At 40.3% G+C, this 72,089-nt stretch overlaps 1 protein-coding gene and 1 pseudogene across 1 annotated transcript; one reads left to right on the top strand and one right to left on the bottom strand.

The window, feature by feature from the left end:
• Nucleotides 1-13,028: 13,028 nt before the first annotated feature.
• LOC138382507 (induced myeloid leukemia cell differentiation protein Mcl-1) lies at nt 13,029-14,188 on the bottom strand. The gene has a single exon (XM_069466979.1). It carries the CDS (start codon nt 14,186-14,188, stop codon nt 13,493-13,495), a length of 696 nt encoding a protein of 231 aa, XP_069323080.1. The 3' UTR covers nt 13,029-13,492.
• A 27,363-nt stretch (nt 14,189-41,551) lies between these two features.
• On the top strand, nt 41,552-66,778 carry LOC138382891 (zinc finger protein 737-like; annotated as a pseudogene).
• Nucleotides 66,779-72,089: the final 5,311 nt, after the last annotated feature.

The following is a 72,089-nucleotide window of genomic DNA, read 5'->3' as shown; positions in this document are numbered from 1 at the left end:
CAGCCTAAAGACTACATTTTACTCAAGGATTTCCCAGGACAAATTGGGCCTCCTGCAACTTTTAAATAATTCTCTCACTGCTTCCACCACTATAGCTAAGCTTCTGGAAATCCTGTCTGAGAATCATCTCTCAGGACTCAAACGAACAGGCCCTCCAGAACCTGCTTCCACCCAGGGTGTGCTCCCCAAAAGTCCAGCCCATCGTGGATACCAGGCTCTGATAACATGCTGTGGTATACATAACTCCTTACCATGCTTTGCCTCCTCTTTACACCTCTCATGTCACTCTGTGAATGCCGCCACAGGCCAACTTTCATACCAGGCCGGTCAGTCCTTTGCCTACACTGGAAACCCTAAAAATACCCATACTTTCCATCCCCCACTGTGGGGCTCTATGACATCTCTATCTGCCTACAGTGCAAAAAACCTCTCTACCTTCTCAAAACTATCAGCTCTTCTCACCATGCGTGATCTTACACTCTTAACGAAGGCCCCTAGTGGCTCTACTTTCAACTCTCATTTTCAAATCATACATTCTCCACTATCTAGGAACATTCAAGCCCTAGCCTTTTCTCTCCAGTAAAACCCCATCCTGCCTCCATTCTAACTTCAAGACCATCCATTTGAAATGCCCTCCCTTTTAATAAATGAATTCCATAAAAAGATCTCTATGTCCCTCCTCAGCTCGAAAAAGCTACAGAAGATCTCCACCCATTTTCCCAACTTCAGAGTTCATTTTACATAAAAATTTAATCTTAACAACAAAAAGGGAAAAGGTTAGGATGGCCTTGAATCTCCCAATTTTCTAATGACAGCTAAAAATCAATTCTGAGCTCTCTCTAATCTTTGCTATCTCTCTCCCAAACTAGCAGGCAACCTGCTCGGACTCTGTTTTCACAAACAACTAAAAGAGCCCAGAAAAGAAATCTAACTCTTTCTCTTTAGATTTCCCCAGCTCACAGCTTTTACAATTTGTTTTACAGCCTCAAGGTGTTCCTGAGAAATGCTCTGGGACAGACTGCAGGGGGGTCAACTCCAGGCCTTTGTTTCCTGCCCAAAACCAAATCTCAGGGGCAAAGATGACATCCCCTGCAAGGGGCCTGACTGCATTTCAAAGATGACCAAATCTCCAGGGACACAAAAAACAAAAAGTTAGAAAGAAAGCAAGGCCCACTTTCCAATCTCTCTAATTTTTAGTTTTTCTCCTTTTCCCATACCTTACTCTTCCTTTTCTTATATTTATGTAACAAAAAGTGTGGAATATTGGGTTTGTTCCAGGTGGGAACCCCCGAACTACATATAGGACAGAATGTGGTTAATGTAAAACTTAGGCTAGTAAAACAATAGCCTCAGGAATCTGGAGACTTCTGGGTTTTTTTTTTTTTTTTTTTTTGACAGAGTCTCACTCTGTTGCCCAGGCTAGAGTGAGTGCCGTGGCGTCAGCTTAGCTCACAGCAACCTCAGACTCCTCGGCTTAAGCGATCCTACTGCCTCAGCCTCCCGAGTAGCTGGGACTACAGGCATGCGCCACTATGCCCGGCTAATTTTTTCTATATAGATTTTTAGTTGTCCATATAATGTCTTTCTATTTTTAGTAGAGACGGGGTCTCGCTCAGGCTGGTCTCGAACTCCTGACCTTGAGCAATCCACCCGCCTCGGCCTCCCAGAGTGCTAGGATTACAGGCGTGAGCCACCGCGCCCGGCCTGGGTTTTTCTAAATATAACAGACAGTTGAAGCCAGCATTCCTTCCCCTACCCTCCCTGATAAGAGAGGAAGTTCATCCCTCCCTAGCTCTCCTGATAGGAGGGATGCCAGAGCACAAGGATGGATATGCCTGGGGCAGGGGTCCCCGAAACTGATTGTTAAAAAAAAAAAAAAAAAATTAATGCAGCAGCTGTTCTGGCACAAGTACTCACTATCCCCTGACAAAACCTCTATAAAACCCAAGGCTTTCCTCTCCCTCAGTGTGGACGCTTTTTTTTGCCTCCACACATCTGCACCCAGATGCTCCAAATAAACAGCGTTTTGCTACACATGAGGCTTCATGTGCTCTCTGTCTCTCCCGCCACCCACCCCCCGCAACCCCCGGACCTAACAGAAACAGAATTTAGTCTTAACCAACAACAAACTGCCAATTATCCTCTGAATACAAAACCACGTGATTTTTGCCTGGATACTCCAAATAAGTTAGGCACATGAATGTAATCCGTTATTGAACTTGGTGTGCTTCCTCACCACACCAGACAAAAGGCTTTCCTTCAAGCCCCACCCCCGTGGGCCCCCAAACCACAACCCATCCCTGGAGGCCTCATGATTCCTGAACTGCTCTTAGTTCCAATGAAATAAACTCTTTACCATTTTCTTGCTGCCTCCGTTTACTTTTAACAAGAGTTAGAAGGGGCTGGGAACCGCGCATACGCCAGCTTCTCCCACGCACGACCCCGCACACCAAGGCAGCGGGACCCTCCCCTGATGATTCTCCCGTGGTCACCACACAGTCTAGGGGAGAGGAGCAGGTGCAATAGAAGAGCTGCCCAGACAGGGTTCAGGGCCAGTGTGAAGTCACCAAACAGGATGGGACAAGACACTCTGGGCCCTGGCTGCCAGCCCAGCAACACCCTGAACAGGAGGGAAACGGGGGTTGAACTGCGTCAGGGCGCCTAGACCGGCTGACTCCGGAACTGCGGCGGGGAGGCCCGGGTCCCACCACAACCGCTGTCACCCCGCCGGGACACGCAGACCTGCGTACTCACCACTTCCCAGCCTCCGGGGTGTCCCCACATCCTCTCTATGGATCTTCAGGTACCTGGAGGTCCCAGGGCAACACAGGCTGCAGCAGAGTCACCTTGGCCTCCGGAAGCCGAGAACAAGGAGCCCCAGAGTCCAGGACTGGGAAGCGCTCGCAAAAGCCCCGTAGTAAAGGGCCCCTCACCAGGGCACTGAGACCGTGCAGGCCGCCCCCTTCACGATCCTGCACACTCGACTGGACAGTTGTCACTCACTTCAGAGCCCTGATTGGATAGACCTCCAGGCCCTGCCTCCCCCGGTTGAGTGACAGGAGATGCAGTTACTGGTGGGACTAAAGAAAGTCACAAGTATTGCTTTTTTGAGACCTAGCCTTACTCTGTAACCCGGGCTAGAGTGCCACAGCGTCAGCCTAGCTCACAGCAACCTCAAACTCCTGGGCTCAAGCAATCATTCTGCCTCAGCCTCCTGGGTAGCTGGGACTGCAGGCATGTGCCACCATGCCTGGCTAATTTTTCTATATATTTTCAGTTTTCCTGCTAATTTCTTTCTCTTCTTAGTACAGAAGGGTCTCCCTCTTGCTTGTGCTGGTCTCAAAATCCTGAGCTCAAAAGACCCACCCGCCTCAGCCTCCCAGAGTGCTAGGATTATAGGTGTGAGCCGCCCCTCCCGACCCCACAATTACCGGTTCTTCATGGCGGCCATTTTCATGCAGGTATTTCTTCCAGAACTGGGACTTGACCTCGCCCAGGAGTCATTTGCATTTAATCTTATACATAAGATTATGCTCATTTATTTCAAATATATGTGATTCAAAAACGGAAAAAATATAATAAAAATTATTTTTAAATTTCACATTTCCTAACCTTCCTGGCCTCTGGGTTTTTTGAGGAGGCAGTCTGAGCTTTGAAAGAGTGACAATCCTCTATAGCAGCAAATCGATAGAAATAAAACATGAGCCACACGTGTACTTTTAGAGTTTCCATTAGATGCATAAAATAAAAGGAAAAAAAGGTGACATTGATTGTAACAATTTATTTAACTCATATCTAAATATTGCCATTTTAGTATGTGATCAATATAAAATTATTAAATAAGTATTTTTAGAGTAAGCCTTCAAAGATTGTATTGTAAGCTTCCAGCACATCTCAGTTCAGACCAGACTATTTTAGGTTCTCAGCAACCCCACATCGCCAATGTTGGCCACACTAAAGTGCAGCTCTGACTTCTATGACCTCGGGGAGGTGAAGGGCCTGAAGCTCCTTTCTGTCAGAGGTGAGGAAATAGTCCCTTTCTAGCAACATCTCTCCTTAGGCTCAAGAGTCGGAGAGAAGGTAACCCTAGATAGAGCATGGGGCAGCAGGCAGGAAATGTCCACAGCTAGACCACTGCTGACCACTGCTTGCTGGGGACCCATTCCCCATCCAGAGATCAAACAGAGATGATAGGACCCCAGAAGGAAGGAACCCCAGGTGTTCAGATACATCTACAATCTTGACCTCCACAGTTAAATCTGGAGGAAATAGATTAAAAGCAAACCTGTTATTTTGCAATTTGGTCTTGACCCTAATAGTCAGGCTGTGTGTGTCTATTTCTTCCTGTTGTGTGGGGAACTGTGTCAGTTTAAGCACCAATTGCATGCACACATGTCCACATGCATTTCTATTAACATATAACTCAATACTATCTATTAATAACAAGAAATCCAACTTTAAATAAGAGTAAAAGAAAATCTACTGTTTTTCAGGTAACTTGTAATCAACCTGTCATGGAATTCTGGCATCCTGTCTGCACCAGGTGTATATATTAGTTAGGGATTGCTGCATAAAAAGTCACCTTAAAACTCCTTAGCTCTTGGTTGAGCTGGTCAGCAATTTAGCCTGGGCTCAGCTGGGTCATTCTTCTGGGCTTAGCTGGGCTCCTTTAAGCACCTGTGGTCAGCTACTGGTTGACTCATTGGCTCCTGAGGGTAAGCTGGCTGTCACAGTATCTCAGCGCTCAGCAGGCTTCCATAAGCTTGTTGTCATGCCGAGGGTAGGGTTCTAAAAGAAAATCTCAACCATTCAAGACCTTTTGAACCTAGACCCAAAGCTGCCATGCTGTCATATTGACAGCTTTCAATTGGCCAGAGCTAATGAAGTCAGCCCAGATCCAAAGTTTGAGAAACAGATTCCATCTTTCAATGGGGGAAGCTGTCAAAGCTCATTGCAAACGGCATGGATTCAGGGATTGCTGCCATTTCTGCAGTATCATTATGCATTTTCTTGCCAACAAGATTTATATAGCTCTTAAAATTCAAGGAACTACTAAGCAGCTGGGCTGGGACTCAGGATCAACTCTGCCTGACTGCAAAGGTCATGTACATCTACATATATAGGCCACATTATTCATGCAGATCCCTAGGCCTTTGAGGTTCTGGAGAGTGACTCTTCTGCAAGAGAAGCAGGATTCCTTTCAGAATGTTGTCCTTCTAGTAGTCTTCACCACTGGGAATAATCCCCTTCATAGAATGCTACTGAAGTGTGCTGGAAGGACCTGGAATAATTTGGGGAAATGGCTGAGCAATGAGTTTAGAAAATGAAGGTCCAACAACATAGTACTCATTTCTCATCTTAGGAGAAATGTGAAAACACATATAATTCACTTGATATGTGTGCAAATTTTTTCATCTGTTTCTGGTATTTGTAGGCTATTCATGGTTTTCATCAAAGACTAGACCAAACTGCTGTGCCTGAAATAACCTGTTGCTCTGAAATCAAATGCTATAAAGATAGATCTGCTGAGAAGTTATTTCCTCCTGCTGTAATAGAGCCAAACAGCTGAGCACATTTTGAAGTTGTCCTTTGATTTTTAAGAGGGCAAATCTGTCAGGACCCAAAACTCAGGACTGGCCGTGGGGAAAATCCACACAGTCCACAAGGCAATCAAGCACAGCTAATGCATCCTTTGCTCTAAACCAGCACTTGTCACTCCTGGCTGCACGTTAGAATCACCTGGGTGGGGAGACCTTTTAACCTCTCTCAAATGCAGTTGAAACAGACCAAATGAATCAGAATTCCTTGAGTGGGACCCAGGCAGTGGTGTCCTTTCAACCTCTCCAGGTGATCACTGTGTGTGGTCAAGCCAAAACATATACTGATTTCAACCAACATCTTTCGATGAGCAAATTGCAAATGTTTTCTCAAATGAATGTAAAAATGGTTGCAGATGAGTTGTGGCCTTCCATGCTTACCTGCATTACCTATTTACTACATTTTGCAGAACAGACCTCTGCTCCTGCTTTTATCTCTCACTCAACTTAATTCCATGTGTACTGACTGCACACCAGGTTCAGGGCACTGTGCTATGTGCCTCCGCTTCAGTGAGCATCATTGTGGGGGGAGGGCTGTGCTGAAACTATATGGCCAAAACATTAATACTATGCTACTTGCCAAATTGAGGCCGAAATGGAAAGACCTAGAGAGTCATCAAGCATTAGGGCATTAATAGATACTTTGGAATAATAAAAACTATCTGATGATGCCCTGAGTGAACATATTCCACTTTAAAACATAGACCAAAATGCTGGTGGTATTCTGAGATACGAGTTAGGATTTTGGTACAAATATATAATATTTACATCTTTTATTTATGCAAAACAGAAATAAATACACAAAGCATCCATTTAAGGCTTGATAAATTAATACAAAACAAACAGACTCCTGTAACCAAGAAATAGAACCAGTCTCATTCAAGTACCCTAAAAATCACTTTCTCCCTCCCACCTACCAAAGGTAACCAAGATCTTAATAGCTAATATTTCAAGTCAATTTTGTGTTTTCAAAGAAGTGTTTTATTACAGAACATTTACACATATACAGAATAAACAAAACTGAATAATTGACCAGTCACCCAGCTTCAATAACTACTAATCCTGTGCCATTTGTTCTTTCTTCTATACTTCCATGCTTTTTCCACCCCCTTCAATTTTTTTTTCTTACTTGTGAGGTAAGACATACATACATTCAAAGGCACAAATATTAAGTATATGTTTTTGGCAAACACAGCCATATAATCTTTCACCCATTTTAAGAATATAATATTTTTATCATCCTAGAAAAATCCCTTGTGTTCCTTCCTAGGAAATATTCTCTTATCCCAGAGGCTGATTCTGTGCTGAGTTTTTCACTTTAGGTTCATTTTAACTGAAGTCATACTATCTGTTTCTTATGTCCAGTTCATCTCATATGGCAGGTTTATGAGATTCCTCTGGGTCTGTGCTACCATAGTTTATTCCTTCCTATTGCTGAGTACTACTCTGTTGTATGAATGCTCTACAATTTGTTCCTCCGTTTTCCTATTGACGGGCATTTCGATTGTTTCCTGATTTGTGCTATTATTACTAAAATGTCCATATTCTTTTACAAATACTTTTTTTATGTTAAATGTGATTTCTTTATTAGCATGTAAGCGATGCCTCTGAATTTTTTTAGTGATTGATGTAGGGATTAAAATATTCATCTTTAACATATCACAATATACTTAGATTTAATACTATAAAACTTTAGTAAATAAAATACACAAAATTCTTGCTACAGTACAATTTCTTTTACCTCCTGTGACAGGTCTGTGACTTTTATCTTTTTAAGCATCTTTTGGCTTTCTGGCTTTACAAACTACTCTAGGTTGAAGTTATATGTTTCATCTCCAGCTCTAGAATTATCTATTTTTATAAGAAGCCCTGGTTCATTTTATTGAAGAATCATATTATTTTACTTATTTATTAATTATTCAGATACAGTCTCATGTTGTTACCCAGGCTCTAGTGCAGTGGCATCATTACAGCTCACTGCAACCTCAGACACCTGGGCTCAAGAAATCTTGCCTCAGTCTCCCAAGTAGTTGGCATTATAGGCATATTTCATCACACATGTCTAATTTGTTTTTTCTTTATTCATGTAGAGATAGGGTCTTCCTAGTTGCTAAGCCTGGTCTCAAACTCCTGGCCTCAGGTGATCCTCCCACCTTGGCCTACAAAATTGCTGGGATTACATATGTGAGCCACTGTGTCAGACCTGAAAAATGGTATTTCAAAACCAAGACCTGAGAATGAGATGTTTTCATTGGTTCTGGGGTGTCAAAACTTCTGAGCCTTCTCAGCAGAGTTTGAAAATATACGTATAAATATAAACTGATGTATGCCTACATTCTACCTATCTCTCTATCTACCTATCCATGTACCTATCATCTATTTACCTACCTACCTCTCTCTCCCTGTCTCTCTCTCTCTCTCTCTCTCACTGTAACCATCTATCTCAATGAATATATTACAATAGATACAGGTTCATTCTGATATTCCTTACTCCAGTCTAGTACCACAGAATTTATTCTAGCATTACTCCTTCATTGATTTATAACTTTTTCCCACTAGACTGAGAAATGAGAAGTAATTATCTGCAGTATATATGCTAACATGTAAAGTAGTTATAGAACTACTAATACATAGACTTGTAGAAACAAATTTACCAAGTGAAAAAAAGTGTTATCTGGGTATAGAGGTTCATGCCTTTAATTCCAGAAAAATAGGATGCTGCAGAAGGATACCTTGAGGCCAGGAGGTCAAGACCAGCCTAGACAAAATAGTGATAACCTGTCTCTAAAAACAATTTTAAAAATAGCTGGGTATGGCTACACACACCTGTAGTCCAAGGCACTTGGGAGGCTGAGACAGGAAGATTGCTTGAGTCCAGGAGTTTAGGGCTGCAGTGAGGTACGATCACACCACTGCATTCTAGCCTGGGCAATAAAGTGAGACCCTCTCTCTAATAAATAAATAAATGCATACATACATACATAAACAGTGTTCATGTGTAGTTCTTGAATCTTAAATTATTCAATCAAAACACTGTTTTCCAAAGTTACTTGTGTCAGGACCTTTCATTCCCACCCTTTTCAATGGGGTTAGGTCATACATTTGTAGAACAGTAAGACTCATTTCTCTTATGGTTTGCATCAGAATTCCCCAATATTCTGGGTTTTTTAAATTTACAAAGATATGATGTACTCTTAGTAGTGTACAGTTTAATGGGATTTGAAAACTGTATAGACTCACATATTCTTCTCCGCAGTACCATAAAGAACTGTTGCCTCACCCCAAAAATTCTTTTTTGCTGTTCTTTGTAAAAAGCTGCTTCTCTCGGCCCATTATTTGGCAACTCTGATTATTTTTCATCCTTGTATTTTTGCTGGTTTTATTTATTTATTTATTTATTTTACAATGCCATATCAATAGAATTAGATAGTATTTGGCCTTTTGGATCTGACTTCCTTCACTTAGACAGATGCACTTAAGATTCATTCATGTTGTGGTGTGGACTGGTAGTTTGTTCATTTTTGTTGGCAACTAGGACTCTATTGTATGGATGCACCACAGTTTCTTCATTTATTTCCCTGTTGAAAAGCATCTGGTTTAATGCCAGTTTTTTTTGTAATTATAAATAAAGTGAATAGAAACATCCACAAAAAAGGTTTTTGTATAAACTTTAGTTTTCAGTTTGCTTCAGTCAATACTTAGGACTCAGATATTTTGGTCAGCTGGTAAGTTTAACTTTATAAGATACTGCAAAACTGTTTTCTTAAGTTACTATATCATTTTGTAGTAGTAGTTCTAGGTATTTGCATTCTCCTACTCCTTCTCCTTCTGCTTCTTCTTTCTTCTTCTTTTTTTCATTTCTGCTGGGAGGCCAAAATCATATAATCAATGTAGAGAAAATGTATAAAATGCCTGGGCATTAACCTGGGATTCTGGACTCCCACTTCTAGGAATCTACTATGAAATTAGAGCATGACAAATATAAAACAACTATTTTCAAGTTTATCCCAAGTGGATTTGTTATGGCAAAATATGAAAAGTTGTGCTGATGTCCATTAATAGGACAGAGGTTTAATAATCCTAAGGCACACTTTAATTAGAACACTGAGGTAGCTGTGAAAATGAAGAAGAGAGATCTCTGAGTGCCTGTGGGATGGTGATGGCACATGGTGTAGTACAACAAATGTGGAGAAAAATGAATATTGATAATGCTTTATGTGGAAGATATAAACATTTGAATGTTGTGCATCTTAAAAATGTAAACTAAAAGGCAAACCCTAAAATTGAAAACAAATTAAAATGAGTGCAAATAACTATATATCATTGGTAATATGATCACACAGAGGAAAGTTTTGTTTTCCTGACTTTAAAGTGTGGCATACTAATGGGATGTCCTTAGTGGAGTGTATTCTATTTCCCCTTACATTTAAAATGAAATCATTTATAGGTTTTAGAAGCTGATGCAAAAGACAAAAATATAGAAAGCTTCAAATGTGCTTTTGTCATGTATTGTTACCTAAAATAGAAACTGGTCAAAGTCAACAAAAGACAACTTGAAGTTAAATAGATACACAATTTCTAACCAAATAATATTAAATTAAATCCATAATTTTATGTGTATATGTATTACACTGTTGAAATAATGCAAATATAATTAAGATGTAAAATTTGTTTTTATAATAAATTACTTTAAGAGATAAAAAAGTGATTATTTATTATTGGGAAAACAGCATTGTCTAAACAGGTATCTATTTATTTAAATAGATACCTTTATGTTTTATATAATATCTCTATGTATTTCTTATCTATACATCCACAGGATGTGTGAGAAAGGATGCATTTGAAATAAATAGAAGTGCCTGAAAAAAGATGCCTTTGAAATGTTTAATTAAAGGTGGGGTATTACATAAATAATGTCCAGAGACTAGGGTATCCATTCAGAAAATATCCAATAGGATTAATATTATTGACTCAAATATTTCAGATGATCAAAAAGAATATGTAAAAAAAAAAAAACTCTACTTAGGATTACTAGCCGACAATAAGAGAGTACATTCATTTGCATGGAGAATGAAAGCTCTTTTTAGAATGCACACAAAAATTTAACAATATCATTGAAAAAGACTGATAAAGCAGACTATCTCAAAACTAAACATCTCTGTGCTAAAAAAGTTATGAAACAAGACAGTGAAATTGGAAACTTTTGAATAAAGCATTATTGTAACCCAGGTAGCTGAGGGTGGTGGTGGACCCCCCTGTAATTGACATTTCTGTGCATAACAACTTTGTTTTTCCTAAGTTGCCCACCGTCATTCCAAACAGGCACTTCTAACTATTGCACTAAAACACAAATCTTAATCTAGTTAGGACTATTCTTCAAGAAATAATGTAAATATATATTTAGAAGGGAATAATTTTTATTTTGATAGAATTTACAACTACTAGTTGTATGCTATTCAATTTCTCAATGGAGAATTCATGCTGATCAATATTAGTACAAGTTATGAAATATAAGTTCAAGTAACTGCTGGGTTTAAGGAGAACCTTACTCTATGGTTATCAAGAAATTATTACTTTTTAACAAATGGAAATGACTTCAGACAGTTTTTACTGCCTACAAAATAAACCGAAATGTAGGTATATACTGTCTTTAAAAAAATGTTTAGAAGAAAAAAAATCACTGGTATACAAATGAGATGAAATTGTGCAAACTGTAACTTAATATGCTTCACAAAATTTCTATATATATTAGGACAAACTTGAGCAGTGGTGTCAAAAATTTTGATAACCTATAAAAGTTCGGTTCTGAGTTCCCATGCACTGTGACTCAGTTAAAATGCAGCCTAGAATTCCTAATTGAGAATATTAATGCAAGTTATATACTATATACATCTATATTCTTCCACAAATATTTTAATGCCTAAGACTACGTAATTTAGCATTTTTTCAAAACTTCAACAAAGATTTTTATCTTTAAGGCCATAAGAATTAGATAACATTTGTTATTTCTAGCATTCTCTCCCCATTTAAAATCTCTACAAAAACAAACCTTTTGTTAAACTATTCAAATTCACATAATAAAAGGGAATTAGATCTATATTTTAAAAATGCCCAGTTACTCCAGAAATTCAAAAGTCCTAATTATCCTGTTAGTCATTTTCAACAGTGTGTGAAGTATGGCCATTTCTTTCTCTGTGTAGTAACAAGAGGAGGTATTGTGTAAGTCTTAACACTCTACCTAGACAATGTTCCATAAATCTGTAGTGTATCATAGCATTTCAGAAATCTTATTTTTACAGAGTTTTTTTCTGTGAATTACTTCAAGCATCTGTTTATTCGTATTCCGATAAAAAACTATTTTAGAAGTCAATATTTTATTTGTAAAAGTATATTTTATTTTTTTTTTTAGAAATGAAACAATAAGTATTTGTTTTATTGACATATTAGGCTTAGACCTGTGTTTAACAAGCAAGCCTAATAATAGCACCATGGTTAGACTCTAACCTGCTTTTCCAAGTCATTATTTTACAGTTTATTAAGCAAACAAGGAATCAAATCTCTCATCCATCCACCTGATGTGATCTTTTTATACACACACTAATAAGTCCCATTTGAAACAGCTGAAAATCTTTTAGTAAAAGCTTTAAAGATGAACTCATGAACTCAGTTTAAGTTTCACCAGTTAAATTAGGTCAAATGAAAGGAATTCAAATAAGTAGTTGCCCAATCAGAGCCCATTATTTGTAAGTCACCAGTCCCCCCAACCTTAAAACTCCTCTTTGACCCAATTATTGAAAACCTACATATAACAAAGTGAAAAGATTAATTTCCATTCTCCAACCTCTCAATCCCAGGTTTTCAAAGAAAAACCTATCTATGGAATACTTACCAAAATGAGATGGGAAAATTAAAGCCTGCATAGTTATGAATCAGATTTGTTCCACGACAGCCAGGTTGTACACAATTACATGAATCAGTTCTGTATACACTCTAGAATTGACCAGGACAACGTTTAGCATAGAAAAGCTGTAAGAAATAGGTTCCTAACTACAGAAGTTGCAAAGTTCAAAAGGGTATGAAAAAAACTAATTTAAATTCGATATTCCCCCCTTTATTTTTCCAAGAAATAGATTTTCTGTAAAAATATATACAATTTTTACAGACAAATACATTTACAAGTTGTTTTTGTCTTAAAAATTGAGGATATTCCATATTTGTAACTAATTATTCAGGCTTAAGTCAAGTATTCTTGGCCATTACTAGGCTAATAAACTAAAAATCATTCAAACAGAGCCAAGTAGAACAGGTATAAAAGTCCTGAATACTTAGACTTTCCATTCTTCAAGAATTACACCTGGGAAAGTTAATAGAGAGGAAAAGCTTCCCTTCACACTCTGCTGTACAGTACTAAGGCTTGTAGTCTGAGTTCTATTGTAGCTTAAATCCATTTCATACAGGCCACTGGCATTGTTAGTGCTCCTCTTTTCAACACTACAGGAAATTCGTGGGCATATTTAATAAATTCTATGACTAGCCTGGCTACTGGCCACTCTCCTGTTCTCAACAAGGAAATAAGTCTTTCCACCCTACTATCTTCACTAAATCTAAAAGTCCTCCTCCATAGGCTCCCAAAGTTTGTTTGTTGCTGAAACTGAACTTTGCTTCTTTCAGACAGTGACTCTTCAATCATGGGGGATTACTTTTCCCATGTATTTATTCTTGTTAGCTATGATCCTCTTGCCACTTGCTTTTCTGGCTAGGTTGCTAGAGTGGAACTCTTGGAGGTTACAGCCTGGGCAGCTTTAAGTCCAAGTTCATAAATACATTTGATTTCACAGATGTATGTGGTTCTGGTGGCTGTTGTTGGTTAAAAGTCCATTATTGCACTTACAAGGCTATCTTATTAGATATGCCAAACCAGCTCCTACTCCAGCAACACCTGCAAAAGCCAGCAGCACATTTCTGATGCCTCCTTCTAGGTCCTCTACATGGAAGAACTCCACAAACCCATCCCAGCCTCTTTGTTTGACTAGCCAGTCTCGTTTTGTCCTTACAAGAACGTCTGTGATACTTTCTGCTAATGGTTCGATGCAGCTTTCTTGGTTTATGCTCTTCAAGTGTTTGGCCACAAAGGCACCAAAAGAAATTAGAGTCACAATCCTGCCCCAGTTTGTTACGCCGTCACTGAAAACATGGACCATCACTCGAGACAAAGATTTGACATCGTCTTCGTTTTTGATGTCCAGTTTCCGAAGCATGCCTTGGAAGGCCGTCTCGTGGTTGCGCTGCACACCGTCCCCGACACGTCGTAAGGTCTCTAGCGCCTTCCTGCTGGCGGCCCCAGGCCTGCCCACTGGCTTTGCGTCCTTGGCGCCGGTTGCCTGCTCCCGAAGGTACCGAGAGATAATCTCCAGCGACTGCCGGTACAACTCGTCCTCCTCCTCCTCTGCTGGGGGCGGCGTCGAGGGTAGTGACCCGTCCGTGCTGGAGCCGTTACTGGCCTCCCCGACCAACTCCAGCAAAGGCAGGACAGCCGGTCGCTTCCCGAGAGGCTCCGGCTCGTACCCGTCCAGCTCATCTTCGGGCGACATGATCTGTAAAAGTATATTTTAAAAGAGAAAACTGAAATATCATATCTTTGGGAATTTTAATATTAGTATCTGACACACAACTTATATACTGTAATTATCTCAATAGAATTATGGTCATCCCAAATTTTTAAAAAAGCAATATAATACATTTTATTCCTTTGAAACAATGATGTGAAGTGATTTATATAAAAAGCTTGATGAAATAATTACATTGGAATCATAGAAAAACAATTATTTTACAATTGGAAGAAACCTTAGAGTCCAGACCCCTTCTTTGCAAAGCTAAAATATGCACTGTGTTATTTCTGGGTCATAAACTAAGGGCCTTACTGAGATATTACAGACTACTCTAGCAGTACCTAAGAACAGGGAATATTTCTTTTTTTGGAACACCATATCCTCAGTGCCTTGTGCAGTGGTTGGTATCTGGTAGGCACTAAAAAAATATTTGTTGAATAAATAAATTCTGGAAAAAAGTAAGTTTTATGAATTAAATGTTTAAGTATTTTGCATTGTAAGAAGATTTTTAGTCATTAAAATGATGGAATGTTTCACTATTACCACGCCAGTTCTCGTTGTAGGTTGCTTAAGAAATTCTTTCAGCGCTACCTTTATTGAATTCTTCTGCTGCATAGGGTTCTGTCTATTCACACCAGGTTTGAAATTTCCTACTTAGTCATGAATGAACCAGACAATAAAGAGATGATGTTCAAAGGATCAAGATCAAATTGCTACAGCCATCACCTGAAAATTAGCTATGAGGTCAAATCCCATTATGATATACGTCAGATTATTTTGAGTCCTGAGGAAATAAGATGTAGGGCATTTTGATGTGACTTAATGGGAAAACTTTATGAAGCTATCCTACAGCAATAAATCCTCAGGTTAGGGGAATTAGAAGTATTAAAAGAAAATTGCACGAAGTCATGGGGCACGTGGAAGGGCAGCCAGACTAGATGACACTAATATGGTAGAGGAGTCCTAAAACTGGAGGATGGATATTCAAATATAAACTTCACCTCTTGCACAACTTTGCCCAAGTTGTATAAAAGATGGTAACCCAGGTAAAAAGTTATCATATAATGTACTCTTTTCACTTTTAAAAAGCCAAGATGGCCCCTCTTTCCTTCCTGGAAGTGGGCGATACGGCTGAAAATTCCAAACCTCTAATCACAGGGTTAGTTTCCCAGGAAGCCAAGATTGACAAACAGATGTGTCCTTCTCTAAACTGAAAATAAATCAAATCACATAGTTATAAAGTTAGATGAAGCCTTTGACATGACTTCTTTATTTTATTTATTTATTTATCTTTTTTGAGACAGAGTCTCACTCTGTTGCCCAGACTAGAGTGCCAGGGTGTCAGCCTCACTCACAGCAACTTCAAATTCCCTGGGCTCAAGTGATCCTCCTGCCTCAGGCTCCCGAGTAGCTGGGACTACAGGCACCCCACACTACGCCTGGCTAATTTTGTATTTTTAGTAGAGACGGAGTCTTGCTGTTGCTCAGGCTGGTCTCAAATTCCTGACCTCAAGGGATCCTCCCACTGCCTTGGCCTCCCAGAGTACTAGGATTATAGGCTTGAGCAACCATGCCCAGCCTGAGATGACTTCTTTTAACATGAAGAAAGGGATAGTAAGTGATTTGACCAAAATCAGAGTTCTAAGACACATATCTAGAATCTAACTCATCTTTCTTCTAGTCCAGTGATATTTTCACCTTACCACACCATCTCCTCTCACTTCAAATATTTCAAATTAAGTAACATCTTATATGCATTGAAATGACTTTCTATTAATGTTAATTTTTTAAGCATTAAATATTCTTAAATATGGATCATTTTTGTACATGGTGCCCTTTTTTGGGACATATGCAGTGTGATACATTTGTTTCCCAGCATTTGGTTGTGCTGACCTAGGAATGTTCATCACATCCCACATTAAAAATGATGACTTTTTAAATTAAAATTAACTTTGAAATATTTATAGGAGCATGTGCTGTGATGTAATCTAAAACTTGTAATATTTTTGTCATCAACTGTATTGGTCTTACTTATTGTAATATAATAAAAATAGTTACGGTGACTATGAAGAAAAATCATGAAACATAGAAACACTATGTAAATATCAGGTATTATGATTTTAACTAATTTAAGTACAAAATATTAAACATAATTCAAAAATATGTTTTGTTTATATGCAATGAGATGAAAGAAGTTTCAAGATCCAATGTTCGGTGAAAAAAGTTCCCACATCAGTGAAATGATATTGTTAACAGCTCACGTGTATGGAGCACTTTCACTGTGCCAGACAGTGTTTCAAGGCAAACGTGTCAGGTAGGTATAGGTATTTCTCATGTCACAGACAAGGTGACTGAAAGGAAAAAAAATTAGTGACTTGCCTAAGGTCACCCAGAGAGTGCATGGCTGAGCTAAACTTTGCTATGACTTATTCTTCCCTGCTTCCCTTTGCCAGTGTCATTATTCATTTATTAAACAATTACTAAGAATCTTCCATGGGCCAGGCATGTGCCCGGCATTGGGCTATAGTGAACTAGACACGGTTCATATGAGCAAATACACAAAGAAGTAAACCATAAACACCAAGACCGCTTGAGAGAATGCTAAGTACCAGGACAGGCTGCTGCTGTGCTGGATGTGTGCACGGAGTCAGGAGCGCTCTGCTGGGTGAGGGGCTGGTTCTAATGGGAAGGTGGAGGGTGGAGCGAAGCTCCCCAGGGAGAGCCACAGCTGAGCCAGGCCTGGAGACTTGTATCAGTGTGAGAATGTGATTATGGTAAGACAAGTATATCGGTATCTGTCCCAGTTTCCTGGCATGCAGCCCCTAATGCCCTTGGAATGTCTGAAGTGATAAATATCCTTTGTATGCTAATCAGATGACTGAGGCTGGGGGCTCCTGGACAGCCTCAGATGGAGGGTGGTTGCCAGGGAAACTAACCCTGTGATTAGAAGTTTGGAACTTTCAGCCCTCTCCCCCACTTGCAGGGAGGAAAGAGGGGCCATCTTGGCTTTTTAAAAGTGAAAAGAGTACATTATATGATAAAAAGAAATCAATAGGAAAAAGGGGCATAGAAATGAATATTTTTCCCACTTCAGCCTCATTACCCCAAGTCACCACTAGGGGCAAAGGCTTGTCTCCTCCTTCCAAAAGTGCTCTCTGACTTTCCATGCGTACCATTGTTGAGGAAGGGCACATTCAAACCAATCTGCAATCTCAGTTCCTGAGGTTCTTAGCAAACGCATTTCCCTCTCCGGTTGAAGACAACCCTGAAGATGAATTTTCCTCCCAGAGCATGGACCACCCAGAGGCCAAGGCAAGCTTGGGAACGCTGGTGGGCAGGGAACACTGCACGTGCATGTAGGGCACCCGAGTGACTGCACTTGGGAGCAGGAGCCAGCCCCAGGAGAGCTACCCCATGTGCGTGTGTCCAACCTGTGCTGGGCCCTCCTGTCCATGTCCCTCCTTCACACAGTAGCACTGAACAAACTGCACAAAGTCAACAAAGGCTATGATTTGCAAGTGTCTCCTAGATAGGAACTTTCTAGTCTAGAGCCCTCCTCCTTCTTACCTCTGTAAGCCCAGTGGACGTGTGAGCATCTGGAACACTGAGAGAGAATTTTAACAATTTTATTTCCATAAGTAAGTTTCAGAACAGTCTTTTCTATGAATTTTAACAAATGTGTACACAATATATTAGTTTGCTAACTCTAATTTTATCCTACACTCACAACCTCTTGAACCTCTAGAAAGACTAGATGTACACTAGGAGTTATTTGTTCATCCTGTGCACTGTACACATAGCAGAGTAAAACAAATGCACAGACACAAAAGACAATGGTTAATCTGGCCTCACTATAAACACACTGGCATAAAGCCCTTTACACTTTCTTCTCCTCATTCTTCCTCAAACTGGCCCAACTACAACAATGTGTACAGCTCAGAGTAATGGTGTAGATGCTGTGAATTGTAATGTTAAGGTTCCCCCACACTGGCTGACTAAATGGATCCCTCCTGGCCAAAGGGATACCCTAAAACTAAGTTGCCATGCAAGAGAGGGAGGTCAGACATGGCTCATCAGGCCTGCTCCCCCTTCTTGGGGACATCCTTTGTAATCCATTAACAGGTCTAAGGGTATGTAAGACAAACCTACAGGTCCTCAATTTACACAACAAATCTATGTCTGGGGCTCATCTCTGATGAACAGCTCCTTATTTAAAATCTTCCAAGTCTTTAGACAAAGCTTCATAGCTTTAACCAATTACAAGTCAAAGAATCTTTAAACTCACCTATAACCCATAAGACCCTGCCAATGGACAGGGTCTGTGACACAAATCTTTGGCAAAGCTGCTGAAGGACATGCTGGCCTTTTAAACTCATATTGTTTCATGACTTTTTGCCTAGATGTTAGAATCAATACAGAATATTGTCCCTGTTATACTAATTAATTTCACAGTTTTAAAATTAATAATGGCCATGATATGCAGAGAAGATACATCCACATAGAGTTTTCCTTTCTTTTTATTCTGGTATAATTGATTTAAAATCAACTGTACACATATAAAAATGTACAAGTTGAGAAGTTTGACACAATTTGATGTCTAGACACTTGTGAATCCAACCGTCACTATGATCAAGATAGTGAAATATGCATCACCTCCCAGAGTTTTCTAATGTCCCTCATGATGCCCACCTCCCAGCCCTCCTCTTGCTGCCCTGCCCAGGCAGTCACTGCCCTGCTTTCTGTCATTATGGGTTACTCTGCTTTTTAGCAGAATTTTATAAGAGGGAAGTAGTATATAGTATGTACTCTTTTGGGTCTCATTTCTTTTACTCATCAATTGTATTTTGAGACTAATCTGTGTTTTTCCATGCATTAATAGTTGATTTCTTTTTATTGCTGAGTTGTATTACATTGTACCAAAATAATACATTTTATCCATTTATGTGTTAATGGACTTTTGAGTTGTGTCTAGTTTGAGATTATTAAAAATAATTACCTTCTACATGTTTTATATTTTTAAGTACCACATTTATATCTGATTAATTTCGAGTTGATTTCTCTGTGTGGTGTGAGGTATGGATCCAAGTTCATTTCTTTTGGACATGGTCGTCCAGTTGTTCCAGTACCATATGTTGAAAAGCCTATCCTTCCTCAATTTATTTGCCTTTGCACCTTTGTCAAAAATCAGGTGCCCATATACTTGAGAGTTTATTTCTGGGTTTTCTATTAGCTTCTATTGGCAAATCTGCTTACTTTAATGCCAATATCACACTGTCTTGCTTACTTTAGTTTCATATTAAGTGTTGAACACATGTAGGCTTAGCTTTTTGTAGTAGTCTTCAAAGGCTTTCATTAAAAAATACCTCCTTTTGAACCACAGTTCTATCAAAAAAAAAAAAAATAGGCTGGGTGGCATAAACAACAGAAATTTATTTTCTCAAGGTTCTGGAAGCTGAAAGTTCACCATGAAGTGTCTGCAGTTTTGGTGTCTCCTCAGGCCTTGGCTGCAGATGGCCCCTTTGCTGCCTCTTCACATGACCTTTATCTGTGCACACACATGTCTGTGTCTCTTCCCCTACTTATAAGGACTGGCCCTATTGGATTAGGGCCCCATCATTATGACCCCATTTAACTTTAATTACATCTTGAAAATATTGAAACTTCCAACTCAACATTTCTTTCTTATACAACCTGACAATCAGAGCTTTTTCATATGAGTGATGTCTAAATGTTTACCTAGCCCAGACCCAGTTCACACTTTTACTGGCACAGACCAAATGACTTTATTAATCCTAAGCTATTATCTTTATCGCACATTCTACAACCAACCTGACAGCAAGTGCTTCAGAATATACACAACATGTGATAACTTCTGACTACTTCCAGTGGGTCCACCCTGGTCTGGCCACCATATCTCCCACAGCGATGCCTGCATCAGCCTCCTGATGGGGCTCCTGCTGGTTTCTCTTCTCTAAATTTACTTCACTTCCCACTTACTAATGCCATTACTCCAGTTTGCAGAATGTATTCATCATTGTAACTGAATAAAAACAGTATCCCAACAGTATGAGACAGGAAGAGATCACAACTCTGCATGCCATGAGAGGGTGAAACATAGTTACATACTCTTGCGTAGGCCAGCCTGTCCAAAGTGACCACTGTGTGCAGTTTCAGTCCCACAGTTCCAGGAATTTGGTGTGACATGATTGGCTACCTCCAGTTGAAGGCTTAACCCCATGACAAGATCTAGCTATTAAATATTATTTGCACATTCTGTTATGAGATTTGATTCAAATGAAAAGTCACCTTTTTTCTAACAGTTTGTATTCTTCATTCTCTCCATTAGGTAATGTCTTGTCTTTCTCACCAACCTAAGTGTTCTTTGTTACGTGGTAAGAGGACATTGGCCATCAATTCCTAGAATACCATGTTCTGCTGCTTCTAACATTTTAAAATTTGAGGCTGTTCTCTCTGAAGGGATCTCACTGTACAAGGGGCTTTCTCTCTCTCTCTCTCACTGAAATATCATGTCCAATGGAGCCAAAGTTTTGGTTAAACATTACATTTTCTTTCTCTTCCTCCGACAAATGAGCAAAATTTTGATCCTCCCTTTATATGCATTATTTTCAAGAGTCTATATATCTTTTTACCTATCTTGTGGCTGTTTTCAGAATAAAGTACTTTGGACTATCTATCCATTTCTTTGACATTTTTATCAGTAATCATGGTCCATGGCCTTTTGTCTCCAATAAATATATTCAGAATTTGTCATTTTTGAGTCTCTAGGTTAAATAGTTTGTATGTAAAGCATTAAGGTGGATCATGAAAAAGTCTATGGTAATTGTAGGTCCCTAGAATTTCAATCACAAAATTTACTGAACTGAGTTTTTATTTGATATTAATTAACTAAATTGTAGTAGGTATGAAAGCAGTATTTGCATTAGATTTTTGATTCATTAGATATAGTTACTGAGCCACCTACGAACTAAATAATATCGTATGTTATATTTACTTTAAAATGCCATTAAGAAGACTTTATCCTTGAAAATGATGGCAAAATAAAAACTTTGGAAGCTTTTTTATCGGCAGTACTTGTGATAGATTTTAGTATATAACCATCTCTACTATTGTGCAAGATGTTTGCATTTCTATTATAATACTTAAATAAAGTACATAGAAATTTTAATAAAATATCTAACACACTGCTCATCAGCCCCATTCCACAAGGAGAAAAGGCAAACATCTTCTCGCACATTGTAGTGATGAATTTTGAGGTTGATAATCAGATCTGGGTGTCACCATTGCAGGTGAATGAGTAGAGGACAGTGCAGCCTTAGAATTGGGAAGAGAGCACTCTAAATGTGCCTTTAAGTGTGGACAGTGGTGCTACCAAAACTCTTTATGCAAGATTATCTGTGGGTGTTACTGAGAAATGTCATTCTTACCTTTTTGACACCATTACATTTTCCTAACAATCTGTGATTTAGAGCAGAGTGTCATCTGTAAGTTAAAGTGGAAGGGCTTCTGGCCTGACAGCACGTGCTCTGTGGCCACAGGAACATCAAACTGCCCCCTTTGTGACGTGTCAGGCCCCGTGTCCAGGTGAAGTCCTGCTCAGGCACAGGCAGAGACTGGCCAGGCCCTTACCAACCAGCGCTCATGAGCTCCATGGCCCTGGTTCCTCAGCCCAACCCTGAGCTCTCTGATGTTTCGTGCAGGCCACAGGAGGAAGAGGATCTAGAGCTGTGCCCACCAGTGCCCTATTGGGAGCTTAAGACCTGGTGGTTCATTCCGTATGTGGGAGTCTCTAATCCTTGGAGGCCCCAGATGCACTTATTGGACTTCAGATGCCTCTCAGAAGCCTAGATCTCACACCCAACCAGCCCAGTCACAGTAATCATGTTTTAAGTGTATATTCCGTGCTTTGTAGTGTATTTGCAATAATGTAATCACAATCTTGGGGTTCTCTCCTCCTGGGCCACGTCATTCTTTGCTCAGTGTGTGATTTTTGGAAGGGGGATGGACCCCCACCAAGCATCAGGTGCAAGAAATGGTCTACCAGTGGACACTTCTTGCTTGCAGCTTCTTGCTCTCTTGGGGCACTGCCTCTCCCACCCTTGGGCCTAACGGGAGATGGTGGTAGGGAGGTGGTATTCCATTGCCTCTGACAAAAAGTGTGTTTCAGGCCCATCACCTCTATGGGGTGAAGGGAGTTAGAGCCCTTAGAGCTGCACTTCAATGCAGCAGCCACCGGGCATGTAGGTCTACTGAGTCCTTGGAATGTGGCTGGTCTGAACTGAGATGTGCTACATGCTTAAAACATAGAATGAGTTTCAAAGATACACTACCAAAAAAAAAAAAAAAAGACTTCATTAATAATTTTTTTATGAATCAAATGTAGGAACAATAATATTTTGAATATATTGGATTAAATAAGTTGTTATAATCAATTTTAACTCTTTCTTTTTGTTTTCATTTATTTGGCTACTACAAGTTTGTAAATAGCATTCATGGCTTACATTTTATTTCTATTGGACATTATTGCCTTCAAAGAGATTCCCCTTTGTGAAAGCTCAGGCTGTCTCCTCAAAAGATGAGAGGCCATGATGGTTACAATCTCAAACTTTAAAATGGACACGCTTGATGTTCTGACTCGGGGGGATGGGCGGGACATGGGTAGTGTATGTGGCCTCAACTTTTGTACCCCCATGATGATAAGCTGAAATAAAAAAATAATAATAATTGTCATCATGTTGTTTACATTTGTGAAGAACAAATAAATATATATATATTACTGTATGTGTACGTATACACACACACATAAAATGCATAAAAGGATATAATTTCTATTCAAGCTTATATACAAATGTTCCCCAGGCAGGGTCAGGTCCCAGAGCAGGGTCAAAGCAAGGTCTAAAAAGAGCTACCGCCAACCTGTTATTCATTCGTTTCCCCTTGGCTGATCACTTCTCCTGTCACTCATGGCCAGAGGGGTGGGGCCTGGAGCCTTATCCAATCAGAGACGCTGCGTTGAGAACTGACCAATCAGGTGCGCAGCCAGAAGGAAGGAGCCGGTTTCCGGGATCTGACGTGGCTTTTTGTCTCTTGTGCCAGGCACCGAGTTATTATCCTCTCTCCACTGTTCTTTCTCTAGGAGGGTTCAGGTGTTTCTGCCACAGCCTCTGTCACCCTGTGACCTGCAGGAACTGAGAGATTTAGAGGGAGGATACCGGAAGACCCCGGAAGCTGGGAAATGGTGAGTGTGTGGGCCGGGTGTCCTGGTGGGGGCCGGAAGCAGCGGTGGTGGGACCAGGCCTGCGTGAGTAAGCTCCGGAGTCTTCAGACTGAAGTTCGGCCTGGGCACACCTGGGCCCTCAGGCCCTTCCTGCCATAGGTTGGGGCTGAAGGGACAGCTGGGAGCCTGGGCGTCCTCTCTGGTCCTGAGCGGTTACTCAGCCCTGGCCAGAAACCTCTCTGGGCACCTCTGCTCCTGCAGCGCCACATCTCGTCCACAGTGTGCGGTGAGGATGGAAGAGTCATCAGGGGAAAAACCTGACTTGGTGTGCAGGGCTCCTGTGTGGGAGGAGCTGTGGTCTGTGGGGTGCACATGCCTTCTTTCTCTTGTTAAAAATAAACTGAGGCACCATTAAAAAGGTAAAGAGTTGATTTTATTTGAGCACAGAGCAATTCATGCATCATGAGACCCCCAGCCATGGTGCATAATTTCTGGGTCCCCCTGGGGAAGGAGGCCTGAAGGCTCTTTATAAGGTGCATGAGGAAGCAGACCAAATATGATAGCTGGTTACAGTTTTGTATTCACCTTGTTGGGATTATCCAGGTGACAATTTCCTGGTTTTGTAAACAGTGGGTAATTGTACTTAAAATATTTGTTTTCTGTTTCTGAGTAGTTCACATGAAGAAAGCATACAATAGCCCCATGACACTCTGCTGTAAACAGTCTTTGTGCCTTTTTTCTTTTTATCATCTCTAGGCAAGCACACCCTGACAGAATGTCTTCGGGTTGAGTTTCCATTTTGAAAACTTTAAAGGATGATGTGTCCTCAGCCACCCTCCTGTCTTTTCCTGGTCCTGGGCTTCCTATGTGTCCACGGATGAATGAAGATGCCCATAGCAGCCATGTTTTTTGGAGTGTTGAGTGAATATGAGTTCCTGGGCCGCCCAGAGGACAGCCTGAGGTATGGTGGCGGAGCTTCTCAGGGGAGCAGATGAATATCCTTGAGGTTGATAGGAGTCTCCTGGTATACCCTTTACCCCAAAAGCTAACCCACTGGGACTTTAAGATCTTTCTCCCAGCATCAGTTTTCATTTCTTGGAGACACATTGCTGGTCCTCCCATCAGATGCTGGTATTCAGGGGAAAGTGCACAAGTAATTCCTGCCTTCTGGATTCTGTCAGACCTGTGAAGGGAGACGAGGATAGGATAGGACAAGGATAACCCACCCCAGCAAGGTGGTGCAAGAACCTTCAAAGCAGGAGACACTTCATGCACATTGCAAGATGCTGTGCAGTTTCTCTTGGGAGGGTGGTCGCTGAGCACCTCAGTGAGTAGGATGGCGTGGGAGGATGTCCCAAGGCATAGGATGACCTTAACTGAAACTTGAGTCAGACATGTGCATATTCCACTCACTAGTGCCACTCCCTGAATTCGTTGCTTTGAAAAGCTTTGATCCTTTATTCAGCTTCAGTTTTTCCTTAACTGTAAAATCTAATTCATCCATAGAGTTTGAATAATAAGAATACATTTCTGAAAAGGCAAGACAAGTCGTGGAGTTCACAAAAAGGAATTAAATATGTAGTGACATATGCCATTTCATAAAAAGATCTTATTTACTCCACCACCACCCTGAGTGAGTGTGGTAAGTTCCTAAGATCTGTTCTTTTTTGGAGTGATTTCAAATAGAATCCCAGAGCTTAACTTTGGAATGCGACCCTGGAAAAGAAAGAGACAAAGTCTATTTTCTGTTATGGGTACATAAAAATGAATACATTTCCACAAGAAAGTGTGGCAGATTGGTGAATTGCACAGATTCACCAAAACAGTTAATTTTTGCTTAGTAGAGAATTTGTGACAGTGGTTAACTCTGTTCTGTTTTCTGTGATCTGGAAGTTGGAGTTTAATGCTAAATCCTATGGGATGGGACTTGAAAACTCCTAGAAATGTTCACACATGATTGTGAACTAAATGATGTATTTTCATTAAAGTAATGATTAAATGACAAGTTTATTCTCACAAGCACAGATAATTTTGCTTCTCATGTTGAAATATGAATTATAAGTGCCTTATAATTTCCTTATTACATCGTATAAACAATTCTGAGTATGTAGGATTTTGCTGGATTTTCAAATACTGGACATTTTCTCATCCAAAACTAAGTGAATAATCTCAACTGGGAACCAAAGGTCTGAGCCCAGTGATTAAGCTAAGGTCAGTCTTTTTAAAATTTTTAAATTCATTTTTAAATTTTAATTTTTAATTATTATGGGTACATAATTAATTGTTGTATATGCTAAGGTCAATCTTGATACTCTAAAATGTGGCCATTGAGGGACCAGGTAGCCTCCACTGCAAGTATCCCAGCATGTTCCCCCCAGCCATGGCAGGGGCCCTTTATACTTAGATAAGCTACAGAGCACTGGAAAGCTGGGGGTCCACAGGCAGATGAGGTCATGGTTAGGATGGATGCAGGGCTGGGATGTCATGGAGAAGTGATGAGATGTTACACTGTTCTTTCTGACAGTGTAATTGTTACTGTCCCGGGGCTGTTTCTAGTTGTGGTCTGATACAATAAATATGAAAATGACAACTTATTGTCCAATAAAATAAATTTTTAATTATTCAAACAAGTTTTAATAAGGGAAACACTAAGTATAACATCTGCAAACATCACAAATATTAGGCAGACAAGGGCTTTCTTTCATAGGGAAGAGCAAAGAAGATTAGAAAAAGGTGGGACAGGGTGGGCAGAAAAGACGGTGGAAAATAATATCCTAGGCCAGAGAATGTTTTATCCTGAAGTCAGCCTGTTCTTAGGAGGGGCATATAGAGGGGTTTATGTTGGCTGAAACTGAGATTGAGTCAAACTTCAGGGGCCTTGGGGAAGGAGAGAAACTTAAGCAGAGTTTAGTCAAGAACTATTTCATTCTGATCACTGATGACAGAAGTGTTCAGCTAAATGATTATGATCAACAAATGAGAATTTTCAGAGTCTACGTCATGCTTTGTAACAGGTGAAAAGGTAGTATCACCTGAATCATGACGGGAAGGGTCTTTCTTTGCCGTGAGCTGCTCTTGAGAACACAGAGAGTGGAGATTTCCTTAATCGCAGCTACTTACCAGGATTACTACCCACCCCATCACCTCCTACCACTTTCCCTGACCCTATACATATTTTCCTTCTGGCTGTTCCTGACTGGTATCCTTGATAATCAATGGTAAACATTAAGTAATGTGGTTTGCTGACTTCTATGAGTAGTTCTATCAAATTGTCACACGTTGAAGAGGGGGTTATGGAAGCCTCTGATTTATAGGCAGTTGCTCAAATGTACAGATGGGCCCCTGGGGCTGCCACTGGCGTCTGCAATGAGGGCAGTGTGGTGGCACTGAGTCCTGAACTTGTGAGGTCTGTGCCAGTTCTGGGTGGTGTCAGAATTGAATTTTGCAGATATCGTTGGTGTTGGAATATTGTCCTGTTCAGCAAACTCCACACATTTGGTGTCAGACGTGCTGTCAGAAAAAAAGACATCACAAGGGCCTGGGATAGAGGAAGATTGCAGTTGTCTCAGGGAAAAGAGGGTCTGTTCTCCTGTGCACAGGCTGTCATAGCACGAATTGTGCTGTGATTCCCCATCTCCTCCTGGGGCCAAAGGGGGCTGATGACGTAGAGGGAAGGAGTTCTGTGGTCAGATTCCCTCTCCTTACACTGCTTCTGCCATGTAATTCCCACCCATTTATGCACATGCATACTAGTCATTGATGTGGCCATACCCCTCCCAGGCAAGACGCCACCCTCAGGAATCCAGCCCATAACTCCTTTGCTCCTAGAGTTTCCCACCAAAGACCCACACAAGAGCCAAGAAGACTCATGGGTTATCCACAATCCCAGAGCCTGAATTTCTAGCAGCAACCTAGCCTGCCATGAATCCAGGCTTCTGGACCACACAAGGATAATCTCTCTGCAGGGACACTGGAATGAGCCAGAGCATATCCCAGCCTGGGCTAGTATCTGTAGCGCAGACCAAATAAGTGACTGAGTCAAAGATACATGAGTGGAGCTGTATTAAGCCAAAGTCTGGGGACACTCCCAGAAAAAACACAAACTGCAGAGACACCTTTGACTTTTTGTGAAGCGGGATTTGGACACTTCTGTATTTAAAGGAGATAAGGTATATAGAAATAAAAAGGAGGACTCTGGGCAGCAAGGTAAATTGTTTATATTCTTGTGAGCCCAGGAAATTTATATTTTACATAAACTAAGGCAAATGTTTGAACAGAAAAAGAGGGTGCAGGAAGATTCAATTATCTAGATTTCCCTGGGTAGGTGGAAGAATAATTGATTTTGTCTTGTTTCTGTCCTACACTTAGAGGATAAACTTGTAATCAACATTATTAGTGTGATATTGAACAGACGTTAGTTTTAGGTGCTAAACTTAGCCTGCAGACCCAAAGTTACAATTTACATGTTCTTGCCTGTGAGAGGCCACCAAGGAATTTCATTATAAATAATCTGTGGGGCAGTCCCTGTAGAGGCCTGAGACATTTTACCTTTCCATGGTATTCTGGCAGATGCATAATATTAGTAACAGCTGTTCATTTGGAAGGGGGTATTACATGACTCAGCCTCCAAACTTGACCTTTTTGCATAAGGAATTGGGGGGGGGCTGATCCTAAGGTTTTTATTTTTGATTTTAGCACAAACCAGGCCTTCCACGAACTCTACACTGTCCCCTACACATGGGTCCTTGATGGCACCTGTCTCTCTTCTGCTTTCTTCTTCCTCACAAATGGTCTTTCTTGTTCACACAGTGTGCTTGGGGCTACCCCTCAGGTGCCTGAATTCAGTGCCTCCTGGAATCATTTCCATGAGTTCAAGACCTGGCTAATGTAAGAGCAAATACAAATTAGAAATACCAGACTGAATCCTCCAACTTGAAAATAAGGGAAAAGGTTTTGTTCTCTTCCTTTTTCTTGAAGTTTTAATTTAGAAAATTTTCATATGTAAATTTTTTATCTGCCTCTCTTAAATATATGTACTTCATTTTATGACCTGAATAAGTTTTTTTTTTTTTTTTTTATCATTTTCTTTTTCTTTTTCTTTTTTTTTTTTTGAGACAGAGTCTCACTCTGTTGCCCAGGCTAGAGTGCGTGCGGTGGCGTCAGCCTAGCTCACAGCAACCTCAAACTCCTGAGCTCAAGAGATCCTCCTGTCTCAGCCTCCCGAGTAGCTGGGACTACAGGCATGCACTACCATGCCCGGCTAATTTTTTCTATATGTATTTTTAGCTGTCCATATAATTTCTTTCTATTTTTAGTAGAGATGGGGTCTCGCTCTTGCTCAGGCTGGTCTCGAATTCCTGAGCTCAAACGATCCACCCACCTCGGACTCCCAGAGTGCTAGGATTACAGGCGTGAGTCACCGCGCCCGGCCTTTTTTATCATTTTCTTAACTGGGGATTACCTTTCTCTAGGACCTAGGGACTATCACTTTGAAATGTAAATAGTGAAGAAGATAGCATCCTATTCCACAGTTTCTGTTGGAAACTAGAAGCTTCCCTTTAGCAGCCACCTGGCTCCAAGTGGGAAAACTATCTTCTGTCATAAAGACAGGGGAAGTTTTATTTTGTTTTTGAATGTAGCCAATTAGCAAAAACAAATGACCATTCCAATTACTAGGTGCATTCAGGGTGAACTATATATCATGAATGGTGCTTTCAAGTTTTCTACTTGAGGACTAATTATGTATGTGACTTTTCTTTCTGTCTTTACGATCTCTTAGCAGATTATCTGAGATACAGATTATATTTTGGTTCAATTTGTAATAAAACAGTTGTATTTCCATTGTACCATTGTGGAGGGTTATTCTGGGGTTGGAAATGATTTTGTTTTTAATGTGCTTCCCACACGCTGTCCAGAATCCCCAGACATGATATAAACATACAAGGTGCCCACCAGGCTCCACTCTAGAGGGCAATTTTCCTCTCGGCCTTTCAGTCCCAACCCACAGCTGTGCAGCAGAGCACTTGCTACCCCCAGTATGTGCAGCTAGAATGGTCTCTCTGCCTGTTTGCAATCTCCCTTTTAGAGCGGTTACACAGATTTCTACAAAAATGCCTGCACAGGGCAGCAGTCAGCCATTCCAGCTCTGTTGCTGAATTACCCTGGTTTCTTCAGACCTGAAGCTGATCCAGAGGCCCAGCAGCCCAGAAAATCCAGCAGGCTCACACACGTGTATGGAGTAGGCCTGAGAATCTCGACTTCCTCCTCTTTGCTAAATGCCCATGAATGTGTAGAGGGCCCAGTCTGCATCCCCACCCCTGTAAGACCTGTGTACGCTGCTCCAAATTCTGAATCCAGGTTCTCAGGTGCTTTCGGATGTGACAGAGCCTAAAGCCTGATTTTGGCCTCCCAGCAGAAATGGAAAAAAGGTGAAAGAAGAAAGAAGAAGGAGATGGAGAAGGAGAATGCAAATACCTGGAACTACTACTGCAAAATGATATCGTAACTTAGAAAAACACTTTTGCAGTTTCTTATAAAGTTAAACTTACCAGCTGACCAAAATATCTCAGTCCTAAGTATTGACTGAAGCAAATTGAAAACTAAAGTTTATACAAAAACCTTTTTTGTGGATGTTCCTATTCACTTTATTTATAATTACAAAAAAACTGGCATTAAACCAGATGCTTTTCAACAGGGAAATAAATGAACAAACTGTGGTGCATCCATACAATAGAATCCTAGTTGCCAACAAAAATGAACAAGCTACCAGTCCACACCACAACATGAATGAATCTTAAGTGCATCTGTCTAACTGAAGGAAGTCAGATCCAAAGTCCAAATATTATATAATTCTATTGCTATGGCATTGTAAAGAAAAAAACAAAAAACAGCAAAAATATAAGGATGAAAAACAATCAGAGTTGCCAAATAATGGGCTGAGGGAAACAGCTTTTTACAAAGAACAGCAAAAAGGAATTTTTTGGGTGAGGCAACAGTTCCTTATGGTACTACAGAGAAGAATATGTGAGTCTACACAGTTGTCAAAACCCATTAAACTGTACACTGGAAAGAATACATCTTATGCATGTAAAATTTAAAAACACAGAATATTGGGGAATTCAGATGGAAAGCATATGAGAAATGAGTCTTACTGTTCCCACATTGAAAATGGTGGGAATGAAAAATCTGGACCCAAGTAACCTTGGAAAACAGTGTTTTGATTGAATAATTTAGGATTCAAGAACTTACATAAACACTGTTTATGTATGTATGTATGCATTTATTTATTTATTAGAGAGAGGGTCTCACTTTATTGCCCAGGCTAGAATGCAGTGGTGTGATTATACCTCACTGCAGCCTTAAACTCCTGGACTCAAGCAATCTTCCTGTCTCAGCCTCCCAAGTGGCTTGGACTACAGGTGTGTGCCGCCATACCCAGCAACTTTTAAAACTGTTTTTAGAGACAGGATATCACTATTTTGCCCAGGCTGGTCTTGACCTGCTGGCCTCAAGGGATCCTTCTGCAGCCTCCTAATTTTCTGGAATTAAAGGCATGAGCCACTATACCCAGAGAACACTTTTTTTCAGTTGGTAAATTTGTTTCTACAAGTCTATGTATTAGTAATTCTATAACTACTTTACATGTTAGCATATATACTGCAGATAATTACTTCTCATTTCTCAGTCTAGTGGGAAAAAGTTATAAATCAATGAAGGAGTAATGCTAGAATAAATTCTGTGGTACTAGACTGGAGTAAGGAATATCAGAATGAACCTGTATCTATTGTAATATATTCACTTAGATAGATAGTTACAGTGAGAGAGAGAGAGAGACAGGGAGAGAGACAGAAAGGTAGGTAGGTAGATAGATGATAAGTACATAGATAGGTAGATAGAGAGATAGGTAGAATGTAGGCATACATCAGTTTATATTTATACGCATATATCTTCAAACTCTGCTGAGAAGGCTCAGAAGTTTTGACACACCAGAACCAATGAAAACACCTCATGCTCAGATCTTGGTTTCTAAATACCATTTTGCAGGTCTGCCACAGTGGCTCATATGTGTAATCCCTGCAATTTTGTAGGCCAAGGTGGGAGGATCACCTGAGGCCAGGAGTTTGAGACCAGGCTTAGCAACATAGCAAGACCCTATCTCTATGAAACAAATTAGACATGTGTGATGAAATATGCCTATAATGCCAAATACTTAGGAGACAGAGGCAAGGTTTCTTGAGTCCAGGAGTTTGAGGTTGCAGTGAGCTCTAATGATGCCACTGTACTCTAGCCTGGGTGACATAGTGAGACTGTATCTAAAAAATTAATAAATAAGTAAAATAAATGTGATTCTTCAACAAAATGAACCAGGGCTTCTTATAAAAGTAGATAATTCTAGAGCTGGAGATGAAACATATAACTTGAACCTAGAGTAGCTTGTAAAGCCAGAAAGCCAAAAGGTGCTTAAAAAGACAAAAGTCACAGACCTGTCACGGGAGGTAAAAGAAATTGTACTGTAGTAAGGATTTTGTATATTTTATTTACTAAAGTTTTATAGTATTAAATCTAAGTATATTGTGATAAGTTAAAGATGAATATTTTAATCCCTACATCAATCACTAAAAAAATTCAGAGGCATCGCTTACATGCTAATAAAGAAGTCACATTGAACATAAAAAAGTATTTGTAAAAGAATGTTTGTAGACATTTTAGTCATAATAGCACAAATCAGGAAACAATCCAAATGCCCGTCAATAGGAAAACGGAGGAAGAAATTGTAGAGCATTCATACAACAGAGTAGTACTCAGCAATAGGAAGGAATAAACTATGGCATCACAGACCCAGACGAATCTCATAAACCTGCCATATGAAGCGAGCTCGAAATAAGATATATATAGTATGATTTCAGCTAAAATGAACCTACAGTGAAAAAAATCAGCACAGAGACAGTCTCTGGGATAAGAGAAAATGTCCTGGGAAGGAACACAAGGGATTTTTGTAAGATGATAAAAATATTATATTCTTAAAATGGGGGAAAGATTATATGGGTGTGTTTGCCAAAATCATACAGTTAAGATTTGTGCCTTTCAATGTATGTATATCTTACCTCACTGGTAAGAAAAACATAGTGAAGGGGGTGGAAAAAGCGTTGAAGTACAGAAGAAACAAATGGCACAGAATTTGTAGTTGCTGAAGCTGGGTGACTGGTCAATTATTCTATTTTGTTTATTTTGTATATGTAAATGTTCTGTAATGAAACACTCGTATGAAAACACAAAATTGACCTAAAATATTAGCTCTTAAGACCTTGGTTCCCTTTGGGTAGGTGGGAGGGAGAAAGTGATTGTTGGGGTACCTGAATGAGACTGGTTCTATCTCTTGGTTACAGGAGTGTGTTTGTTTTATATTAATTTATCAAGCCTTAAATGGATGCTTTGTGCATTTATTCCTGTTTTGCATAAATAAAAGATGTAAATATTATATATTTGTACCAAAATCCTAACTCGGATCTCAGAATACCAGTAGCATTTTGGTGTCTATGTTTTAAAGCGGAATATGTTCACTCAGGGCATCATCAGATAGATTCGAATATTCCAAAATATCTATTAATGCCCTAATACTTGATGACTCTCTAGGTTTTTCCATTTTGGCCTCAATTTGGCAAGTAGCATAGAATTAATTTTTTCGCCATATAGTTTCAGCACAGCCCTCCCCCCACAATGATGCTCACTGAAGCGGAGGCACATAGCACAGTGCCCTGAACCTAGTGTGCAGTCAGTACACATGGAATTAAGTTGAGTGAGAGATAAAAGCAGGAGCAGAGGTCTGTTCTGCAAAATGTAGTGAGTATGTAATGCAGGTAAGCATGAAGGGCCACAACTCATCGGCAACCATTTTTACATTCATTTGAGAAAACATTTGCAATTTGCTCATCGAAAGATGTTGGTTCAAATCAGTATATTTTTTGGCTTGACCACACACAGTGATCACCTGGAGAGGTTGAAAGGACACCATTGCCTGGGTCCCAGTCAAGGAATTCTGATTTATTTGGTCTGTTTCAACTTGAATTTGAAAGAGGTTAAAAGGTCTCCCCACCCAGGGCATTCTAACGTGCAGTCAGGAGCGACAAGTGCTGGTTAAGAGCAAAGGATGCATTAGCTGTGCTTGATTGCCTTGTGTACTGTGCGGATTTTCCCCATGGCCAGTCCCGAGTTTGGGTTCCATGGCATTTCAACGTTGGATGAATTATTTCTTAAACATGAGAGAGAAATAACTTCTATAGGAACAAAAAGTAATTTAATGTTTCGCAGGGAGTAAAAAGTGGGAGAAATGAGAAATGACCATTATGGATACTGGATTTTGGGGGCGGGTAATGAAAATGTTTTAAAATTAGATGGTGGTGCTGGTTATACTACTCTGTGAATACACTAAATCCAATACTTGTATAATTAAAAAAATTAAACAAAAAATACATTTTATGGGATGCAAATTATATTTCAATACAGTTGTTATTTTAAAAAAATCAACGGACACCTTCAAAATGTCCTCAGCTGTTTGGCTCTATTACAGCAGGAGGAAATATCTTCTCAGCATGTCTATCTTCATAGCACTTGGTTTCAGAGCAAGTGGTTGTTTCAGGCACAGCAGTTTGGTTTAGTTTTTATGAAAACCATGAATAGCCTACAAATACCGGAAATAGATGAAAAAATTTGCACATATATCAAGTGAGTTATATGTGTTTTCAAATTTCTCCTAAGATGAGAAATGAGTACTACTTTGTTGGGCCTTGATTTTCTAAACTCATTGCTCAGCCATTTCCCCAAATTATTCCAGGTCCTTCCAGCACACTTCAGTAACATTCCATGGAGGGGATTATTCCCAGTGGTGAAGACTACTAGAAGGACAACATTCTCAAAGGAATCCTGCTTCTCTTGCAGAAGAGTCACTCTCCAGAACCTCAAAGGCCTAGGGATCTGCATGAATAGTGTGGCCTATATAGGTAGATGTACATGAGCTTTGCAGTCAGGCAGAGTTGATCCTGAGTCCCAGCCCAGCTGCTTAGTAGTTCCTTGAATTTTAAGAGTTATATAAATCTTGTTGGCAAGAAAATGCGTAATGATACTCACTGCAGAAATGGCAGCAATTGATCCATCCCTGAATCCATGCCCTTTGCAATGAGCTTTGACAGCTTCCCCCATTGAAAGATGGAATCTGTTTCTCAAACTTTGGATCTGGGCTGACTTCATTAGCTCTGGCCAATTGAAAGCTGTCAATATGACAGCGTGCCAGCTTTGGGTCTAGGTTCAAAAGGTCTTGAATGGTTGAGATTTTCTTTTAGAACCCTACCCTCTGCATGACAACAAGCTTATGGAAGCCTGCTGGGCGCTGAGATACTGTGACAGCCAGCTTACCCTCAGGAGCCAAAGAATCAAACAGTAGCTGACCACACATGTTTAAAGGAGCCCGGCTAAGCCCAGAAGAATGACCCAACTTAGCCCTGCCTAAATTGCTGACCAACTCAACCAAGAGCTAATGAGTTTTAAGGTGACTTTTGGGCCGGGCGCGGTGGCTCACGCCTGTAATCCTAGCACTCTGGGAGGCCGAGGTGGGCGGATCGTTTGAGCTCAGGAGTTCGAGACCAGCCTGAGCAAGAGCGAGACCCCATCTCTACCAAAAATAGAAAGAAATTATATGGACAGCTAAAAATATATATAGAAAAAATTAGCCGGGCATGGTGGCGCATGCCTGTAGTCCCAGCTACTCGGGAGGCTGAGACAGGAGGATCGCTTGAGCTCAGGAGTTTGAGGTTGCTGTAAGCTAAGGCTGACGCCACGGCACTCACTCTAGCCTGGGCAACAGAGTGAGACTCTGTCTCAAAAAAAAAAAAAAAAAAGGTGACTTTTTATGCAGCAATCCCTAACTAATATATACACCTGGTGCAGACAGGATGCCAGAATTCCATGACAGGTTGATTACAAGTTACCTGAAAAACAGTAGATTTCCTTTTACTCTTATTTAAAGTTGGATTTCTTGTTATCAATAGATAGTATTGAGTTATATGTTAATAGAAATGCATGTAGACATGTGTGCATGCAATTGGTTTTTAAACTGACACAGTTCCCCACACAACAGGAAGAAATAGACACACATAGCCTGACCATTAGGGTGAAGGCCAAATTGCAAAATAACAGGTTTGCTTTTAATGTATTTCCTCCTGATTTAACTGTGGAGGTCAAGATTGTAGATGTATCTGAAGACCTGGGGTTCCTTCCTTCTGGGGTCCTATCATCTCTGTTTGATCTCTGGATGGGGAATGGGTCCCCAGCAAGCAGTGGTCAGCAGTGGTCTAGCTGTGGACATTTCCTGCCTGCTGCCCCATGCTCTATCTAGGGTTACCTTCTCTCTGACTCTTGAGCCTAAGGAGAGATGTTGCTACAAAGGGACTATTTCCTCACCTCTGACAGAAAGGGGCTTCAGGCCCTTCACCTCCCCAAGGTCATAGAAGTCAGAGCTGCACTTCAATGTGGCCAACATTGGCGATGTGGGGTTGCTGAGAACCTAAAATAGTCTGGTCTGAACTGAGATGTGCTGGAAGCTTACAATGCCATCTTTGAAGACTTACTCTAAAAATATTATTTAATAATTTTATATTGATCACATACTAAAATGGCAATATTTTAGATATATTGATTTAAGTAAATTCTTACAATCAATGTCACCTTTTTTTCCTTTTATTTTATACATCTAATGGAAACTCTAAAAGGACACGTGTGGCTCATATTTTATTTTTATCGATTTGGTGCTGTAGAAGATTGTCACTCTTTTCAAAACTTAGACTGCGTCTTCAAAAAAAAAAAAAAAAAAAAACAGAGGCCAGGAAGGTTAGGAAATGTGAAATTTAAAAATAATTTTTATTGTATTTTTTCCGTTTTTGAATCACATATATTTGAAATAAATGAGCATAATCTTATGTATAAGATTAAATGCAAATGACTCCTGGGCGAGGTCAAGTCCCAGTTCTGGAGAAATACCTGCATGAAAATGGCTGCCATGAAGAACCGGTAATTGTGGGGTCGGGAGGGGTGGCTCACGCCTATAATCCTAGCACTCTTGGAGACCGAAGGGGGTGGATCTCTTGAGCTCAGGTGTTCAAGACCAGCCTGAGCAAGAGCTAGATCCGTCTCTACTAAGAAGAGAAAGAAATTAGCAGAACAATTGAAAATATATAGAAAAATTAGCCAGGCATGGTAGCACATGCCTGCTGACCCAGCTACCCAGGAGGCTGAGGCAGAAGGATTGCTTGAGCCCAGGAGTTTGAGGTTGCTGTAAGCTAGGCTGATACCATGGCACCCTAGCCCGGGCTACAGAGTAAGGCTCTGTCTCAAAAAAAAAGAAAAAGAAAAACCAAAACCCAAAAAACCCAATAACTGTGACTTTCTTTACTCCCACGAGTAATTGCATCTCCTGTCACTCAACCAGAGTAGGCAGGGCCTGGAGGTCTATCCAATCAGGGCGCTGAAGTGAGTGGGAACTGTCCAATCGAGCACACAGGAGAGTGTGGGGGACGGACTGCACGGTCTCAGTGCCCTGGTGACCGGCCCTTTACTAAGGGGCTTTTGCGAGCACTTCCCAGTCAGGGACTCTGGGGCTCCTTGTTTTCAGCTTCCGGAGGCCCAGGTGACTCTGCTGCAGCCTGTGTTGCCCTGTGACCGCCAGGTATCTGAACATCCAAAGGGAGGATGTGGGGACACCCCGGAAGCTGGGAAGTGGTGAGTACGCAGGTCTGCGTGTCCTGGCGGGGTGGGAGCGGTTGTGGTGGGACCCGGGCCTCCCCGCCGCAGTTCCGGAGTCAGCGGTCTAGGCCCCCTGACGCAGTTCAACCCCCGTTTCCCTCCTGTTCAGGGTGTTGCTGGACTGGCAGCCGGGGCCCAGAGTGTCTTGTCCCATCCTGTTTGGTGACTTCACACTGGCCCTGAACCCTGTGGGCAGCTCTTCTATTGCACCTGCTCCTCTCCCTTAGACTGTGTGGTGACCACGGAAGAATCATCAGGGGAGGGTCCCGCTGCCTTGGTGTGCGGGGTCGCGCGTGGGAGGAGCTGGCGTCTGTGCTGTTCTCAGCCCCTTCTAACTCTTGTTAAAAGTAAACCGAGGCAGCAAGAAAATGGTAAAGAGTTTATTCCATTGGAACTAAGAGCAGTTCAGGAATCATGAGGCCTCCAGGGATGGGTTGTGGTTTGGGGGCCCACGGGGGTGGGGCTTGAAGGAAAGCCTTTTATCAGGTGTGATAAGGAAGCACACCAAGTTCAATAACGGATTATATTCATGTGCCTAACTTATTTGGACCATCCAGGCAAAATCACGTGGTTTTGTAATCAGAGGATAATTGGCAGTTTGTTGTTGGTTAAGACTAAATTCTGTTTCTGTTAGGTCCAGGGGTTGTGGGCGGGGGGGTGGCGGGAGAGACAGAGAGAGACATGAAGCCTCATGTGTAGCAAAACGCTGTTTATTTGGAGCATCTGGGTGCAGATGTGTGGAGGCAAAAAAAAGCGTCCACACTGAGGGAGAGGAAAGCCTTGGGTGTTATAGAGGGGTTTTCAGGGGGGAGTGAGTACCTGGACCAGAACAGCTGCTGCATTAATTTTTTTTTTTTTTTTAAAGGAACAGTTTCAGGGACCCCTGCCCCAGGCACATCCACCCTTCAGCTCTGGGGTTTCTCTTATCAGGAGAGCTAGGGAGGGATGAACTTCCTCTCTTATCAGGGAGGGCGGGGGAAGGAATGCTGGCTTCAACTCTGTTATATTTACAAAGACCCGGAACTCTCCAGACTTCTGAGGCTATTGTTTTACTAGCCTAAGTTTTACATTAACCATATTCTGTCCTATATGTACCTCTGGGTTTACCACCTGGAACAAACCCAACATTCCACACTTTGTTATATACATATAAGAAAAGGAAGGGTAAGGTATGGGAAAAGGGTAAAGCCTAAAAATTAGAGAGATTGGAAAGTGGGCCTTGCTTTCCTTCTAATTTTTTGTTTTTTGTGTCCCTGGAGATTTGGTCATCTTTGAAATGCAGTCACGCCCCTTGCAGGGGATGTGATCTTTGCCCCTGAGGTTTGGTTTTGGGCAGGAAACAAAGGCCTGGAGTTGACCCCCCTGCAGTCTGTCCCAGAGCTTTTCTCAGGAACACCTTGAGGCTGTAAAACAAACTGTAAAAGCTGTGAGCTGGGGAAATCTAAAGAGAAAGATTTACATTTCTTTTCTGGGCTCTTTTAGGTCTTTGTGAAAACAGAGTCCAAGCAGATTGCCTGCTAGTTTGGGAGAGAGATAGCAAAGAGTAGGGAGAGCTCAGAATTGATTTTTAGCTGTCATTAGAAAATTGGGAGATTCAAGGCCATCCTAACCTTCTCTCTTTTTGTTGTTAAGATTAAATTTTTATGTAAAATGAACTCAGGAGTTGGGAAAATGGGTGGATATCTTCTGTAGCTTCTTCTAGCTGAGGAGGGACATAGAGATCTTTTTATGGAATTCATTTATTAAAAGGGAGGGCGTTGAAAATGGATGGTCTTGAACTTAGAATAGAGGCAGGACGGGGTTTTACTGGAGAGAAAAAGTCAGGGCCTGAATGTTCCTAGATAGTGAATGTATGATTTGAAAATGAGAGTTGAAATTAGAGCCACTAGGGGCCTTCGTTAAGAGTGTAAGATCACTCATGGTGAGAAGAGCTGATAGTTTTGAGAAGGTAGAGAGGTTTTTTGCACTGTAGGCAGATAGAGATGTCATAGAGCCCCACAGTGGGGGATGGAAAGTATGGGTATTATTAGGGTTTCCAGTGTAGGCAAAGGACTGACCAGCCTGGTATGTAAGTTGGCCTGTGGAGGCATTCACAGAGTGACATGAGAGGTATAAAGAGGAGGCAAAGCATGGTAAGGAGTTATGTATACCACAGCATGTTATCAGAGCCTGGTATCCACGATGGGCTGGACTTTTGGGGAGCCCACCCTGGGTGGAAACAGGTTCTGGATGGCCTGTAGGTTTGAGTCCTGAGAGATGACTTTTGGACAGGTTTCCAGAAGCTTAGCTATAGTGGTGGAAGCAGTGAGAGAATTATTTAAAAGTTGCAGGAGGCCCAATTTGTTCTGGGAAATCCTTGAGTAAAATGTAGTCTTTAGGCTGTAAGTGTTCCAGTCTCTTGAAGAAGTCACTAGTGTGTTTCCTTCCTGGCAGGTAGGCAGCAGGTCGAGGTGGTGGAGGAAGATAAGGGACCTGAACAAATTCTCTAGTTTTTATCTCCTGAAATCGGTTTTTACAATTTTTTTATGTCTGTCTCTTTTGCAATAGCCCTTAGGCCTAGGGAGGATAAATAAGGTTGGGCCGGGTGGAATCTAAGAGTTTAAATCCTGGAGATAACTTTGTTATTTACTTAATACTACTTCAGTGGCTTTGGAAAGCAAAGCATGAGAATTAATAATGTTTTAAATAAAAAGTCATGAAAATTTTAGCTCTTTCTATGACATTATCCAAAGAAGCGAATCTTGGACTGCAGTGGATTATAAACTGTTGTTTAAGAAGAATCAGAGCAAAACAACAACCATCCGTGGATGGTAAAGATTTCACAATAGTAGACAATTTTAGGTGAAGTAAGGCAGAAAGTTTTATAGTTTCAAAGCTCAGAGCACCCCAGGCAAAAGTTGCATGTAAAGTTTCAGTTAAGCTTTTCCATAATCAGAGGGAGGAGGCCATAGATCTTTCCCCAGTGGCGGTAACTGGGAAGCACAGAAGGGGTGGGCAGATACTTTATCTCCCAGTGGACGGAGAAGCTGTGGAATACACAGGGGGGCTGTATTTTATGTTTTACTCTCATGGTGGGGATAGGAGAGGGAAATAGAGGCCCTGACAATTCAGGAAGACCAGAGAATGTGGCTCCAGTGTCTTTACCTGTGTCAGAGAGTTACCCAAGGCGTGTCGCAGTGAGTGTTTTCAGAAGCCTGAGGTGTCCATCAGATTGAAGCAGTTTCAGAGGGTCCGTGGCTATGCAGGATGTCCTTTCAGGGAGGGGCAGCCAGGTCCAGTGTGCAGGTGTGATCTTCCCAATTTAAGAAGCGGGCACTTGCTTTTCCAGTGTTCTTCATTTATCAAAGTGAGCACAGTCCTGGCTGAGTCCCTTTCCTGGGACATTGTTCTTTAGGGACCCAGAGCCTTTGTAGAGGCAGGGCTCAGTTCCCATGTAAGGGTGTAGCCCTGTCGTCTACTTGCCTGGGGCCTTTTGAGTCACTCTCCGGAAAAGGTCCTTTACAGGGCAGCCACGATTTGAAAAGCTTTTATGTGTTTTGGCGGCTGTTGTCAGTCCCACTCTCTTTTCCCTTCGCCTCTCCCCATCTTGGTCGTTAAAGACCTTGAAGGCCAGGTTTAGGAGGTTTTTTGTGTGGGATTTTAGGGCCTTTGTCTAATTTTTTGGAGCTTGTACCTGATGTCAGACTCGGACTGGGAGGTAAAGTGTGTATTGAGGAGTAAAGTTCCTTTGGGAGTTCCTACTTGATAATTCACTAATGGGCCTGTATTAGGGACGGTGACTGTCCCCACTGGCTGGACAGGGGTACATCTACAGATTTCATCACCATGTGCCTGGGCATTAAGTCACACTCTCTCCTTCTCTTCGGCGGATGGAGTAGAGGAAAGAATAGTGTAGAGGTCGTGCCAGGTCAGATCATAAAATTGTGTTAAATAAAAAGGACGGGTACCTCCCTGATGCCTTCCACAGCAGGCTCCAGGACTTGAACAGAATGACAATAGCAGGGGGACAGAGATGAGGGCAGGGAGCAGGTTGAGGGTTAGGCTAAGGGAGTTCTGGTTAGGGATATCTTTATGGGCCAGGGCTGAGATTGCAAGAGTCATGTTCTGAGGTTTCAAGTTTGTCCAGAGAAGAGGGCAAGGGAGAAGGTGAAGGCCTAGAGCGTAGCAGGAAGATTTGAGCCAGATTACAGTTCATGCAGAGTGAGAGTAGAGGATAAAAAGGTGTAGACATAGGGAATCTCGGACCATTTGTTATTGCAGTGACAAACATTGTAGTGAGACCTGGTGTTTTGTGAAGATGAGTAGACTGCGAGTTACCCATGTTCCTGGAAAGAGTAGGGGTCACACAGGGCCGATTCTACTCAATTCTAGGCATCCTAGAACGAGGGAATAGCACGGGAGCGAGCCGAGTGTGTGAACTCGAGCAGAGTCACAACAGGCATCCGTGTGTCCAACGAGGGCCCCAGGTGCTGAGAGTCCTCCGGCTCATGGACAGGACTTTTGAGTCGACACAAGTAGACAAGAACGAGCTTGTGAGGTCCTACTCACTAGGAGCAGGATGTCTCCAGGATGTGGATTTGAAGGTCAGTGAAGGAAGAAGACCTGTGGGACTTCTCGGTGACGAGAGCACGAGAGATAGGGGGAACCCCAGAGCGAGTTAGAGAGCTTTTACTCCCTGAGGATGAAATGTGAGGTGTGAAGATCAGCAACGGGAAGATCCGAGTCCTGGTCCGGTGTCTGCCTCTCAGCTTGGTTCGGGAGGGTCCGGGTGCACAGTAACCTTACCTTGGCTGAGCTAGCGCGCTCTGCCTACACGCCAGGATCAGAGGCAAGTTCGAGAGGGACCCCTGCATGGCTCAGGAAAGATCCATGGAAACCTTGCCAATGACCCAGGGACTCAGAGGAAGGCAGGATTCGGGAGTTAGGCCAGGATGAGCTGCCGCTGCCTACTGCTTCCCGAGTTGCAAGGCTTGCCTGCTAGAGATGCAGAGTCCTGTCCACCCAGTGTGCCCTCCAGGGTTTTGGCGCCAAATGTTAGGTCCAGAGTGGAGAGAGAGAGAGACGCATGAAGCCTCAGGCATAGCAAAAGGCTGTTTATTTTGAGCATCTGGGTGCAGACGTGTGGAGGCAAAAATGAGTCCACAGTGAGGTTGAGGAAAACCTTGGGTTTTATAGAGGGTTTCTCAGTGGCGAGTGAGTACTTGGGCCAAAACAGCTGCTGCATTAATTTTTTTTTTAACAAATATTTTTGGGGACCCCTGCCCCAGGCACATCCATCTTTCAGCTCTGGCGTCGCTATTGCTCTTATCAGGGGAGCAGGGGGGGATGAACTTCCTCTCTATCAGGGAGGGAGGGGGAGGAATGCTGGCTGCAGCTGTCTGTTAGATCTACAAAGTCTGCGAACTCTCCAGACTCCAGCGGCTATTGTTTTGTAAGCCTGTGTTGCATTAACCACATTGTGTCCTAAACATACATTTCAGGTTCCCACCCGGAACAAACCTAACAGTTTTCCTCTAAGTTAATACTGGAGTACAAGAAATGATTCTTCAAAAAAAATGTAGTTTAGTCATGCTGAGTGCCTTTCAAAATTGGAAAGTCTCATAGATTTGCCAGAAAATCACTGTCCTTCTAACCCTGCCTTGATGCTTGGTGCCTTCACTCCAAGAGCAGTGGGGGACTCTCTGAAGTTCCCTTATCTAGCAAAGAAAGCTTCTTATGAAAGTCAATACAATTGCTTTCTATTGCCATCCTGTTGCTTCATTAGCTAATGCAGATATATATACTACCACTCCTGAATGGTGTTTCCCTCAACATAATGCCTGCCTCTCAGGTTCATTCAGATGCCAAAAAGAACAATTTACCAGTTAATTTCTTTCTCCCTGGTCCATTCATTCTTGCTAATAATCGTTTTTTTCTTCTCAAAAGAATGGTATGTGTTCTCCATCTGCCTATCCTATGCAAAATAGTACTTGAGCATCTGAACCCCAGTGGGAGGTTGGGGTAATCCCTCTGTGATTTCCCCACATGCACATTAATACATGCATATGCCTTTTGTCTTAACATTTGGTATTCAGTGAACCTTCTGAGAATAAGGAGAAAAGTTTTCCTTTGGCCTCTATATTAGTAATTTACAGGAAATAAATTTGAGTTACATTTTGGTTTGCTGAGGTAGGGACGCAGGGCACTAGAGCCATTGCAGTCTAAATGCCTCCTATTTATTTTAACACTCCATAGGGGAACTTGTATTCCTTCCATTTTCTTTTCCTTTCTCTCTCTCTGTCTCTTTTTTTCTTTTCTTTTCTTTCTTTTTTTTTTTTTTTTGAGACAGAGTCTTGCTCTGTTGCTGGGGCTGCAGCACAGTGTCATCATCATAGCTCACAGCCATCTCAAACTCTCAGGCCAAAGTGATCCTCCTGCCTCAGCCTGCCAAGTAGCTGGGACTACAGGCAAAACCCACCATGCCCAGGCAAAGTTTTTGCTACCTTTAGTAGAGATGGGATCTTTCTGTTGCTTGAGCTGGTCTTGAACTTCTGACCTCAAACTATGGTCCCACCTCAGCCTCCCAGAGTGCTAAGATTACAGTTGTGAGCCTCCATGCCCAGCCTACCTGTATTTTCTAGATGTATGGCAAGTGGGGCATAAATTTGCCACCCTGTTTCCTCAGCCTAACTATTGTAGGCCTTACAGTAAAATCCTAAATGTTCGGTTTCTTTCCTAATTTCCAGATGCCAACTTCGCATCCAATTTACAATATCAGCTGTTTTTCCTTTATTGCCCAATGCAAACAGATGGAGTATTTTAGTTTTCTTGTCATTTCTTTACATAAGAGTGGGTGGTTGTTTTTAAAATATTGGTTTTGTATTTCTGAACATTTCACATGGGAAGAAAACACAATAATTTCATGGCACTCTGCTGTAAAAATCTTTGTGTCTCCCCTCATTTAATCTTCCTTAGGCACACACACTTTCCCTGAATGTCTTCAGGTGAGGTTCCTGTCTAGAAACTGTATGGGATGATGTGTCCTCAGCCACGCTTATGTCTTTTCCTGGTCCTGGGTAATGACCCAAGGACCAGGGTCCTTACTTCTCTGGGCATGACCCACGATGCCCAAAGCAGCCATGATTTCTGGAGTGTCCCATGAATATCAGTCTCTGGGACATCTCTGCCCAGAGGACAGCCTGAGGTATGTGGTGGAGCCTCTCAGGGGAGCAGGTGAACTTCCTTGAGGTTGAGAGGAGTCTCTGCTTCACCTAAACAGCTAACCCATTGGGAGTTTAAGAATTTTTTGTACCAGCCTCTGTTTTGATTCCTTTGAGATACATTGCTGGTCAGCCCATCACATGCTGGTATTCAGAGGAAATTTCACAAATCATTCTTGCCCTCTGAATTCTCTCAATTTTGTGAAGGGAGAAAAAGTATTTCAAAGGACAAGGTTAACCCACCCCAACAAGGTGGTGCAAAACCCTGCAAAGCAGTACAGCCTTGATGTGTGCTAGAAGGCAGAGTGCATTTTCTTTTGGGAGGGTGGTCATCGAGCACTTTAGTGAGCAGGATGTCAGTGGGAGGATGTCCCAAGGGATGTGATGACCTTACTTCACACTCAAGTCAGACATTCCTGTATTCCAGTCACCAGTGCCAGTTTTTGAATTTGTTGCCTTGAAAAGCTTTGTTGCTTTATTTCAGCTTCAGTTTTTCATTAATTGTAAAATGCAATGTATCTCCACAGCTTGAAAATGAGAAACTATTTCTGAAAAGGCAAGAGAAAAGTAAAATTCAGATAAGTGAATTAAATATATAGTCATATATTCCATTTCATAAAAAAAAAAAAATCTTCTTTACCATTTCCCCCCAGAATAAGTGTAGTAAGTTTCTTAGGGCTGTTGTTTTTCAGGGGTGATTTCAAATGGAGTCCCAGGGCTTAGCTTTGGAATGCTACCATGGAAAAGACAGAGACAAAGTCTCTTTTACTTTATGACTGCCTAAAACTGAATGCATTTTGACAATACAATGTGCTAGGTAAATTGATTAATTACACGGATTCACCAAAATGTTGTCCTTTTATTCAGGGTGGAGAATACGGAGAGTGGTTGGTTAGCTCTGTTCTGACTTATGGGAGTTGTACTTTAACAGTAAATCCTGTGAAATGGGACTTGAAAACTCTTGAGAAATTTTCATGTATGATTGTTTACTAAATGAGTTTTTTCCATGGAAGTAACTGTTAAATGAAATGTTTATTTTGTGACAAGGATAGATAATTTTGATTTTCATGTTGAAGTATGAAATGTAAATCCCTTACAATTTGCTTACCTCCTATAAACATCAACACGGAGTTCATGGGATTTTGCTGAATTATTTATTTATTTATTTATTTTTGAAACAGAGTCTTGTTTTGTCACTCTGGCTAGAGTGTAGTAGTGTCATCATAGCTCATTGCAACTTTAAACTCCTGGGATGCAGTGATCCTCCTACCTCAGCCTCCTGAATAGCTCAGATTACAGGTGTACACTACCATGCTTGACTAATTCTTTTACACTTTTAGTAGAGATGGGGTCTCACCCTTACTAAGGCTGGACCCAAACTCCTGGCCTCAAGTGATCCTCCTGCCTCGGCCTCTCAGAGTGCTAGGATTACAAGCATGAGCCATCATGCCTGGCTTGAATTATTCAAACACTGGATGTTTTCTCATCCGAAACTAAGTGAATAACGTTGTCTGGGAACCAGAGTTTTGAGCCCAATGACTAAGCTAATGTCAATCTTGATCTTCCAAAAGGTGGTCATTGAGGGCCGAGGGAGCCTCCCCTGCAGATATCCCAGCTTGCTCCCATCAGCCAGGAAAGGAGCCCTTTATACTGAGAAGCTTCAGAGCCCTGGGAAGCTAGGGTTGATCCACAGGCAGATGAAGTAGAGGTTGGGATGGAAGTAGGGGTGAGTGATGAGATGCGCTTTCTTTTTTTTTTTTTTTTTTTTTTGAGACTGAGTCTCACTTTGTTGCCCAGGCTAGAGTGAGTGCCGTGGCGTCAGCCTAGCTCACAGCAACCTCAAACTCCTGGGCTCAAGCGATCCTCCTGCCTCAGCCTCCCGAGTAGCTGGGACTACAGGCATGCACCACTATGCCCGGCTAATTTTTTCTATATATATATTTTTAGTTGTCCATATAATTTTTTTCTATTTTTAGTGGAGACGGGGTCTCACTCTTGCTCAGGCTGGTCTCGAACTCCTGACCTTGAGCGATCCTCCTGCCTCGGCCTCCCAGAGTGCTAGGATTACAGGCGTGAGCCACCGCGCCCGGCCGAGATGCGCTTTCTGAAAGTGTAATTGCTACTGTCCTAGGGCTCTTTCTAGACATTATCCACTACAAAATATTTGAAATTACATTTTGTTTTTCAATAAAATAAAGTCTTAATTATTTAAAGAAGTATTGCAATGGGGGAAAGCACCAAGTATAAATCTGCAAGCATCATGAAGGTTACACAGAGAAGGGCTTTTTGTCATCAAGAGGAGCAAATGACTTTAGCAAGTAGGTGGGAGGGGAAGGGCAGGATGGATGGTGGAAAAGTAACATCCTAGCTTAGAGGCTTTATTACCCTGAAGTCAGCCCCGTCTTAGGAGGAGCACAAAGGGGGTTTGCATGTTGGCTCAGGCTGAGAATCAGTCAATGTTTAGGGGCCTGGGGGGAAGGAGAAAAACTTAAACAAAGTTTGGACAAGAAATATTTTGTTTTGACCACTGAAAAGAAAACTGTTGTAATTTTTTATGAGGCAATAAATGGAAATTTTAAGAATCTGTTTCAGGCTTTGTGATTAGGTAAAAAAGAAGGAGTAATCTCTTTTGTAATGGGAAGGATGTTTCCTTGCAGTAAGCGGCTATTACAGAACACAAAGGGTGGGTGATGTCTTTCATCACAAGGATTTACCAGCATTACCTGCCCAAATCTTCCCCCGCCTCTTTCCCTCGCCCTATACATCTCTTCCACTGGGCTTTTTCTGAGTGGAGTACTTTATAGTACACCAAATTGATGAATGTAAGTAATGTGGTTTGCTGAGTTCATTGACTAGTTTTATCAAATTATTAAACTTCAGAGGGTGGTACAGGAGCATCTTATTGATAGGCAGTTGCTCAAAATTGTGCATGGGCCCCTGGGGCTGCCACTGGCATCTGCAGTGAGTGCAGTGTGGTAGGACTGAGCCCTGAACTCATGAGGTCTGTATGAAATCTGTGGTGTCAGAATTGAGTTTTGGAGAAACATTTGGTGCTGAAAAGGTGGTCGGTGTTCATCAGACTCCACACATTTGGTGTGAGAAGTGTCAGGTTTCTCAGGGAAGGGAGAGTCTGTTCTCCTGCACATAGGCTGTCACACCACGTATTGTGCCGTGACTCTGCATCTCCTCCTGGGGTCAGAGGAGACTGAGGACACAGGAGGAGCCCTGAGGTCAGATCCCTCTGCAACTTGCTGCCCCCTTGTGATTCGCACCCATTCATGCCGTGGTGCAGCAGGCACTGATGGAGCCACGCCCCTCCCAGGCAAGTCTCCTCCCTCTGGAATGGAGACCACAGCTCGATTGCTCTTAGAGTTTCCCACCAAATGTCCACACTGGAGTCCTGGTTTAGCTCCACCCCCAGACTCCAAATCTACAGCAGAAATCTGGCCCTCCACCAATCCAGGCTTACAGCTGGATTGCCTGATTATAATCCCATGCCTGCATGGACACAGGAATGCCAGGGCATATCCCAGCCTGAGCTAGTATCTTTAGCACTGACAGCCCAACATAAGTGACTGAGGCAAGCATACTAATTGATAGAGGTTTATTGGGCCAACATATAAGGATGTGCTTGGGAAAAACCAAACCACAGACAAATCTGTGACTTTTTCCAAGGGGGGATTTGGGAACTTCACTATTTAAAGGTGACATGGATAGAGAAAGTAAAAGGAGTGGGTGTGGGCAAAATTGTTACATTCTTGTGAGCCCAGAAAATTTACATATTACATAAGCTAAAATTAATGTTTGAAGAGGAAAGGGAAGTGAAGGAAGAATCAATTATGTAGATGTCCCTGGATAGGTAGAAGAAAGGTTGATCTTGTTTCTGTTATGCACTTGGGAAGATAAATTTGTAATCAACATTATTAGTGTGGAGTTGAACAGACTCTAGTTTTAGGAGCTAGACTGAAAGTGCAGATGAACAGTTACAACTTATGAGTCCTTACTTATGGAAGGCCAATGAGGAATTTCCTTTTGAATGATCTGTGTGGGCAGTCCATGCATATCCCTGAAACCTTTTACCTCTCCATGATCTGGCTGATGCAGTACTAACCATTGATTTGTAAGTTGTTGCATGACTCAGCCTCCAAGCCTGACCTTTGCTTCTGCATAAGGAACTTGAGGGATTGTCCCAAGATTTTTTGTTTCTTTTACAGCACCAGCCAGTCCTTACACCAGCTCTGCACTGCCTCCCACCCATGGGTCCTTGATAGCGCTTGTGTGTCTTCTGATTTTTCTCTTCCCCACAAACCTTCTTTCTTGTGTACATAGTGTGACTAAGGCTACTCCTCTGGTGCCTGAATTCAGCACCCTCTGGAATTAGACTCATGACTTGAAGGCCGTGGCCCTTGACATGGCTGTTGTAAGAGCAGATACAACTGAAAAATACCAACTGGATCCTTCAACTTAAAAACATGAGATTATACTCTCTTCTCTTCCTTAAAGTTTTTAATTTTGTATGTAGTTTTTCTCTGCCACTTTGAAATATATGTAAATTATTTTATGAGTTAACAGGTCTTTTGTAAATGTATTTTAACTCGGGATTCTCTTTCTTTAAAATCTAGGGACCATTGCTTTCAAATGTAAATAGTCAAAAAAATCTGCATGAATCCCAGTTTCTTTTAGAGTAGAAACCTCCCATTAGTAGGCACCTAGCTCCAAGTGGCAAGGTTGTCTTCTGTCATGAAGATATGAAAGGGTTTTTTTTTTTTTCCTTTGAATATAGCCAATTAGTAAGCACAGATGGCCTTTCCAATTACTGGGTAAATTTTGGGTGAACTACATTTAAAAAATGGTGTGACAAATCTATTTGAGGACTAACTATGTTGACTTTTCTTTATGTCTTTGCAATCTCTTATCAGATTGCCTGAGATGTACATGACATTCTGGTTTAATTGTATAACAAAAGTTTTCCTTCTGTTTTAGCATTGTGGAGAGTTATTCTGGGCCTGGAAACAATTTTGTTTTTAATTATATTTTCCAAACACTTGAGAATGACCAGGCATGGTAAAAAATTATAAAGTGCTCACCAGGCTTCACTCTAAAGAGCTCTTTCCTTCTTGGCCTTCCAGTAATAACTCACAATTGTGCAACACAATGCATGGTGCCTCCAATATCTACATGTGGAATGGTCTCTCTGCCTATTTGCAATCTGCTGTGTAGAGCAGTTTGACCAGATTTCTACAAAAATAATGTTAAAAGACAGCAATCATCCCTTCCAGCTGTTTGTCAATGACCCTGGCATTTTCAGAACTCAAATTTATCCAGAGCCTGTTGGGCTTGCAAACCCAGCCAGGTAGACACATGTGCATTGAGTAGGCCTGAGAATCGTAACTCCCTCTCCTCTTTGCCAAATACTCATGAATATGTAGAGGGCACCAGCTGCTTCCCTATTCCTCCAAGACCTCAATCTACAGCTGCAAATTCTGAATCCAGGTCCTCATGATCATAAGGATGTGATAGAGCAGCTTCCATGAGCAGCTTCTAGTTTCCCCCTCATTCTGTATCACCCAAGAGTATAGAGCCAGGTTGATTCCACCTGTAATCCGCACATAAGGCTGGCCTCTACCTGGGATTCACAAGGCAGGGCCAGTGTTGGGACTGAGTTTGTACAGAAAACCTGAGGGAAACATTTTCTGCATTGTGAGAAGTCAATATAGACTTTGTGAAGGCAGGCTTTACTAAATGAGGCCTTTCAAGTTTTCCAGATATTGCCCAGGGAGCTCTTACAGCTGAATGAAGGGTTCCTGTTATAAATAGAATCTAGTGGCAAAATCTGTAAGTGTAAACAAGCACCTCAGCTGTGGGAGGCCAGGGCCACAAAATATTCACAGCCACAGATCACAACTACAGCTTCCTGTACAGTTACTGGAGCAGGGTGTTCTTCTCCTTCCTCATACCTAAAAGTTACCCCTTAAAGGACAGTTTACGTCACATCTGGATCCAGGATCAACTGCCCTACCCGGACATTTCCATTTTCTCTGCTGACGTCACAGTGTCAGCCTGATTCTCTCCTGCCTGGATCAGCATGAGGACATCAGCCCACACTCACTGAGGACCCTCTCACCAGCATGTGGGAGTCTTGTGGACATTTGGGGGTGTCCTTCCATGCTGGGTTCAGGATGACAGGCTAATTCCCCTCCTTTTCAGAGGAAGAGGAATAAGTCATCCAGGGTTTGTTCCTCCTCACACAGAAAGAATCTCCCTTGTTGGTGTCCAGATTGGAGTTGCTGCCATTTCCTGGTACTTCAGTGATAAACAAGGAGGAGGTCCTGAGACACAAACCAATAGATCAATGAGTTCTTTCCATTTCATATGAGCATCAGAGGAACAAGTACAGCAGGCATGGTTCCTCCTGTCCAGTCTAGAGCAAATGGTTAAATGGTTGAATTCAGCATCATGTAGTCAAGTCAAGGAAGTTGTTCAGACTTTTGCTTCATTTGGGCCATTTTCCTTATGTTGTGAGTTCTGATGTCAGCACACGAAGGCCATTTATGAATAGAAGAGTTGTTTTTATTTGTCTTTATGGCTTCTACCTTGTTAAGAATAAATATTTAGGTTCTAATATAATTCCAGAAAAACTTAAGTGATTTGATTAAACTGCTTATTAATGTATGTTATAAAATGTATGAAGAAAGCTAGGGTGGTGACTCAGACCTGTAATCCCAGAACCCTGTGACTTAATGTGGCCTGGAATAACAAATGGTTTATGTGCACAGTAGAGCCTGAGAGGCAGTGCTTAGCTAAGTGTTTTCAGCCCCAGTTTCCAATTAGGATCACGTGTCCAGTTTAAAGAAACACCATCACCGGTGCCCTCCCTGCAGATTCTATTTGTTGGGGTTGGAGCATCTATGTGGTTTTAATGAAGTGCCCCATGTGATGCTAAAGTGAGTCCAGGGTCAAGCACAAGGGCTCCCAGATATATTTATGAAAGTTCAGTCCAGCCTTTGTTCCACGGGGACCTCAGAGAGTCTTCCCTGCATGGGTTTGTGGGGTGCAGGGCAGCACAGCCCAGGCCACGTGCCCACTGCTATAGCACATATTGCTGGTGTCTGCGGTAGAGGAGGGCACCTGTGGGCAGGAAGGGAGAGAAATCACTCATTGGTCTCCATGTAGAAGGTCCATGTTGATGACTCTGTGATGAAGGACAGGGAAGGGTGGATTTTTTGCACTTCAAGGTCCCTCTGCCTGTGGGTGTAGTCATAGCAGATGAAGGGGCTGTACTGATGCCTTTGATGGCACTTTATCAAAATGCAGATGTGATTTGTCCAGAAAAAGTTCCAGAGAAGGAAGAGGAAGAAAAAGCTGTTTCTTATGTACAGGTCCCAGGTCCAGAATCATGTTCACTTGTCATCCTGAAATGTCCTGTGTTTAGATTGAAAACCTTTCTTTCTCTTGGAATGTTCTTGCCTGATGATTTTGTTTCTATGATTCTTTTGTCCTTTTTTCTTATAATGGTCAAGGTGCTCTGAAAAATCTTCCTTGTATAGCAGAGCTTTCTATTCATTCTCTCCATCCAGGCCTCTTATGTGCCACGAACACTTCTCAAAAAGTTTATGAGCTGCAGTATAGAAAATGTTCCCTTTGTGGCTGTCAAACTTGGGATCATGTGGCTGCCTAGGATTCTTATTTGGGATAGGGTCAGGTCCTTGGGTATCAGTGAAGAAGGGGAACACGAAACTGTTTAGGTTCCATGTGGATGCTCCATCAGCTCTGTGCATAACAGGATGAAGTAAATGCACTCTTAAAGTGCTGACATTAATTGCCTAGAATAACTCAGAGTTTTAAAAAAGAATAATTAGAGGAGACATGGTTTCTAGGATGCCAAGAAAAGACTTTACATGCACTATTAGAGATTATAAAACATGGGAGATACATGTGTCTTGAGGTTTGCATAAAATTGATGTTTCCTCATGATTAGATTCAAATTATGATTTGCTTCTTTTGGCCACTATCCTCACAGCAATGATGTTGTGTCCGCTCATATGAATCAGCACCTTATACCAATTTGCTCTGTTAGAGTTGTTAATTTTATACCCTTAGTTAATGTGCTCTTTAACAGATTGTTCCACTATAATTATTTTTCTCCATGAATACATACCTTGGGAGTATGTGTGTAAGCCATCACATTGAATCTGGAAGTTGCACTTTGTTCTTAGATTCTCTTTCATACAGCTTGCTTTGGAAAAGGAAGGCTCTCATCTTTATTTACTGGTCTAATACACTGGGGTAAGCCCTGGCTCCACCACTTGGTAGATGTTTGCCAAAACATCTTCCCGGGCCAGAAGCATTGGCATCACTCATGAAGCTTGCTAGAGATTCAGGCTTCATCCCATATCTTCTGAATCAAAATCTGCATTTTAACCAGATCTTCCGTTCATTGCTGTACACATTAAAATTTGGGAGGTACCTTCTAACCCACCATGACTTTTTCATCAGAGAAATATGCACAACTTAATCATGTATGATGTAAATAAAGCACTCAAAAATGTCCATGGCTGATTGTGTGGCCTTACTTTTATGGTGCATTATCTAAAAAAATAGTATCTGCATTGTTTTTGTGGCTGTTATACTATCCTCTTTGCACAGACTTACAGAATACATTAGGAAATACTTTTTTGTTAAAATTATCTTATGGATAATCCAGTCACTCGTATAAGTCCGAACCAGTTTTCTTTACTCTCTCATTTCACCAGGAGTGAAATTATCTCTGCCCAGGGCTCCTTGGTATGTATGTGTTTTTTTTTTTTTTTTTCCAGAAACTGTTGACATTCATGGACGTGGCCATAGAATTCTCTCTGGAGGAGTGGGAATGCCTGGACCCTGCTCAGCAGAATTTGTACAGGGACGTGATGTTAGAGAACTACACAAACCTGGTCTCCCTAGGTGAGGAGAACTTCGACACACCATTCCAATTCCACACTAATAATTTCACATTTTTTGTAAATTATTTTCTGGGAGTTTCTGCTTTGCGTGAATGAGTTTCTGATCCTTGTTCCCAAGGAAAACTTGGGGATTTTTGATATAGAAAAGAAAATATTCAAAGTGTTTTATCTTGACATTAATCTTAAATCTTTTTGAGCTGCAAATCTGTATCTTTCACTCTACATTAGTAGTAATAGCAGAAATGTAGTGGCATAAAATATTTTTGCCCATACCTTGAAATGCAATTTCCACCACCAATTTTTGATTCAGTAGTAGAGGAGCTAAGAACCCCAAAATATTAAATGCTTTCTAAGTATTCTAAAGTTTCCATCAGGAAAGAGTATGTGGGGATTATTTTTCTAGAGTTTTCTATGTGTTCTCTCTTCTCTACTGAGCACAGTAGTAGATTGGTAATTGGAGAATCCCAGGAAGAGTCATGTGAATTTTTTCTAATAAAATAGGTCTTGCTGTCTCTAAACCAGACCTGATCACCTGTCTGGAGCAAAGACATGAACCTTGGAAGGCGAAGAAGTACATTGCAGTACGCAAATACCCAGGTAGGTGGGAGTGAATGGCAGATGGCACAGAGGACAGAGGTCCATAATTTAAGGAGGAAGCCAGACCTCAAAATGGGGTTTGGGAAGCTGTGCTTCAATGAAAATGATTTCTAAGAAGCCTGGGTTTCTTTCCCTTGGTCTCACATAAGGGCATGTCTTGTCTTTGTTTTTTAATTCTCTAAGCACTAATTCCCCGTCAGTGATCTTCCTTGAAGGTTACAGTGAGAACCAAAGTTCTGTTCGTGGCTTACAAGGGACAGCAGGATCTGAGTCCTGTTCTATTGCCTTTCAGGACATGGTAATATCTGTGTATTTTTGAGGAAGCCCCTGTGAAATGGTTTTTTCATTTTCCTTTTGCATCACATCTGAAACGTGTGAGTGAAGTTGTGATGTTAGTACTTGGTTCAGGTATCCCAGGCACACACAAACAGATGTGGTATGTTTTCTGCTTTATGGTTTCCTACCCTATGGAGGTTTTAAATGTAATTTTACAGGAAACTCATACTCAGTAATTTAGCAGAGCTCTCTAAATAAAGGTAATCGAACGTTATTTTACTTCACAATTCTATTTTTGTATCAACTATGATAAATAATTTAAACTCTATATGCCCAAATTCCTCCACTTTAATGTAGCTTAAGGCATCTTTTTTCTACATTTCTTAAATTTAGTATGTCTTTGGGAAGCTTAGAACATTGCTGAGCATGTATTAAGCTCCCACTTGTTACTTTATTTTTTAATAACTGTCATTTTATAGTTTTCTCAGAGTTTGAAGTTTACTGGACCTGTCTCATTCATACACACACACACATACTCACACGTGTGTGGATGTGTAATATTTTTTACACATAAAAGTTATACATAATTATTGTATACTGTATAATTATTTGACATTTGTAGACATTGTGAAATCAAGTTAATGAATATACCTATTACCTCACAATCACCTATTTTTTTCTATTGAGAACACTTAAGGTCTACTACTGTCTTGGCAAATTTTAGGATACAAGTTATTATTAGTCATGGTGTTATACATTAAGTCTCCAAAATGTATTCCTCAGGTAACTAAAAGTTTGCACCCTTTGAACATCTATTTTCCCCACCACAGGCCCTGGAAACCACATTTGTATTCTCTACCTCAAACTTTTTAGCTTCCCTATATAAGCAAGATCATGCAGTATTTGTCTTTGTGTGCCTGGCTTATTTCATTTAGCATATTGTCCTTCAGGACCATCTGTGTTGATGAAACGTCTGAATTATATTTTTTGTGGCTAAATAATATTCAGTAGAATATATATATATATTGTGTATATATACCATATTTTCTTTATCCATTCAGAATTTTACAAACAGCTTGTTTTCATATCTCATCAATTGTCAAAAATACTTCAAAGAACATAGGGGTATAGATATTTCTTAAAGATAATTTATTTTTTTTGTAAGAATCTCACTCTGTTGCCTTGTCTAGAGTGCTGTGGCATCAGCTTAGCTCACAGCAACCTCAAACTCCTGGCTCAAGTGATCCTCCTGCCTCAGCCTCCCGAGTAGCTGGGACTACAGGCACATACAACCACGTCTGGCTTATTTTTTTCTATTTTTCGTTGCCCAGCTAATTTTTTATATTTGTAGTAGAGATGGGGTCTTAACTCTTGCTCTGCTTAGTCTCGAAGTCATGAGCTCAAGCGATCCTCCCACGTTAGCCTCCAAGATTGCTACGATTATAGACATGAGCAACCTCACCCAGTCAAAGATACTGATTTTATTTCCTTTGGTTGTATACACAGAAGTGGGATTGCTGGATTCTATGGCAACTCTAATTTTTCATTTTCAATAGCACCTCCATACAGGTTTTTGTAATGACTCCATGAATTTGTAACTCACCAACAGTATAAAGCATTTCTTTTTCTTCATATGCTTGTCAAAATTTGTTGTCTACTCTTTGATTTTAGCCATGCTAACATGTATGAAGTGGTATTTTAACATGATTTTGATTTTTAAGTCCCTAATGATTAGTGATGTGGAGCATCTTTTCATATACTTATGGCAATATTTATGTCTTTATTGGAAAAAGATCTTTTCAGTCTTTCTCCTATTTTTCAATTGGGTTATTATCATTATTACTGTTTTTGTCTCTTATCAGACATATGGTTTGCAACCGTTTTCTCCCATCCTTTATGTTTTCTTGTTTCATTGTCTTCTTTGCTGTACAAAAGCTTTTTTAGTTTAGTGCAGTCCAACTTCTATATATTTACTTTTGTTGTCACATGTGTGATGTTGTATCCAAAAAATTCATTGCCAAGGTAATTATCAAGGAGGTTTTCCATATGTTTCTTTTATGATCTTTAAGGATTTGTGCTTTATATAAGTCTATATTTTTAATTAATGTTTGTGTATGGTATACAAGAAATGGTGTAATCATATTTTTTTCTTGTGAGTATCCAGCTTTTCTAGCACCCAGTATTGAAGTATTGGTGAGACTATAGTTTCTGCACTGTGTGGTCTGGGTGTCCCTTTCAAAGATGAGTTGACTTTGCATGCATGGATTTTTTTTCTGGGCTCTCTGTTTTGTTCCATTATTTTTGGGGTTTTTTTTTTGTGATTTTTTTATGCATGTTCTAGTCCGTTTCTATTACTATAGTTTTGAAATTAGTTTGAAATCAGAAAGTATGAGGCCTCCAGCTTTTTTCTTCTTCCTCAGTATTATGTTGGCTACTGAAAATATATTGCAGTTCCATAAAAATTTTAGGATTGTGTTTTTTATTACTGTGAAAAAATGCCATTGAAATTTTGATAGGGACTCCATTGAATCTTTAGATGACATTGCATAATATGGCCATTTAACAGTATTTATTCTGCTAGTATATAAACCTGTGAAATCTTTACATTTATTTGTGTCTTCAATTTCTTTCGTCACCAACTAATATTTTTCAGTGTAAATTGCTTTCACCTTTTTAATTAAATGTATTGCTAAAATGTTTATTATTTTGATGCTACTATAAATGAGATTATTTTCTTTTTTAGGAAAGTTTGGTGTTACTGTATGAAAACACAAGTGACATTTGCATGTTAATTTAATATTCTGCTCATTTACTCAGTGCATTTTTTAGTTTAAAGAGGTTTTTTTTTTTTGTACTATTTAGGGTTGTCAATAGATAAGATCGTGTCATCTATAAATAGTGAGTTTTTTTTTTCTTTTTTATCTGATGGCTTTAAAAGTTTTTTCCCAATATTTTTGCTTAATACTTCCAATGTTATGATAGAATAGAAAGACTGAAAGTGTGTACAATACAGCCTTGCATTTGTATCTGTGCATTTGAAAGAGCAAATGTGTCATCCAGTTTTCATAAACCAATTTCAGCAGGTAAAGCTCTTTCCTTTCTGGGTCCACAGCCTGATGGGTTATCCTCTGGACTTGCAAAGAATAGGGGTTCTAGCTGGCTTACAAGGCTGCTTCTAGGTCAGCTTTGATGCTTCCCTTTATTGGGCCTCTTACTAGGGGCTTGGAGAGTTGTCAATTCTGTCTTGTTCCTGGGCTGACTGGATTGCCCTCGGGACTTTGATCTGTTGGGCGGGAAGTTGCAGTTGGGTCTGCATATGGTGGGGAGGGTGTCAAGTATATGTATGAGTGTGGCTCCCACTGACTATGTGAGAGGTTTTCCCCAGGGCACGGTGTTGGTCTCTAGGTGTGCAGCACTGGCCATGGACTGTGGCTGAGAGAACTGGAACTGAGGTACAGCTGCTTCAGAGACTACAGTGAGTGCCAAGGTGTGTAGGCCTGCCTCCATGGACACAAATGGGCATTCCCTGCAGGCTTCTGGAGAGGGAGGATCATCCCTGGACCATGGCTGGGAGGAGCTGAAGTTGCTTCAGCTCTGAAGTAGAGTCACTTAAGAATTCTCAGTGGTACCATGTGGAGTGAGCAATTTCTTGGTCTGTATCTAAGACCAGGGGTTCTCAAGTTTACCACCTGAATGAGGGCCTGCCTTCTCAAAATGACCCTCTTTGGTCTTGGGCTTTAGTATTATTTTACAACCACCTCAAAGCTTTTATAAAGGCAGTTAGATTTTGAGACGGGGGTCTCATAATATCACCCAGGCTGGTCTCAAACTGCTGGACTAAAGTGATCCTATTTCCTCAGCCTCTGAGTAGCTGGAATTACATGTTCGAGCTACTGTGCCTGGCTTTCACAAAGACACTTTTGTCCATGGATGGCTGCCAAATTTTAGTTGCAGTGGGGAGACAGAAAAGTAGGAGACTTCCTATGCCACCATGTTGTTAATGTCACTCTCTCTATACAATCTGACTTTCTATTTTGTTCCAAATCAAATTTTACGTCTAAACATTTCTTGTTTTGCAATGATATATTATGGCATTACTTTTTTAAGTTATGTCCTTTGACATAAGTTTATTGTGTCTTTTGTTGTGCCAACACATTATGATTTTGGTTGAAATTGCAGCCTCCTATGTACAATTTATCAATGTCTGGTTTAATTAAAATAAAAATCAGCCATATCTCTATAAAAAGTTACATTTTTTACCTATACATTTATATATTTGGAAACCCTGATTTTATAATGTGTGTGTGTGTATGATAGATTTATATATAAAATAAATCTCAAAATCTAAGTGCCTTTATAAGAGCTTTGGGATCTAGGATCCCAAATATAAAAATATTTTTTCTATATATAAATCATAGGTTTCCAGTGAATGAACCCTTGTATTACTATTTAGTGTCCTTCTTTGTCTCTTGACAGTTTTGGCTTAAAGTAGTATGTTTTATGAAATAGGACAGCTTTTGACTCAAAATGTATTTTGCCTAATATGATTGTGACTCTCCTGCTCTCATTTGCTTGACCATTGCATGGAGTGTGTTTTTCCATCCTGCCACTTTCAGTCCATTTTTTGCCATTAGATCCAATGTGAGTCTGTTATAAAGAGAATGTAGTTGGATCTTGATTTTTGAATTTCCTTAAACCCTTTTACTCAATTTTTTTCTTTTGATTGGAAATTTTAGTCTATAAATATTTAAATAATTGTTTGAATGGGAAAGGCTTACTATTGCCATTTTATTAATTGTTTTCTTTGATTCTTGCAGGTATTTTGTCCTTCTTTTCCTCATTTTCTGTCCTTTCTGTCTCATTGATTTTTGTAGTGACTTGCTTTGATCCTTTCTTATTTAAAAATGTATCTCTATAGGTATTTTATTGTGGTTACCATTAGGATTACATAAAAGCACTTATAGTTACAACAATGTAAACTTGTAAGTAATAACTCTTTTTACTTGAATACAAAAATTCTTCTTCATTACATCTGCCTTAAAATTTTTATGGATTTCTCTAATTGTATCTTCTTATACTGTATATCCATTAACAGATGTTTCTTTCTTTCTTTCTTTTTCTTTATTTTTTGAGACAGAGTCTCACTCTGTTGCCCGGGCTAGAGTGCCATGTTGTCAGCCTACCTCACAGCAACCTAAAAGTCCTGGGCTCAAGCAATCCTTCTGCCTCAGCCTCCCAAGCAGCTAGGACTACAGGCATGAGCCACCATGTCCAGCTAATTTTTTTCTATATATATTTTTACCTGTCCAGATCATTTCTTTCTATTTTTAGTAGAGACCAGGTATGGATCTTGCTCAGGCTGGTCTCAAACTTCTGACCTTCAGCGATCCTCCCGCCTCAGCCTCCCAGAGTGCTAGGACTACAGGCGTGAGCCACTGCACCCAGCCTAACAGATGTTTCTGATCATTTTTGTGCTTTTATCTTGTAAACTTTAAAGCATGATTAAAAGCGTTTTCTGCACCATGATTCTAATACTGCAGAACTTTATTCAGATGTAGTTGCATCTCTTTCCCAGACTGAGTTTCTTTTATTTCAGAATATTAAGGGGATACAAATATTTTTGGTTACATGAATCAGTTTTGTCATCACTTGAGTCATGACTACAGGTGTGCCCATCACCCAAATATTGTTCATTGTACCCATCAGGCAGGTTTTTGGTTCTGTCCTTCTTCCCCCTGCCCCCTGCTTGATTTCCACCAAGTTTTACTTTCCTCTGTGCACGTGTGTGTTCATCAGTTAGTCCCAATTTAAGAATGAGTACATGTGGTGTTTTTCCAATCTTGAGATACTTCCCTTAGGATAATTGTTCCAAGTTACATGTAAATTATTGCAAAAGGCATTAATTGATCTTTTTGTGGTTTAGTAGTACTCCATGGTGTAAATATACCACATTTTATTAATGCAATCAAAAATTGATGGGCAGTTGGGTTAATTCCACATCTTTGCTGTTGTGAATTGTGCTGAAATAAATATTTGAGAGCAGGTATCTTTTTGATAGCAAGACTTGTTTTCCTCTGGGTCGATACCTAGTAGTGGGATTGGTGGATCAAATGGTAGGTCTTCTTTCAGTTCTTTGAGAAATCTCCGTATGGTTTTCCATAGAGGTCGTCCTAATTTGCAATCCCACCAACAGTGTGTAAGGATTCCTTAATCTCTGCATCCGTGCCATCACCCCTGCTCTCGTGTGCAATGTCTCTGCATGGATTCTGAGCAGCTCCCCCATGAGCCCAGAGTTCTGCAATGGATGGGGCAGACTCCTCACAGTTCAAGCTGCCTACAATGTTTATTCCTCTTCTAAAAAGCAGTGCTAGTTCAATTCTGCTGTCTTCTCCTCTTCCCAGTAGTGTGCATTGTATTGGGATCCCTGGCTTAAGCTCTGAGTTGGTGGTGCTTATAAGAGTCGGCTACACCTTGTAGGATTGAGTCATTAGGTGCTCTAGTGGGCTATATGGTCATTCTCCCTGTCAGTGGTTGATGCTTGCAGGAAACAGCCAAGTGCACAGGGGTTCTTTTGTGCCTGGAATAGGCTTCAGCCCCTTAGGAGAAGCATTTGACTGTCCCAGACAGTGGGAGGGGCCTGCAGTCCCCAGGGGATTGCTTCCTCTCCAGCACAACAGAGGACAGTGGGAGAGTAAGGCTTGGTGGGATTAGGTTGAGCACGCCTGGGAGGCTTTGCAAAGTCTTGGCAGGGCTCAAAGTCCTATCCCAGGGCCCTGGGAAAAGCCACTGGGAGAGGGGCCAAAAAGATCTATCAAAACTAAAAAGACTGCTTATGGAGGAGGAGCTGTCTGTAGTTAAGCAACTGGCTCTTGGAGTGAGCTTCGCCCCTCTCTAATTACCCCTGCCCTGAGGGGCTCCCTCCAGTGTCTGTTTGCAAATGGGCACAGAAACATGCTGCCCTCAGCCACAGTGGGACCACTGGCTGGGAACTTCGAGTCTGCCAGCGTGGCTTTCCTGTGGAGGTCAGGTCCCCAGAGGTAAAGGTGTGGAGAACACTGTAGGTGATGAAAGGTGGCTGCCCTCCCAGCTGCAGTGGGTGGGGCAGGGAGGAAGAGAGCCAGGAAGAGAGCCAGGACCCTGGCTCCTCCAGTCGCCCTCCTTGGAAGGCAGCCTGCAGGAAACGTCCAAGCTCCAGACCAACTCCTGTTCTCCACACGATTCAGTGGGTGCAGCAGTGCCCATGCGCATAAACGTGGGGAAGCTCACATACAACTCAGTAGCCCGCTGATTACCAAAGGTGTGTAGGAAGGAGAAACGCAGTGCTCCCTTATTCCTTCACTGCGCTCTGAGCCTCTTTGGGTTTGATTCTCACCAGTTTCTTCTCGTCTTTTTCTTTTTCCGTTTTTGTGTTCTGCTTCACAGTTTCCCCCTGTGAAGTACACAGCAGGCTCCGGCACCTCCTCCAAACTACACATGAGCTGTGCCCATTCCTCCCTTTTCCTTACCTAAAACACTTTCTTCCCTCTGGGGTGCTCCAGCAAGTGATGGCTCTAGTAGGCCCTCTGGCCCTCTCCCCTCTTCATGAATTATTTTTATATAATTTTGTGTTGTTTTCTAGCATCATTTTATTTTCAATGAAAGGGGCTTCCTTTGGCACTTCTTGTAGGGCAGATCTAGTGCTGACAGACTCTGTCAGCATCTGGTTATGTTGATAAATCTTTTTTTTTCTTCTTTTAGGAGGATAGTTTTGCTACATACAGTATTTTCTGCTGTGCGGTTTTTGTTCTTTAGGCACCGTGACTATATAACCCAATTTCTTTCTGCAGGGCAATGTTTCTGATGACAAATCCACTGGTTCTCTCATAGAAGCAAGCTTACACATCACACATCACTCTTCTGTTCCAGCATTTCAGATTCTCTTTTCTGTGACTTTCAAAGCTCTACTTATAATGTCTTGCTATGGGTCTTTTTGTTTATCCTTGTTAAAGTGTGTTGAGCTTCTTTATTTCTTTATTTCTTTTTTTTTTTTAATGTCCTGTGTGACTCAGAGAACATCAAGGAGGATATCCATATAATGCAGAACAAACTTTAGGTATAATAAAGACTTCTATAAATGTATTATAGCTATACTATAAAGATATATTATTTGTAGAAATACATACTGTATTACAAAGTTTATGTGATAGATTACATTTGGGGTGAGGCAGTAAACCTGTCTTAATGCAGGGGGCATCAAGGGTCAGAAGGCCTGAGAGCTGGACTCAGTTCTGCTGGTCTTAGTTCCTTGACTTTACTCACATTAAATATCCCTTCCCTACTGCCAGTTTTATTTATTTCATTTTATTTTACTTTATTTTTATTTCAGCTCATTATGGAGGTACAAACATTCAGGTTATATATATTGCCCATGCGCCCGCATCCCCCCGAGTCTGAGCTTCAAGTGTATCCACTCCCTAGACAGTGCACATCACACTCATCACGTAGGTATGCACCCATCCCCTCCCCCCACCGCCATCCCCCCCAGTCAAAACTTCAAGCGTGACCATTCCCCAGGTAGTGCGCATCACACTGATCAAGTAGGTATACACCCATCCCTTCCCCCCAGCCCCACCTCTGTCCGATACCCAATTGGTGTTATTCCCAAATGTGCACTCAGGGAAACCAGTTTGCTGGTGAATACATGTGGTGCTTATTTTTCCATTCTTGGGAAACTTCACTTAATAGAATGGGTTCCAACTCTCTCCAGGAGAACCAAAGAGATGCCATATCGCCATTATTTCTAATAACTGAGTATTATTCCATGGTATACGTAATACCACATTTTGCTAATCCATTCATGAATTTAAGGGCATTTGGGTTGTTTCCACATCTTTGCAATTGTGTATTGTGCTGCTATAAACATTCGGGTGCAGGAGTCTTTTTTATAGAAAGACTTTTGTTCTTCTGGGTAGATGCCCAATAATGGGATTGCTGGATCGAATGATAGATCTACTTGAATCTGTTTAAGGTATCTCCACATTGCTTTCCACTAGTTTATAGTGCCACCAGCAGTGTATGAGTGTTTCTGTCTCTCTGCATCCATGCCAGCATGTATTGTTTTGGGACTTTTTGATAAAGGCCATTCTCACAGGAGTTAAGTGATATCTCATTGTGGTTTTGATTTGCATTTCCCTGATGATTAGAGATGTTGAACATTTTGCCAAACTATAATACAAGGCTGTGATTATAAAAACTGTTTGGTATAGGCACAAGTGCAGGGACACTGACCAGTGGAACAGAACAGAAAATCCAAATATAAAACCATCCCCATATAGCCATCTAATCTTTGACAAAGGAAACAAAAACATCCTCTGGGGAAAATATCCCTTATTTAATAAATTGTGCTGGGAAAACTAGATAGCCACATGTAGAAGACTAAAACAGGACACACAGCTTTCACGTCTCAGAAAAATCAAATCACGGTGGATAACAGACTTAAAACTTAGGTGGGAAACTATTAGAATCCTAGAAGAAAACGTAGGAAAGACTCTTACAGACATTGGCCTACGCAAAGAATTTATGAAGAAGGCCCCTAAGGCAATCACAGCAACAACAAAAATAAATAAATGGGACCTCATCAAATTAAAAAGCTTCTACACAGCCAAAGAAACAGTCACGAGAGTAAACAGACAACCTACAGCATGGGAAAAAATTTTCACATACTGCACATCAGATAAAGGACTGATAACAAGAATCTTTTTAGAACTCAGGAAAATCAGTAAGAAAAAATCAAAAACCCTATCAAAAAGTAGGCAAAGGACATGAATAGAATTTTTTCAAAAGAAGATATAAAAATGGCTAACAAACATATGAAAAATGAGCTTCTTGATTTGTTAGTTCTTTTTCTTACATTTTAGAATTGCTCAGTCATTTGTATTTGTTTGCTTCAGCTCCACAGTTTGTTTTCTTTTATACTTTTTGTTGCTGTTTTAATTTTTCTCTATTCCCTGAGTTGCCTGTGTTTCCATTTCACTCATTGTGCACTATTCAGATGGGGCTTTTTAATTTTCTCAGGTATTTTATATATCATTATTTCTTTATAGTTCATTTCTGATTATTTATTTTGTTTCTTTTATTGGGTTAGGATATCCTGATACTTTGTGTATGTTATAATCTTTTGTTGATATTTAGGGATTAAATAAAAATTCATCTGTCACAAACTTTGCAAATTGGCTTTGTCCTGGGAGATTCTGATATGAATTGCTTGGGCTACAGATTCTTGGAGCCTCCCAAATCTATTCTCAGGCTGTTTATTCCTTGGAATTGTATGTTTATGTTCCAGGTAAAGTGATTTTTCCATGTTTTTTCTTAAGGCCCTGTAATCATTTGCTACCCCTATTGTATGCCACTTGTACTGAAGTCTCTCTGCTGCTGTAACACTCATTTACTTTTGTTTGCAGCAAACCCAGTCTACCTTCCAAAGCACAAAACTATTACGTTCAGCATTCTGTGTTATGGGAGACACTAACCAGTCTCTGGAAAGGCCCCTAGAAGTCCAAATATATATGTGTGCCGCAATTCTCTTTCTCCTTCTGGGGAGAATCCAGGAGTTGATTTTTTTAAAACCCATATAAACCATGCTATATTAATATTAGGAAGTACAATGGTACGTAAATGTAACAAACTTTTCTTCCGCTTCTATGTGGGTTTTGGCATTGTGCTCTCCCGGGATGCTGCAAACATTTAATTGGTTTTAAAATTCACACAGAAGCAATTTGGTCTGTATATTTTTTATTAATGTTATGTAGCTGTCACTGTATTAGGGCCTGTAGTACTTTACTATTTTCATAATGTGCTTGCTATAATTTCATATGTTAGATTTGTAATAGATGTTCATCTAAGGCTGAAAAAAAACAAGTGGGATAATTTGTTATTTTTATTTCTTTCAGCTGTGTCTTCTTATTACACCCAAGACCATTTGACAGGGAAAAGCCTGAAAGATTCATTCCAAAAAGTGCTACTGAGAAATTATGAAGGCTCTGGACTTCATAATTTAAGCTTAAGGAAAGACTGGGAAATTGTGGGTGAGCGTAAGGAGCAGAGAGAATGTCATAATGGATTTCACCAATTTTCAACAGCTAGCCATTGCAAAGTCATCAAATGTAATAAATGTTTGAAAGTCTTCAGAAAATTATCAAAACGAAATAGACATAAGATAAGACATCCTGTAGAGAAAACTTTCAAACGTAAAGAATGTGAAAGAGCCATTAACAAATGTTCACACTTTACTGAATATAAAAGAATTGATACTAGAGAGAAACATTACAAATATATAGAATGTGGCAAAGTCTTCAAATCTTGCTCACGCCATTTTAATCAAAGGTCAAGTCATGCTGGCGAGAACCCCTACAAATGTGAAGAATGTGGCAAAGCTTTTTAGTGGTTTTCAAACCTTAATATACATAAGAGAATTCATACTGGAGAGAAACCCTACAAATGTGAAGAATGTAGCAAAGCTTTTACCCAAAGTTCAAACCTGACCACACATAAGGCAATTCATATTGGAGAGAAACCCTACAAATGTGAAGAATGTGGCAAACCTTTTATCCTGCGTTCACACCTGACCACCCATAGGAAAATTCATGCTGGAGAGAAACCCTACAAATGTGAAGAATGTGGCAAAGCTTTTATCGAGCGTTCAACCATGACTAAACATAAGAAAATTCATACTGGAGAGAAACCCTACAAATGTGAAGAATGTGGCAAAGCTTTTATCCAGCGTTCACACCTGACCACACATAAGACAATTCATACTGGAGAGAAACCCTACAAATGTGAAGAATGTGGCAAAGCTTTTAAATCATGTTCAGAACTTACTGATCATAAGAGAATTCATACTGGAGAGAAAGCGTACAAATGTGAAGAATGTGGCAAAGCTTTTGTCCAGCGTTCAAACCTGACCACACATAAGAGAATTCACACTGGAGAGAAACCGTACAAATGTGAAGAATGTGGCAAAGCTTTTTTCCAGCATTCAACCGTGACTAAACATAAGAGAATTCATACTGGGGAGAAACCCTACAAATGTGAAGAATGTGGCAAAGCATTTGTCCAGCGTTCAATCCTGACCGCTCATAAGAGAATTCACACTGGAGAGAAACCGTACAAATGTGAAGAATGTGGCAAAGCTTTTAAATCATGTTCAGAACTTACTAATCATAAGAGAATTCATACAGGAGAGAAACCCTACAAATGTGAAGAATGTGTCAAAGCTTTTACTGAGCGTTCAACCCTGACCAAACATAAGAGAATTCATACTGGAGAGAAACCCTACAAATGTGAAAAATGTGGCAAAGCTTTTATCCAGCATTCAAACCTGACCACACATAGGAAAATTCATACTGGAGAGAAACCCTACAAATGTGAATGATGTGGCAAAGCCTTTACCCAGTGCTCTTACCTTACTCTACATGACAGTATTCATACCTCAGAAAAATCCCACAAATGTAAACAATGTGGCACATCCTTTAATAACTGTTCACATATTACTTGACAGGACAGGGGTCATACTGTATAAAAGAGGTATAAATGTAAAGACTGTTGAAACACCTTCCACAAAATAAAAGTCTTAGAGTGCACCATGGTATTGATACAGGGAAAAAATTAGAAGTATAAAGACTGGTGCAATACATTTACTTATATCGCAGATCTTATTTATTGTACACAGAATTCATACTGGAGGGTAAACCCCCAACAATTTCTTTAAATTGTATTGAACTTCACAGAATTTGGACTGGAAAGAAGCCCTACAAATAAAATAAATGTGGAAAACTATTTGTTCAAAAAAATATGCCTTTGGAACCATGAGCATTAATATGAAAAGATATATTAGAGATACAAGAAATATGAAAAATTTAATCATAAATTAAGTCTAAATAAGCATCAGAGGATTTAGAGTAGAAATCACCAAGGCACTAACACTTTCAGACATTAAAGCAGAGAGTTGATTATGAAGAATAATCCAAAGTTAAAATAGATAATTTATTTATATGTAGGCTTACATAGAGCAGAAGATTGATTTTTGGAGGGTTATAATTACACTCAAATTATGCTATTTTGCATTGACATGATTTTAGATGGTTTAAAAATTAAACATTGATGTAGTTCAACACTTGCTACTCTGCTTTCATTCCTATTCTTTTTGTGAAAGGATGTGGCCAACTTTTGCTGCATCAGAGCTATGCAAGAACTTTCTAAATTATGTAGATATCATTTTTGTACTCTTGAAAGGAACATAAATGACACCAAGATGTAATATTCACTAAGAAAATCTAAGTGGAGAGGCTCTTTGTGATCCAGCCAGAACACTGTTTTAAGAAAGCTGTATGGTAGGTTTTTCATGTAATATTCTTTTGAGGACATTTTCAACTTTAGAAGTAAATTGTTTTACCAATTGTATATTAAGTAATAGAACAAAGTAGATTTTGAAATGCTGTTACTAAGACTATGTGTGATCTTAATTTGTTTTAATAAAAGAAAATTGTTTTTAATGTGTTACATGTGTATTGAATGAAGTCTTAACCTTCCACCGAGAATTACCTAGTCCACTTTATTCAAAGTCCAGATAACAAATGTAAATAGTATAATATTGGGTAACATAGTGGAACACAACATTACTAATGAGCTTTTTCACAGAGTTTAAGCTTCAGTTACTTTGAAAAATATTGCTTCCATAACTTATATTTTTATTCTTTTTCTTGTTTTTGCAACTACAAAGGGCCATTAAAATGGTTATAATGAGATTATAAAGGAGTGTAATGAAAGGCCATACATTAGTGAATAATGAATGACTATTTACAAATTTTAATTGTACATTTTTCTTTGAATGTGCAACCTCCCTGGCCTGAAAACTCCATATAGACTCTATAGATAAACTTTAAGTGCAGAATGATGGAGGAAGTAATTGTGTTCGTGTGTGTACCTATTTTGAGAAGAAAAGAAAAATATTGGAATAAAACAGGTAATTAAAACAAATGTTCGCCGGGCGCGGTGGCTCATGCCTGTAATCCTAGCACTCTGGGAGGCCGAGGCGAGTGGATCACTCGAGGTCAGGAGTTCAAGATCAGCCTGAGCAAGAGCGAGACCCCATCTCTACTAAAAATAGAAAGAAATTATCTGGCCAACTAAAAAATATATATAGAAAAAATTAGCCGGGCATGGTGGTGCATGCCTGTAGTCCCAGCTACTCGGGAGGCTGAGGCAGTAGGATCGCTTGAGCCCAGGAGTTTGATTTGAGGTTGCTGTGAGCTAGGCTGATGCCATGGCACTCACTCTAGCCCAGGCAACAGAGTGAGACTCTGTCTCAAAATAAATAAATAAATAAATAAAACAAATGTTGATGATTTACTACCAAACTAGAAATCTCATAGATTCTGAAAGTAAATATATTTTCTCTCCTATGAATTTAATTTCTCTAAAACATTATGGCTCCTTGTTCTGAATCTCCCCATGTAAATCCTCTGTTTTCAAATGCCTGTTGTTCATGCTACATCAAATAAATTATTGTTCCAAAAGTTAAGAAATATTATTTGTATGACTCAGGAATTATACAAATAATTTCTACGAAATTTAATTGTGTTCCCAAAATAATTTGAATGTGTAATGCCATAGTGAGTATACTAAGTTAAATTGTATTAATTAGTAAATTTTAATTTTTTCTTTTCAAATGGTGAAATTTGTTTAAGCCAACTCCTCTTTAGTTGCTGTCTTTTTCACTTTTTGTAATTGACATAATTCAGTTGATAGTCTTTTGGGGCAATCTAGATAAACACTGAAGAGGCTTCATAAGTCATCAGGTTGTTTTCACATTTATTGGAATGAAAAAAGAAGACAGCACTAGGTGTATAATAGATGTTACATATTTAGCAGTGAGTATTTCTGTTGAAGGGATTTTGTGGCTTCAGGTAAGATATTCAAAACAGCCAGGTGTAGAAATGACATTGATTCTGCATGTGCAGAGAGATCACTTGTTTAGGGGCTGCAAAATTTGCTGTCTGAATTTAGAAAGGGGAATTCGGCTTCTTTTCATTTCCTAATTGTGTCCAGTTTCTTTCTGTGTGTCTATGTTCACCCCCAGCTACACATGCACCTCAGTCCTTCTCCTTTGCCTGTTCTATGGCTACAGCTTTCTCACCGTTCTCCCCACCCCAGGTCATTTCACACAGTACTGTATAAGTTCTTATGAGACCTTAGGATTTTTTTTTATGTGGAGAGTTTGAGACAATTTATAGGTTATAAATGCAACATTCTGATCACTTGAGTGAGGTAAGGAGGATTCAGCGGCCATGGACAAGGCAGTTAAGTGAATCAGTTAGCATTGTTTGTCTTTGTTTGTAAAAGGAAGGTGTTACTAAATCCTAACACAAAATGTGGTAAATATAAAATTACTTGTATTAGGTAAAGCATTAATAAGAGTGAGCCATATATTGTGAATGCTATGTAAGGAAAAATAACAGTTCCTAAATATCCTAAGAGAAAGCATTTCTTAGAAATAAATTCTGAATGAAAGATAATGGTAACTGTTGAATTTTGAAATTAATTTTTTTAATGAAATAATTTAGCAAAACTTATGTTTATAGGGAGAATCTTTTATTTTTCAGTGTGTATGATAAGCACTGGACAGTACTAAAATGACCTGTATGGACTTAAAATTTGGAATAATCTTTATTTCAGATTGATATTGCAATCTTGAGAAATCTTTCACTCTTATATCATTATATCTTTCTTTATTTTAATAGGTACAGTGTACACTGCACTGTTTTAATTCTTAATCACTGAACCATAGTCAACTATTTCATCATTGTCTCTAGAAAAATCTCAGAGATCACGGCAGGTTTTGGATTAAAACATCTTCTCAGTGATTTTGGATGCAAACTTGTTTTTCACGTTCACAGTGTGACCAGAGACGGAACAATTAGCACCACCTGAGTCTTACATGGCTTCCATAGCATCACCGTCAGCACAAGGAACACCATGAACCACACGTTTAAAGTGCATTGGCCACTGCCATTTTTGGTACTAGTTTCTGAACATACTGGTAAATATCAGAGTCCCTATACTTATGACCAAGAAATGGAATAACAAAAGATCACAAAAACTACATTGTTTTTGATGGAGTTTAGCTAAGCTTATAACAAAGGCACAGACGCAATATTTAGAATATTGCCAGTATTCCACAATTTTTCAACATTTATTTTTAAGTTCGCAGATACTATTTATGTATTTCTTATGTAACGCATGATGTTTTCAAGTATATATACATTATTAAATACTTAATTCTAGCCAATTAACTAGTATTGTGCCTCACAGGTTATTTTTGTGGTGAGAACACTTAACATCCAGTGTTTTAGCATTTTTTAAAAATACATACACATTATGTCATAATTAACTATAGTCACCATGCTGTACAGTAGCTCTCTTGAACTTAATCCACCTAACTGTAATTATGTATCTTTTGAAAGTTATCTCCCCAAGCTCCCATCCTTCCTACAAACTCCAGCCTCTGGTAGTGTCATTCTACTCTCTACTTTAATGAGATCAACTTGTTTAGATTATACATGTGAATGAGATCGTGAGATACTTCTATTTCTCTGCCTGTCTCACTTCAATTAACATGTTCTCCAGGTTCATCCATTTGATGGAAAATGACAGGATTTTTATGTCTAATATTCCATTATATATGTATACATATTACACACATACACACTTTCTTTATCCATTCATTTGATTAGGGACACTCAGGTCGATTCCATATCTTGGCCATTATAAATCAGACTACAATAAATGTGAGAGTACAGCTGTTCTTTCAGCTATACCATTTATCTATTTCTGCATGTGCACTTAATTATGCTATTGCTATATCACATGGTAGTTTAGTTTTTTGTTTAACTTTTGAGAATTCTCCTAACTTTTTTCCATAAGGTTGCATTGATTTACAATCACACCAACAGCTTGCAAGTGTTCCCTTTTCTCCAGATTTTTACCAACACTTATCTTTTCTATTTTAATGATAGTCATTCTAACAAGAATGGGTTGATATGGTGGTTTTGATTTTCCTTTCCCTGGTTATTACTGATGGTGAACAATTTTTCTTACATCTGTTGGCCATTTGTATGTCTTATTTTGACTAATGTCTACTTAGGTCTGTTGCCTATGTTGAAATAATTACTCAATTTTTGTTGTATAGTGGAGTTTCTCATATATTTTTGATATTAACCCCTTGTCAGGTATATAATTTACAGGTTTTTCCCACTGATAAGTTGTGTAATCATTCTGTTGTTTCTACTTGGTGTTGTATAGAAATGTTTTAGTAATCCCCTTTGCCTGTTTTACTTGGTACCTGGAATTTTGAGGTGAAATCCAAATAATCATTATCTAGATCAATGTCATAAAGCTGTCATGCTAAATTTTCTTGTAGTAGTTTCAGAGTTTCAGGTCTTACAATTAAGTCTTTAATGAATTTTGAGTTAGTTTTTGTATGTTGTATGATGTGAGAGACTCATTCCATTTTTCTGTGTCTGGATATCAAGGCTGCCCAACAAAATTTACTGAAGAGACTCTTCCTTCCCCATTGTGTTTTCTTGTCACCTTTGTCTAAAATCAGTTAATGGTAAATGCATAAATTTATCTCTGAGTTCCCTATTCTGCTCCATTATCCTATGAGTCTGATTTTATGCCAGTACCATACTCTTTGGGTTACTATCGGTTTGTAGCATATTTCAAAACCAAGTACTGTGATGTCTCTAGCTTTCCCCCCCCACCTGCCACTCCATTGCTTATACTATTCAGGATCTTTGTTGGAATCA

This window comes from Eulemur rufifrons, chromosome 4, assembly GCF_041146395.1.
Source record: "Eulemur rufifrons isolate Redbay chromosome 4, OSU_ERuf_1, whole genome shotgun sequence".
NCBI classification, from domain to species: domain Eukaryota; kingdom Metazoa; phylum Chordata; class Mammalia; order Primates; family Lemuridae; genus Eulemur; species Eulemur rufifrons.
This window is presented reverse-complemented; position numbering and strand designations above follow the sequence as displayed.

Bases quoted from the DNA above. Each gene is read 5' to 3' on its own strand.
- LOC138382507 (XM_069466979.1), bottom strand. From the start codon at position 14,188: ATGTCGCCCGAAGATGAGCTGGACGGGTACGAGCCGGAGCCTCTCGGG.